This window comes from Panthera pardus, unplaced genomic scaffold (assembly GCF_024362965.1).
Source record: "Panthera pardus isolate Hobbes unplaced genomic scaffold, ASM2436296v1 HiC_scaffold_8, whole genome shotgun sequence".
NCBI lineage: Eukaryota > Metazoa > Chordata > Mammalia > Carnivora > Felidae > Panthera > Panthera pardus.
This window is the reverse complement of record NW_026527013.1, coordinates 127,901,069-127,973,157: the sequence shown is the minus strand read 5'-3', so window position 1 is coordinate 127,973,157 and position 72,089 is coordinate 127,901,069. Positions and strand designations below refer to the sequence as shown.

General features: G+C 35.6%; 1 pseudogene; it reads left to right on the top strand.

Moving 5' to 3' along the window:
• The first annotated feature begins 41,041 nt into the window (after nt 1–41,041).
• Nucleotides 41,042–50,644, top strand: LOC128775481 (ATP synthase subunit d, mitochondrial-like; annotated as a pseudogene).
• The last annotated feature ends 21,445 nt before the right edge of the window (nt 50,645–72,089 follow it).

Here is a 72,089-nt window from a genome sequence, read left to right as displayed (position 1 = left end):
TCAAGAGACCAATAATGTCATCAAGTTTGTAACAGATTCTTTGTTTTATTCTTTCCTCTTCTATCTCCTTCAGTTTAACTGCATCTATTCCAAAATGGAAAAGTGCTCAGGAAGAATAAATTTTGGTTAATACAGCAGGTTGTCCAATTAGAAGAACAGAAATCATTCACTAAAACAATTAAGGATTCATCCAGTCGGCAAGTCTTTCTATAGCATATGTTATATGCAGTGAACTTTGCTAGGTTTTATAATTTCATAGGTAAATATGTTACATTAAGAGAAGTATATATTTTGGAAAACATTTTAATCTGAAACATATGCACGTGTTTTGTCCTTTGAATTAGGTCCCTTGAATCTTAAAATACAAAATGTTTTATTTTGTGTCTAGCATATTTTAGTCAGCATTATGTTTATACACTCCATCCATGTGGTATGTGTAGTGAAGTTTGCTGATTTTCAGTGCAATAGATGGTTTCATTGGATAATTATATCATAATCATTTACCCAACTCAATCTTTTTTATTATTTTATTTTTTTTAGTTTACATACAAGTTAGTTAGCATATAGTGCAACAATGATTTCAGGAGTAGATTCCTTAATGCCCCTTAACCATTTAGCCCATCCTCCCTCCCACAAGCCTTCAGCAACCCTCTGTTTGTTGCCCATATTTAAGAGTCTCTTATGTTTTGTCCTATCTCATTCTTGATGACCACTTACGTTACTTTCAGTTTTTAGCAGTTATAAATAATGCTTCTATGAACATATGTTGTTAAGTCTTGCTGCACATGTACACCCACATGGAAATAGAGTAGAATTTTAAAATCATAGAAAGCTACCAGATCATGGCAAATGGTTTTCCAAAGTGTTGATGCTAAATTTTACTTCACCAGCAGTGTATGAGAGACTCTGTTGCACCAAACTCTTGTGAAAATGGTACTGTTAACCTTTACAGACATTCAGGAGAGTGGTGAGTGGAGTAAGGTAGTTGTTTTAATTTGCATTCCCACAATGATTAATAAAGTCACACACCTTTTCGTATTTGTATTAGTCATTTGGATATCCTGTTTTGCGAAGTGCCTGTTCAAGTCTCCATCCCATTTTCTTTTGGATTTTCTGTTTCTCCTATTGATTTATACTTTTTCTATATTCTGGATAGGAGTCTTCACTAGATTACATGGATTATAAATATTTTCATTCATTCTGTGTTTTCTCTCTTAATGGTTACTTTTGAAACACAATTTTAATGTAGTCTAATTTGTTAATAATCTTTTTTATTGCTAATGTTTTTAGGAATCCTGTTTAAAAATACTTCTTTTGGGGTGCCTAGTTGGCTCAGTCAGTTGAGCATGGACTTCCACTCAGGTCATGATCTCCCAGTTCGTGAATTTGAGCCCCACATCAGGCTCTGTGCTGACAGCTCGGAGCCTGGAGCCTGCTTCAGATTGTGTGTGTGTGTGTGTGTGTGTGTGTGTGTGTGTGTGTGTGTGTCTGCCCCTCTCCTGCTCACATGCTGTCTCTCTTTCAAAATAAATAAACATTAATAGTTGTCTACCCAAGGTCATAAAGTTCTTCCACGTTTTCTAAAATATTTCATGTTTTGCCTTCCAAATTCTGCAGTATACAAGCAATTGGTACTTCCTATATGCCATGAAAAAAAGGTCAAGTTCTTTTTTTTCTATACAGATATCCAATTGACACTGTCCCATTTGTTGAAACAATCTTTGCCCACCCATAGGTCACTGTCGCACCCTATGAAGGTTTATAGATACACAATGCTGTTCTGATATGTCAGTTTTGTTCTACTGATGTGCTTGTTTATCTTAGCCAATACCAGCTCTCATAGTCATTGTTGCTATATGATAGGACAGGTTCTATCACCTTTTATTTTTTTCAGCAGTGTCTTGGCTTAGAAATACCATTTGTATTACTAAATCAGTATCACCTTACGAATAGTCACATAAAAATCTGCCAGTTTTTTTATTGGGATAGTACTGAATATAAAAATGTATTTGTGGGGGGGGGGACTGATATCTTTAAATTATTAAATCTTTTCATCCTTGGACCAGGTATATGCTTCCGTTTATTTAGGTCTTTTTAAATCTAACAATATTTCTAGTGTTTTCTGTGGCAGATTTTCACAGGATTTATTCCAATGTATTTGAAACATTTTAATGTTACTGCAAAGGCCATATATACATATATATAATTTCATATCTACCTTTTGACATTGTATCCAACACCTTTGTCAATTTGCATATTAATTATAATAATGTATATGTGTATTCTCCCTTCCTTTTCCATGTTCTTATCTTTTTTTTCTTTTCTTGCCTATTGTACTGGCTATGACTTCAGGCATGATGCTTATTAGACATACTAAGAAAGGAAATCTTTGTTTTAGTCTTAATCTCTGAAAGAAAACATTCAATAGTTCACTACTGAACACAAAACCTCCTTTATGTTTTCTGTGCCTATCTATGATCAGAATAAGGATGTTTCTTCTATTCATAATTTGTTAGAAGTTTTTTTTAAGTCATAAATATATGTTTAATTTTACCAAATACCTTCTCCATACTGATTTAGTGGTTATATATTTGTGCTTTTATTTTGTTAATATGAATAATAAAACTGGCTGATTATTGAAGGTCAAACCAACCTTACATTCCTGGAATAAACCTAAGTTGATCATGATACATCATCTTTTTTATATACTACTGAATCTGATATGCTTTTATTTTGCTTATAATTTTTTAATCTATGCTTAAAGTTGTCCTCCATTTTACCTTTCTTATAATGTTACCATTGGGTGTAGTTTCAAAGAGTATCCTTCCCTTATAAAATAATAGTAAAAGATCTCTCTTTGTCTATCATAGGAGTGTTCTTTCCTTCTTAACCATAGGCTTAAACCAATAAGAACTGCAGTTTTATTTGTTGGAGGAAATTAATTTTATATTCAATCACTTTAAACTCTTAAGATTAGGTAGGTTTACTAGACACACACACATTTTTTTTTTCCTGTGTCATTTACAAGCAGTGTTTTCTTGTCTATTCCTTCCTCTCCTTTGTGTTTCTATTTGCATATGTGATAGAGTACTCAACTACTGCCCCCATGTTAATAGTTTTCTCTTCTGTGCCATCCATCATCTTCTGCTTCTGGGCTTTTCTTTAGCTATGTTCTTCTGATCCTTCTTCCAATTTACTAATCCCCTCTTCAGTCATAACAACTATGGAGTTACACTAATCTATTTAGACCTGAATTTTAAGTTGTTTTATTTTTCAGTTCCATAGTTGCAATTAAGTTAATGTATTTTTCTGTATGTATGTGTATACATGCACACATACACATCTCTCATATATTCTCTGCTGAAGTTATAATTTTGTGCTTTATTTCTTTGAATTAAGAATATTGATTAGAGGGGCATCTGTCTGGCTCAGTTGATACAGCATGCAACTCTTGATATCAGGGTTGTAAGTTTGAGCCCACACTAGGTGTAGAGCTTGCTAAAAAATTAAAATCTTTTTTTTAAAAAAAGAATTGTGATTAGATAGTTTGTGTCCGAGAACTCCATCAAACAGATTCCCTTGGGATATTTTTCTTGGAGTCTATTGTTCCTTCCCCTTGTCTTCTCTTCTTCTTCCTTCCTTTTCCTCTTCTTTCTCTTCTATTTTTTTTTTGTTTTTTACTCTCTCATTTCATCTCCTCATGTGCCTAGTTTCTTTTGATTTCACAAAATAAAGAAATAATTTGAAGCCTAGGAAAATATCATATTCACACAAAGAAGACTTATGCTTGCTACTAACAAGTGGGCAAGGGCACAACAACCCAAACCATTTTGATCTAATTTGGGATTGAGAAAGTCCAAAACTGAAATTTCTTTAAGTGCCAATATCTTCCACATCACCCTTACTTGGGGTGTATGGGCATTCACCAGTATCTCCCCTCCATGATGCTCTCTGAAAACCAATTTTTGTCCCCAAGTCTTCTGAGGTTATAAAAAGTCTGCTTGTATTTTTGAAATTTATCTGGAAAAAAGAAGCCACCCCAAATATGGGGCTCAACTCAATGGATTTCTTTATTTTCCTAGATCTTGACCTCATTATTCCTCACTGCCTTGATAATTCTGCAATGCCTTCAAGCTTAGTTTTGTCTGTTTGGTTTGATCTGGTTTTTAAAAAGAGAGAGAGCATGAGAGCAGGGGAGAGAGTCAGAGGGGGAGAGAGAAAGAGAAAGAGGGGGAGAGAGAAAGAGAGAATCTTAAGTAGGTCTCATGCTCAGTGTGGAGCCTGATGCAAGGCTTGATCCCATGACCCTGCGATCATGACCTGGGCCAAAATCAAGAGTTGGACATGAAACCAACTGAGCCACCCAGGTGTCCCCAAGCTTAGTTTTAATAAATTTCTCTTTGAGTCTAATTTCCTAGGCTGCCATTAATCTAAAGTTGAGTGTAATTTTTAAATAGATAAAAGGAAGAGACGTAGTAAAAGAAAAACAAAAGCAAATAACAAAAAAAAATTCCCTATAAAACTATACTCTTAAAAGGTATATGCAAACCAAGAAACAGACTCTAACTACAGAGAACAAGCTGATGGCTACCAGAGGGAGGTTAGTGGGGGATGGGTTAAAGAGGTGATGGGGACTAAGGAGGGCATGTGTTGTGATGAGCACCAGGTGTTTAATGGATGTGCATAATCACTATATTGTACACCTGAAACTAATATTACACTCATTTTAACTAATTAGAATTTGAAAAAAAAAGAAGATATAGTTTTCTCTATGGCATGAGTTATTCTTGCCTTAAAGATGTATTTTGTTGGTGTTCTTATATCTAAAAATTAACCTTACAAAAATGCTAATTGGTACAATTTCCTAGAATTATGTTTCCCAAATTGCATTTTTCAATAAACTCTTTGTGGGAGAGGAGAAGTTCATAGGCAAGTTCTCTTAAACTACTTCTATTTAATGGATTTGCTGCTGACTCTTCACAGTCCTAGAAGATATTCTAAAGTATACACACAGTATGCTAATTATTTGTGGATGGCTCTTTGAAATGTGCTTGTATATTTCTGTTCATACCCATCAGATTGGATGACTTGTTTATACCATAAACTGCTGAAGTCTGAGGGACATAAATGTTACATTTATTTAACATTTATTGCTGACTCAGCTGTATTTTTTTTTTTTTTTTTTTTTTTTTTTTTTTTTGAGGGAGGGAGGGTACAAGTGACAGAGGGACAGAGGGAAATGGAGGGATAAAATCCCAAAGCAGACTCCATGCTCAGCGCAGAGTCCAATGCAGGGCTGGATCTCAGGAACCATGAGATCATGTCCTAAGCTGAAATCAAGAGTCAGATGCTTAACTGACTGAGCTGCCCAGGCACCCCGACTCAGCAGTATTCTGGGGAATTTTTTCTTAATGCTTATGTGTATTTACTATCTTAGTTTCCTTACAAATACCAAGAATAAAAGCAAGCTTGGAAAATGCTTTTTATGTCTCACACTTAAGAAATACTATGCAAAGGATTTATTCTTTCTATAATTTGTGGGTAAACTGGAGAGAAAACACCCTAAGCATGTGAGCACATTCATGTACACACGCATACACTTTATTCTCTAGTGCTACCTTTTTTTTTTACAAACTTTTTAAAAGTAGGTATCACCTTTTTGTTCCTTACTTTCCAAGGAACATATTTTTAGAACACATGTCTTCTTTTTCTACCCATTTTATTATCCTGTGTACATATACATGAACCTCAAGTAATATTTTTTTTCAAAATAATAGATGCATCATTTAGAAAGAATTTGAGAAATGTTATATGTAAATATATGATCTGATTGTTAACAGTTCTCTAAAACTTGTTTTGCCAAATATTTCTTCATATTGCCTCACTAAAACAGTGTTCTAAAATATACATGATTCAGAACAGGCGATTTCCAATTTTCCTGAAAATTCAAAGCTCACATGATAGTTAAAAAGCTTTCTACCTTATCCATTTAATCATTTAAGTTCTACTCTTGAGAAACCCACTGTGTAATTTTATGTGGTATAAAGTTAACATTTATGGTAAGATTCAGTGAAGCTATATTAAAGGTAAGTCAACCTTCAGAATCAGAGGTACCTTATTTCCATCATCCATTATGTGGATGATGGTCTTCTTTCTCCCTATAAAATGTGTGCTACGTTTTCATTAACCATAAAAATACATTAAAAACTCATAATGATGGCAGTCAGGATGCCTTTTAAATAGTGCTAAAAAGTTTAAAAGTACAAAACCTCTCCAAAGACTTCTATAATATGCAAAATAAATTATTATGCCATCTCATTTAGTGAATATTAAGTAAGCGTCTCTAGCTCCTTGTGCCATCAGTTTATTTCACTCAGCTGAATAGTCTAATAATATTTTCATTAAATATTTATATGAACAATCAAATGCTGCAAATGAAGAGCATATCCCTGACATTCAAGATGGTTTCCAGGCTGATATCAGCAGTTTGTTATGTTGGTAGGGCTCATTTGCTGTGGCTTAGAATGATGTTCGCCATTAGCTTTGAGTATCTTACGTCTGACCTTAGAATAAAGGCTATTTATCATGTCCTCCAATTTCTAAATTTTATTTCTTCATTGAGAAAGTACTGACGATAGAAAATTAAGTACATTTCAAAGCTAGGATCATGCCATACTAATTCAGCCAAAGAAACTGATTAACACAGATCATTTTTTAAAGTAATAGAAAATATACTCTTTGGTTTTATATGTTTAATACCACACCATTCATACAACTTCTATATCCATTAATTAAAGGTGAATCTAGTAGCTGGCTTCAGATTTATATGTGATATTTTGATTTACGAATGCATGATAGCATGGTGACTGCAATTTAATTGTAATATTTAATTTGAAATCCTACAAATGTCATCACATGCTAACCTGTACAATTCTCTTCATGAAATATTTGTCTCACTTTCATGGGTATTATTTGAGATCACTTAAAGTTAATATTGAAATGATCTTGTATATGACATAAATCTAGAAATTAGATTCAAATAAACACAAAACGTTTTGGGTGGCCATTTTGAGTACTTACGAAGTTATAACTAAAACTTAAATAGGTAGTAATTATTAGCTTTATTATACACTTCTAGAAAATGTGGTGCTAGAAATTTGTAGCCACAAACTTAGATGTACCCCACAGTAAAGCTATTTTATTTAAATCAAATAAAGGACACCTGGGTGGCTCAGTCAGTTGAGCGTCTGACTCTTGATTTTGGCTCAGGTCATGATTTCATAGTTTGTGGGATCAAGGCCTTTGTGGGGCTCTGGGATGAGAGCACAGAGCCTGCTTGGGATTTTCTCTCTTCCTCTCTCTCTGCCTCTCCCCTGCTTACACACGCACCCCCCCCCAAAATAAAAATAAATAAATAAACATTTAAAAAAATAAACACTATCCTCAATTTTAAAAAGTAAAAATAAAAAAAATTAAATATGACTTATTTTCATCGCTTGGGGTTAATAGAGAATTTAATCTTCACCATTATTAGGGCTGATGCATACGTAGCTCAGGGCCATGTGAAGGACCTAGGTGTGTTTCATAACTTCAGGCTTCAGTAGTCCTTGTTTGCTAATATGGAATATTATCCAAACCTGCATAGCCCCTATGGTCTGATTGTTCTGCTATTTCTATGATATATTTGGGCACAGGGAACTTTGATAAGGACAGAAACCCTGGTGTCTAGCATTGAACCTTTAGTCACAGTAAATAGGCAAATAAATCTTCTAACCTCTCCAGGGTATTTCAAGGGTCTGAATCACTATACCCACTTGTTCTGGAAACCACAAACTTTAGATCAAGCCCTGTGGTTGAAAAGCCTTTTCTCTATGATGTTTCCAATTTCCTACCCCATAGTCTCTACTTCATGTCTCTGTATATTCCTTGCGAACACAGTACAATGTCCCCAGTAAGTTATGTTTTTATAATAGCTTGAGTGATCATAAAATTTGTCATTCAGGGGCGCCTGGGTGGCTCAGTCGGTTAAACGTCCGACTTCAGCTCAGGTCACGATCTCGCGGTCCGTGAGTTCGAGCCCCGTGTCGGGCTCTGGGCTGATGGCTCAGAGCCTGGAGCTTGCTTCTGATTCTGTGTCTCCCTCTCTCTCTGCCCCTCCCCCATTCATGCTCTGTCTCTCTCTGTCTCAAAAATAAATAAAACGTTTAAAAAAAAAAATTTGTCATTCAAACCAGAACATTTTGAGAAAGGATTAATAATCATAGCAAGGCAACAGATAAAGCTGGTTGTCTTAGATTAGGCTCCCCAGCAGATTCTGACTTGTATTAAAGTGATTTCTTAGGATATATTCCCAAGGAAACATGGTAGATGAGTGCGGAGGTAGAACTGTCTGAGAGAGAAGCCAACCAAGAATGCCATTTCCAGTCAAGTCCCACAAAAGTGAGGGTCGCAGATCAAGTACAACACATCCAGTTACACTGGATTTCAAGTTGAACAAAAATTAATTTTTTGGCATACATACGTTCAGAATATTGCATGCGACATACTTAAAAACAATTTCTTCCTGGACATTCTGTGTTTTTATTTGCTACATTTGGCAACCCTACCTAAGACATCTCTGGAGAGAGAAAAGGTATGGGTCACACTTAAGAGGGCCAGGGGACAAGGGAGCTAGAATATTTAAACCACTGCACCCATCAGTCAGTAAGTGCAGCTCTAGATGAATATAAATAACTTCCCAGATACTTCCAGTTCTCTGTGTGCTGCCAAAGTGGGTCACAGGAATCTGTGAGGAGTCTTCCCACAATAAGACAGAAGTGCCCACTGTTGGGACAGAAGACACACTTCCATGAAAAAAAATCTGAGAGGGGTATGGGCAGAGCATGGGCATCATCTGTTGCCCTCATATGAACCCAGGAAAAAAGAGATATGTGGTCATCCTAACGTAGGTAGCAGTCTATGCTTACCACTGGAAAGAGCTCCTAAGACAGGAAAAAACACTTTTTTGTAATTGAAGGGTAAGGGTTCTTCAAGAACACTGGAAAAAATAGCATGCCCCATCCTCATACTCACAAATTTACATCTCAATAAATTACCTTGCCACAAGAAATAACTTGGACATATATCCTCCATTTTCCAGATATGGAAATGAATTGATTCCTTGAAGACTATTTTAACATGACAAAAATTGAAAGGTCATGAAATGAAGCTTCTTGCTTTACTTCCACACAAATTTAGCCATTTATATTATCCCATAAATGGAGCTAACATAATTTACACTCTACCTGAAGATTTATTGGAACTTCATGTTGTACAGAAGGCAATGCCTCCCCCAATTAAGAGTGAGAAAACTCAGAAGATAAGACATAACTTGGAATAAGCTTCCATTTCCTTTTAGGTTCTTCCAGTAACTTCATATCCTAAACTTAGTGTATAGGCATCCTAGATAATGAGGATGCTAATTACTATTGGAATTTTCCTCTTACCCAAAGGACCTGTGTAGTTAAATTATTCTAAAAGTTAACTACAGTTTTCTGATTCCTTGCGGTGAGTCAGGAAGTCACACAGTGAAAATTTGCCTTGAGATTTATTTATACTATATTATATGTAATATATACTGCCTAATTATTTAAAGACAGAAATATTATTTCTTTACATAGATAATTCACAGTTTCTATTCTACTGGACTTGGCCATTAATTACCTCATTGAATCTGTTACTACATACATAGAAGTATGAATGTACTTATCCTAGAGACAGTGTTTAATAGCACTACATAGCCAATTGTGATGTACTTTAAGGAAATGAGAAGTAACTTTAAGTAGAGAGCCCTAATTGGGATGTATACATACTTTCTGGCAAGCCATATTGTACAGATCCTCTTCTCTTGAGAGCCAAAGGGCCAAAGGTATACAATACAGGGTACTGAATGCTTTTGTACAGAGAAATATGGAACAAGTTGTTCGTCAAGCAGGAAAAACCTTGGCCCCTACTGACTTATTTGATTACATCCATGTTCTTCACTTAGCCTGCAAGGTTTACCTTTACCTGGCTCCTGCCTCCTTTCTAAGCTCCCCTCCTAGTGGTCCCCTTTTTAGCGCACACTATATATAGACATGCACAATTAACATTGTATCTTCCCTTCTTTGTTCAATCAGCTCCATCTCAGGGAATGGGGTCACCACATCCCTTCCTTGCTTTCCTTGGCTAATAGCTACTTATACTTTAATATTCCATTCAGAGAACAAACTACAGGAAGACTTCTCTGTTCTTTCATCAATTTGTGCACATATTTGATTTAGTCTCCCAGTATATATACTATCTTTACAACTTGATGCATTGGTGTACTTGACCTACTTATTTATCCCATTCCCTGGAGAAGAAATTTTTTAGAGGAGAAGATGAGCTCTAACTTTCTTTACATTCTCTAAATTTAGCAGAACATCCAGAACACATAGAAGAGTTTCAGTAATAGCTTGATGAATGAATAATAGATGAATGAATGATGAAGACTTTGGATGACTACCAACACTGAAAATCAATAAACATGAATGCAGGGTAAGAAAATATCAAGACTTCAGTTTAAATACAGGTCTAGTTTGTTCTAAGTTGACCCTTAAATAAGGCTATGATGCACATAATTGTTAGATGGTAGATTTATGAAATATTATATTAATTCCACAGCTAAATGAAAATGTGAAATTCATTGTAGAGTTTTTTATAGATCATTAATTAAGAAATGGTTTAATATACAAAAATTTTTACATCCCAGTTTAAATTATTTTTCATATTCATACATACATATGAATATATATAATATAAAATATATATATACATATGAATATATAATATAAATTTTATATATATATATATATATATGAATGATTATAGTAATTTTACTCTGAGGAAAAAAATCATAATTATTCATGTATGTATATCTACATCATCTTATTCCTGAAGAGCTAAAGAAAACAAGAATTAACTTTTTAAGAGTTAAAGAAGTCAAATGATTAGTTCTATCAAAATCAATTAATGATATTTAAAATGTCAGACCAACTCCAAGAACTCTCTATTTTTTTTTAATTCTTATGAAAAGAAAAATTTCATTAAGTTTCATCAGCAAAAATAGAGATTGCCTAAGACCAACACACTTAGAACTAGATTCTAGTAATCTAGATGATTAGGACTCTGCCTATCATCAAAGCATTAGACCATTACTCTCTCTTACTATTTAATTAGAATCTGGTAATTGTCATTTTGCACATAAATTAAATTCTTTGAGGCACATTAGATCATACCCTAACATTTAAATAATGCTTTTCATCTTTAATATAATTTATAAACATGAATTAGTAATCTTCCAAAGTGGCTATTTGAAAATTTTATCTCCCTTGGAAGTAATTATGCCTAAAATTTCTACTTAGTGGCATTGTACTTAATTTTGCAACTATTACACTTCATAACTAAACTAATCCATCACTTTCTCCCCAATTACCATTTACTTTGATACTAAATGAGATAAGCATTAGACACTTAAATAGTAATTTTATCAGGGACTGAGACCAGTGAACAGTTTGACCTGCATATTCTAGTTCTTGTGCTTCTGGAGCGGGTCTCAATGGTGGATGGAGTTCTATTCCTTGGAAATAAACTGGATGACAGTCTTTTATACCCGGTTCTTAGTAAGAAAAAATGTTTACCACTGAAAGTATCACTTAGGTGTCATATTACTGGTGAAATGAAAGGGAGAACTGTGTTATGTATCATTTTTTGGTTCGCACTCAATGAACAGAGACACGTTCAGATAATGTGAGTAATGCAGGTTTATTTTGACAGGAGAGAAGACAGGAGACGGGAAACAGGAGAGAAGATACATATCTGCGAATGTCACATTCAAATTTCCCCACTGAAGGGAGATAAATGCCCCTTTGGGCTCTTGATATATCCTACATTAAGCCCTAGGCTACTAGCTGTTTGCTCAGTCGACTGGTTACAGACCAATTAAATGCTGGACAGAATGGCAGGGCCACATGATATAAGGTATAGTGATCTTTGTATAAAGATCTTTTTGGTGGAGAGCTGAATAACCATCAAATCCTTACCAAATGTCCAAAGGACAAAGTAAGTGGCAGGTATATGAGGCTTATCAGAAGAAACACATTACAACTGGTGATGGTGAAACGTCAGAGTTTTTCCAGTATAAAAATAATCATTTATGGAGTACTTACTTTGTGTGATATACACTGCATATGTCAATTATTTTATTTAATCATTATAACAACACAGGAAGGTAAACATTGTTAGCCTAATGTTGTAGATGAGGCGCAGAAATTTAAGGAATTTGATCAAGTTCACATGGTTAATAAGTACTAAAACCAAAATATCAGCTCAGGTTTGCCTGTTATTTCCTCAATTAAACCACACTGCCTTTCTTGGTAATTATTATAAACTCAATTAATAGCTGTAGGTTGATGCTCATGCTGATTGGTCATATGCATACAATAATCTCTTAATCTTGCTAACTTGGAGGAGATTCCTCTCCTATTTGGGAGAGGGAAACAAAAAATTATACACGTTCATGTATGTGGAAGAAATAATTATTTTTCTTTGGCTCAAAACTAATGGGCATTCGGCATAGACAAGATCATTAAAAACAGTCAGGGAGTACCTTGTCCCTTGTCCTCTGTCTCCTAGGCTGGTGCTTCTTGAATGGTACCATGCTGCCTCATTGCCTGCTGACCTTTCTACTGGACAGTCAGCATTCTTTTTATAGCTAGAAGAAAAATGCAATAGTTCAAATCACAGGTAAATCAAATATACTTTGATACGATGTACACAGCATTTTGCTCTCTATAGAACAAATTCTGCATTGATAAATAACTTTTAGAAAACCACATATAAACTACATGGACTCCAAGAAAAATTTAGACCTTTGATCCTAGAATAGAATGTCTTGAATATTAAAATAGGTTTCTCACTAGAATTCAGCAAAATAATAAAAAAGAAACCTTTGATTTTGCTTATTGAAAAAAACTCTTTAAATTTTCCATATTGCAATCAAATTTTTATTGCATAGCAACCAGCAAAGATGGTGGTGATAAAATAGAAGAAAAACTAAATAGCAAAGTACTTCTGAAGCATATCATGTTCTTCTTTTACTGATACAAATTTTGAAAAGTCTCTTTGAACCTACAAATTGACCTATTTGGAAAAAAAACACCCAAATATATATAATGACAATAATGTGATTTGTGAGCATTAAGGCTTTCAAACCAACCTCTATCCCTGAAAAAAAGGCATGCTTCATGTATTTATTATCTGAAAAAGAGGAAGTACTTCTAAAGAAGCTTTTACTTCTATGTTCTAATATATATATATATATATTTTTTTTTTCTGAAACCTGAGAAAATACCCATAAAATTCAAAAGACTGTAGGAAGTGCTTGCTCTTACACAGGCAATAAGAATTCCTGTCTTGCCCAGAGGCTACAGCAAATCTAGTTCTTTTTAAGAAAACTGGCTTTCTTGGCCTATGGAATTTTGTTTAAAATGTGTTTTGCCTTATGAGTAATGTAGTTTCATCGACTCCTTATGTCTATATAAAGCACTTTATTCCTGTGATACTAAACAGCAGTATTAGTCATTCGAGATTTTCAAGTTGTCATCTCTCTGGATCCCTCTGGCTAATACCGTTCTCCTTTCCTCTCTTCCTCCCCTAGGAAATAAGGTTTCTATTTAAACAAAACCACAAAGTAGTCAAAATAATTTACCAATTTCCAAGAAGGAAGCTAAATGCAAATATGCTCTCTTTCGCACAAGGTAAAGAGTCAAATGAATAGATATTCTAGCAACACCTCAACAATGAGGAGGTCTTGAGAGTAGAGTCTACTGACTCAGAAACATTACATGGACTACATGGATGACACAGACATTTCTTCTGCTTCCACACCACACAGGAAAAGGTAAACTCTGGGATCTTGCTGCATTCTTGGCCCCATCAGACAACAGTGGCATGAGGCTTCTTCTGATCTAGTTGCCATAGGGGTTCTATCATCTCTCTCCTGGGAACTCTAAGACACACTAGCTTTTAATCTTTAGACTTTTCTCTCATTCTCCTCTCTCTTTCATCCCAGACAGGGCAGAAATTTTAACCTCACGGATAGAAAAAACTGACGTTGACTGATCAAAAAAAAAAAAAAAAAAAAAATCTAATCCTTCTGCCATATGGAATAGTTGGAAATATCAAAAAAAGAAGCTTCCATCTGTTTACATCTCAAAACATTATCCTCACATACTTATTCAAATTGATGTCTTTCAGCAGATATCTTTGCCTGCTAAAGACAAAAATGTCACAAAAATTGGGACATTTGACATCTCCTTATTATGTAGATGCTTTTTAAAATCGTGGCTCAAATCTTTTAAGGCACTATATAAAGAACCAAATGCAGTTCCTGAAACATAGTAAATATTCAACTAATGATACTCATTTTTGATTATTATTGTAAGACTAGGTTTATAATTATTTGGAGTAGGACCTGCCACCAGAAGAATGTGACCCAATTTCAAACTCTGTTTAGGTTGACCTACTTCCCCAGGTATCCCAGCTCCAAAGTTACCTTTCTTTCATTGTTTTTAGTCTTTTAAACTGAATTTTGTCACTCATTATTCACAGTCCTCATTCAGCAAATATTCAGTAAGGTAGCAAGCGTTATACTAAATAAAAATAATAAAATAATAACATTATTGTGTTAACAATAACTAACACAACCTTGCCTTCACAGAACTATAGTCTAGTGACAGAGATAGGTATTAACCAAATAATTACCCAAATTGCTATTATCATACGTGCTAGGAAGGAAAACTGCAAGAGAATATATTTGTCAAGGAAGTCAGGGAAGGCTGCATTGCTTGATCTGAGACCTGAGAAATGTCTCAGACTCCTTCTTCAGTTAGGAAGTGGAGGAGAAGGGAAGAAATTATGCTCCAGGCAATGAGGATAACATATACAGAGACCCTTGGGTAGAAAATTACATGACAGTAACTATGGATTATTGTAAGAAGGGAGAACAGAAAGGACAAGAGAATAGTGCAAGATGCAGTTAAGGTTGGGGAGTTAGATATAGGTGAGGTCATTCAGGCTCTTAGGCTTTAACATGGACTTTAGCTTGACATTCGTATCACAACTGAGGGTTGAAAACATGAGAGTGACATGGACATAATAGAAAATAAATTGAGAAGGGAACAAGTGGAAGCAGACTGACCTGGGAAGTAGTACTTTTCACTTGTACTGAAGAGATGCAGAGAACTGAGATGTCAGCTCGCACGAGGAGTAGAATGGTGGCAGGGAGAAATGATGGAGTCCTGAATATTTAGGAAGAGAAGTCAACACCACTGCTAATAGACTACATGTGAGAGAGTGCATGAGAGGGAGGTGTTAAGGATGACTAACTGATTTCTAGTCTGGGTTCTGAATTGCAGGGACTAGGTTGGAAAGAAGTGTTTTAAAACAAGAAAATGATGTAGGCAGTGCCTTTACATTCATGGCCTGTTTTACTCATGTGTGTACAACAGCTAGTACTCTGGTGACAGGATGACTATGATTTTCTATAGATTTATAATTATTCCTCTACTAGAAAAAGTACAAAGTTTAGTTTAACTTAGTTTCCTCTTCCCACCTCATATGATTACATTATTATAGAGGAGTAAGACAATCCATTCAACAAAATCATATAACGTCAGCAATTCATAAGGATTTTAGGAGATGTGTGCCATTTTGAAAAAGGAAAAGATTGAAATAAGTCTACAAATATCAGTAAATTCTTAATATATGTCAGATATTCTCTACTATCAAAAGTAGTTTTTCATTTTGAAAAAGGAAAAGATTGAAATAAGTCTACAAATATCAGTAAATTCTTAATATATGTCAGATATTCTCTACTATCAAAAGTAAATATATATGACCTATCAGTACTTTGGAAAATAAGAATATATGGAAATGTATGGCAGTAGTAGAAATTCATCATTTATTTCCAAAAATCCAATGTTTATAGATAAATAACCATATAATCATCCCCAAGCCTCTAATAGCATTTTTTATGGACTAGATTTCTATTAGTATTGTACTCTGACTCAACTCCACACCCTGTAAAGTAGCACATCTAATTTTAAGTCATTGCTTACATTCAGTGTCATGGCATATGCTATATGAAGCTTGACTGTGGACCTATTTCCAATAACATAATCCCAAATACATATATGTAACTTATTTCAAAGTAATAAAGAAGACTTTTACTAGGAAATAGTGAGCATAAGTGATTATTTCCAAAATATGTTAATAATTAAATAACAAATAATACTGTTTTGAAGATCAATAAATACATATTCCATATATATTCATAACTTTACAATAGTGTAATCCAAGTTAAACCCCATCTCCAAGTTTCACCAAAAACACATTCCTGCTTTATGAGCATATATGTGACAGTTAAATTATGTGTTTATCATTTTCACTGAGAATATTTGACATTTATAGGTTGTGGTAAAAACAAATAGGGTAATTTTGCTGCCTTAAAAAAGACAAATCCACTACAAAAACTGGATGATCTCTGCTTTCAAAGGAGGACAGATGCTGTTTCAAATGGGGTTTTTACATTTTTTCTCACATGTACATAAAATAAACGGAATTGCAGACACTGACAAGCTTTGTCAACCAAATTTTTATAAGCAGGATACCTTAGTTCTGGGCTAATAGTCATTTAAGAGACAAGCCACTTATTGACTTAAATGAAATAAAATCATTAACACATTTCTCTTGCTGGGACAATCTGTGTTGTTATTCCCAGAATGTTCTGCTGAAGCAGACTTATTTTGCATTGTAACATATGACCAAGGTTAGAGGTGTTCTATGGAAGCACAAGTATATCTAAGCCCTACCACCCAACCAGAATTATTTGCAACGTTTCCAGGGCATTACAATAGAGTTTTGTGTGACGGTGATTGCCATCAGGAAGGTCTACATTTTATCCCTACATTCTAGGTCAAAAAGAACAGCTTGACTTTCAGGTCTTCACCTTCTCTTGGGGGAAAGGGAGGTGTAAATTAGATACCACAGAACCTTCTAGTCACAGCATTTAAGCTACAGTACTATAAAATGCTTGCTAGAGATTCAGGTTTTGATTTGCAAGATAAGTATCATAGAGTTCTTCTGTGCATTCTCAAGGAAATAACCAAAACTTAAAAGAGAGATGGGATTCCTCATTACAAACGAAATTATATTTGTAATTTTGGAGTTTTTATTACTCATCCTGTAAATAAGAGAATCCCTAAATGATACTTATCTGCAATAGATCATTAAGACAACATATTGTGAAAGTATTATTTAGTATCCAGTATCCAGTATTCCATCCTATCATGTTGTAAGACATTTAACCAGGGAAATAAAAAACAAAATGGTGGGGGCCCTGGGTGGCTCAGTCAGTTAAGCTTCCAACTCTTGATTTGGGCGCAGGTCATGATCTCACTGTTCATGGGATCAAACCCCAGTTCGGGCTCTAAGTTGACAACACGGAGCCTGCTTCGGATTCTCTCTCTCTTTATTTGACCCTCCCTCATTTGCTTGCGCGCTCTCTCTCTCTCTCTCTCTAATAAATAAACTTAAAAAAATGGTAACTAGGGGGCGCCTGGGTGGCTCAGTCGGTTAAGTGGCTGACTTCAGCTCAGGTCATGATCTCGCGGTCCGTGAGTTGGAGCCCCGTGTCGGGCTCTGTGCTGACAGCTCAGAGCCTGGAGCCTGTTTCAGATTCTGTGTCTCCCTCTCTCTCTGCCCCTCCCCCGTTCATGCTCTGTCTCTCCCTGTCTCAAAAATAAATAAAATGTTAAAAAAAAAAATGGTAACTAGCAAGTGTCACAGTTTTATGGCAAGATGGCATTGTGACTTGGGGCCAGAAAATCTGAAATCTTAATCTAATACTGCAGAAGGGTGCCCTGTTGAACTTGTCTCGAAATTCCACCATTTCCACTAACATCTCTTAATGCTTTCAAGCTGCACATCCCACCAAAAGAGTGACTGATCCTACTTTTGTGGTACATCAGACTCCTATGTCTCATTTAATCACATTCTTTCATTTACTTAATAAATAAAGACATTAATTCTTTTAATATGTACATGAAAAAAGAAATACCCAACATCTGGACAATGCTTAATTTTAGATTTCAGTCATATTTTTCCATGATGTATCCTACTCCTTAAATACTGTAAGATCCCTTTGCATTGTTCAAAATATGGAAAATGTCTACTTCTCAGGTTTATTATCAGAATGAAATGAGACACCAGAATATATTAGTTGAATGTCCAAAACATTATAAATCTAAAAAAAGAGAGCAGAGAACTCTTTTAATCTTGTCAAGACTTTAAAATATAAAAAAAAAAATCTCTCAAATAGTTTTTGGTTTAAAACCAAAACAGACTGCCTAGAAATGAGCACTAATGAAAATATTACATTCAATAGTCTATTTAACACATGTAAAGTAGTCTTTAGAGAAATATTGAATAGTTTAATGATTTACATTACTAAGCAAAAAATAAATACAATAAATATCTAACCTAAAAAGTTAAAGAGCAATAAAGAAGGGAGAATGTATTGAAAAAGTAATAAATAGCCATATTGAACTAAAAAGTTGAATTTAGTTTAATTTCTGAGAAAATGCAGCCATAGTTAAAATAAAGAATAAACCAGATAAATCTTTAATCTTTTAAAAAAGGTTAAAGATGCAAAGATGGGAGAGACAGGGAAGATGGCGGCATAGGAGGACGCTGGGCTCACCGCGCGTCCTGCTGATCACTTAGATTCCACCTACACCTGCCTAAATAACCCAGAAAACCGCCAGAGGATTAGCAGAACGGAGTCTCCAGAGCCAAGTGCAAACGAGAGGCCCACGGAAGAGAGTAGGAAGGGCAGCTAGGCGGTACGAGCTCCACGGACTGGTGGGAGGGAGCCGGGGCGGAGGGGTGGCTCGCCGGCCAAGCAGAGCCCCCGAGTCTGGCTGGCAAAAGGAGAGGGGCCAGATGGAGTGTGTTCCGACAGCAAGCGTGACTTAGCGTCTGGGAGGTCATAAGTTAACAGCTCTGCTCAGAAAGCGGGAAGGCTGGAGGACAAAGGGAGGGAGAGCTGCTGAGCCCCGGGACGACAGAGCTCCGTTTGGTGGGGAACAAAGGCGCTCCCCAGCGCCATCTCCCCCGCCCATCCCCCAGCCAAAATCCCAAAGGGAACCAGTTCCTGCCAGGGAACTTGCTCGCTCCACGCAAATACCCAACTCTGTGCTTCTGTGGAGCCAAACCTCTGGCAGCGGATCTGACTCCCTCCCGCTGCCACAGGGCCCCTCCTGAAGTGGATCACCTAAGGAGAAGCAGCTAAGCCTGCCCCTCCTGCCCCCGTGCACCTTGCCTACCCACCCCAGCTAATACGCCAGATCCCCAGCAACACAAGCCTGGCAGTGTGCAAGTAGCCCAGACGGGCCATGCCACCCCACAGTGAATCCCGCCCCTAGGAGAGGGGAAGAGAAGGCACACACCGGTCTGACCGTGGCCCCAGTGGTGGGCTGGGGGCAGACATCAGGTCGGACTGTGGCCCCGCCCACCAACTCCAGTTATACACCACAGCATGGGGGAAGTGCCCTGCAGGTCCTCACACTCCAGTGACTATCCAAAATGACCAAACAAAAGAATTCCCCTCAGAAGAATCTCCAGGAAATAACAACAGCTAATGAACTGATCAAAAAGGATTTAAATAATATAACAGAAAGCGAATTTAGAATAATAGTCATAAAATTAATCACTGGGCTTGAAAACAGTATAGAGGACAGCAGAGAATCTCTTGCTACAGAGATCAAGGGACTAAGGAACAGTCACGAGGAGCTGAAAAGCGCTTTAAACGAAATGCAAAACAAAATGGAAACCACGACGGCTCGGATTGAAGAGGCAGAGGAGAGAATAAGTGAACTAGAAGATAAAGTTATGGAAAAAGAGGAAGCTGAGAAAAAGAGAGATAAAAAAATCCAGGAGTATGAGGGGAAAATTAGAGAACTAAGTGATACACTAAAAAGAAATAATATACGCATAATTGGTATCCCAGAGGAGGAAGAGAGACGGAAAGGTGCTGAAGGGGTACTTGAAGAAATTATAGCTGAGAACTTCCCTGAACTGGGGAAGGAAAAAGGCATTGAAATCCAAGAGGCACAGAGAACTCCTTTCAGACGTAACTTGAATCGATCTTCTGCACGACATATCATAGTGAAACTGGCAAAATACAAGGATAAAGAGAAAATTCTGAAAGCAGCAAGGAAAAAACGTGCCCTCACATATAAAGGGAGACCTATAAGACTCGTGACTGATCTCTCTTTTGAAACTTGGCAGGCCAGAAAGGATTGGCACGATATCTTCAGTGTGCTAAACAGAAAAAATATGCAGCCGAGAATCCTTTATCCAGCAAGTCTGTCATTTAGAATAGAAGGAGAGATAAAGGTCTTCCCAAACAAACAAAAACTGAAGGAATTTGTCACCACGAAACCAGCCCTACAAGAGATCCTAAGGGGGATCCTGTGAGACAAAGTACCAGAGACATCACTACAAGCATAAAACATACAGACATCACAATGACTCTAACCCGTTATCTTTCTATAATAACACTGAATGTAAATGGATTAAATGCGCCAACCAAAAGACATAGGGTATCAGAATGGATAAAAAAACAAGACCCATCTATTTGCTGTCTACAAGAGACTCATTTTAGATCTGAGGACACCTTTAGATTGAGAGTGAGGGGATGGAGAACTATTCATCATGCTACTGGAAGCCAAGAGAAAGCTGGAGTAGCCATACTTATATCAGACAAACTAGACTTAAAATTAAAGGCTGTAACAAGAGATGAAGAAGGGCATTATATAATAATTACAGGGTCTATCCATCAGGAAGAGCTAACAATTATAAATGTCTATGCACCGAATACCGGAGCCCCCAAATATATAAAACAATTACTCATAAACATAAGCAACCTTATTGATAAGAATGTGGTCATTGCAGGGGACTTTAACACCCCACTTACAGAAATGGATAGATCATCTAGACACACGGTCAATGAAGAAACAAGGGCCCTGAATGATACATTGGATCAGATGGACTTGACAGATATATTTAGAACTCTGCATCCCAAAGCAACAGAATATACTTTCTTCTCAAGTGCACATGGAACATTCTCCAAGATAGATCATATACTGGGTCACAAAACAGCCCTTCATAAGTTTACAAGAATTGAAATTATACCATGCATACTTTCAGACCACAATGCTATGAAGCTTGAAATCAACCACAGGAAAAAGTCTGGAAAACCTCCAAAAGCATGGAGGTTAAAGAACACCCTACTAACGAATGAGTGGGTCAACCAGGCAATTAGAGAAGAAATTAAAAAATATATGGAAACAAACGAAAATGAAAACACAACAATCCAAACGCTTTGGGACGCAGCGAAGGCAGTCCTGAGAGGAGAATACATTGCAATCCAGGCCTATCTCAAGAAACAAGAAAAATCCCAAATACAAAATCTAACAGCACACCTAAAGGAAATAGAAGCAGAACAGCAAAGGCAGCCTAAACCCAGCAGAAGAAGAAAAATAATAAAGATCAGAGCAGAAATAAACAATATAGAATCTAAAAAAACGGTAGAGCAGATCAACGAAACCAAGAGTTGGTTTTTTGAAAAAATAAACAAAATTGACAAACCTCTAGCCAGGCTTCTCAAAAAGAAAAGGGAGATGACCCAAATAGATAAAATCATGAGTGAAAATGGAATGATTACAACCAATCCCTCAGAGATACAAACAATTATCAGGGAATACTATGAAAAATTATATGCCAGCAAATTGGACAACCTGGAAGAAATGGACAAATTCCTAAACACCCACACTCTTCCAAAACTTAATTGGGAGGAAATAGAAAGCTTGAACAGACCCATAACCAGCGAAGAAATTGAATCAGTTATCAAAGATCTCCCAACAAATAAGAGTCCAGGACCAGATGGCTTCCCAGGGGAGTTCTACCAGACGTTTAAAGCAGAGATAATACCTATCCTTCTCAAGCTATTCCAAGAAATAGAAAGGGAAGGAAAACTTCCAGACTCATTCTATGAAGCCAGTATTACTTTGATTCCTAAACCAGACAGAGACCCAGTAAAAAAAGAGAACTACAGGCCAATATCCCTGATGAATACGGATGCAAAAATTCTCAATAAGATACTAGCAAATCGAATTCAACGGCATATAAAAAGAATTATTCACCATGATCAAGTGGGATTCATTCCTGGGATGCAGGGCTGGTTCAACATTTGCAAATCAATCAACGTGATACATCACATTAACAAAAAAAAAGAGAAGAACCATATGATCCTGTCAATCGATGCAGAAAAGGCCTTTGACAAAATCCAGCACCCTTTCTTAATAAAAACCCTTGAGAAAGTCGGGATAGAAGGAACATACTTAAAAATCATAAAAGCCATTTATGAAAAGCCCACAGCTAACATCATCCTCAATGGGGAAAAACTGAGAGCTTTTTCCCTGAGATCAGGAACACGACAGGGATGCCCACTCTCACCGCTGTTGTTTAACATAGTGCTGGAAGTCCTAGCATCAGCAATCAGACAACAAAAGGAAATCAAAGGCATCAAAATTGGCAAAGATGAAGTTAAGCTTTCGTTTTTGCAGATGACATGATATTATACATGGAAAATCCGATAGACTCCACCAAAAGTCTGCTAGAACTGATACATGAATTCAGCAAAGTTGCAGGATACAAAATCAATGTACAGAAATCAGTTGCATTCTTATACACTAACAATGAAGCAACAGAAAGACAAATAAAGAAACTGATCCCATTCACAATTGCACCAAGAAGCATAAAATACCTAGGAATAAATCTAACCAAAGATGTAAAAGATCTGTATGTTGAAAACTATAGAAAGCTTATGAAGGTAATTGAAGAAGATATAAAGAAATGGAAAGACCTTCCCTGCTCATGGATTGGAAGAATAAATATTGTCAAAATGTGAATACTACCCAAAGCTATCTACACATTCAATGCAATCCCAATCAAAATTGCACCAGCATTCTTCTCGAAACTAGAGCGAGCAATCCTAAAACTCATATGGAACCACCAAAGGCCCCGAATAGCCAAAGTAATTTTGAAGAAGAAGACCAAAGCAGGAGGCATCACAATCCCAGATTTAGCCTCTACTACAAAGCTGTCATCATCAAGACAGCATGGTATTGGCACAAAAACAGACACATAGACCAATGGAATAGAATAGAAACCCCAGAAATAGACCCACAAACATATGGCCAACTCATCTTTGACAAAGCAGGAAAGAACATCCAATGGAAAAAAGACAGTCTCATTAACAAATGGTGCTGGGAGAACTGGACAGCAACATGTAGAAGGTTGAAACTAGACCACTTTCTCACACCATTCACAAAAATAAACTCAAAATGGATAAAGGACCTGAATGTGAGACAGGAAACCATCAAAACCTTAGAGGAGAAAGCAGGAAAAGACCTCTCTGACCTCAGCCGTAGCAATCTCTTACTCGACACATCCCCAAAGGCAAGGGAATTAAAAGCAAAAGTGAATTACTGGGACCTTATGAAGATAAAAAGCTTCTGCACAGCAAAGGAAACAACCAACAAAACTAAAAGGCAACCAACAGAATGGGAAAAGATATTTGCAAATGACATATCGGACAAAGGGCTAGTATCCAAAATCTATAAAGAGCTCACCAAACTCCACACCCGAAAAACAAATAACCCAGTGAAGAAATGGGCAGAAAACATGAATAGACACTTCTCTAAAGAAGACATCCGGATGGCCAACAGGCACATGAAAAGATGTTCAACGTCGCTCCTTATCAGGGAAATACAAATCAAAACCACACTCAGATATCACCTCACGCCAGTCAGAGTGGCCAAAATGAACAAATCAGGAGACTATAGTTGCTGGAGAGGATGTGGAGAAACGGGAACCCTTTTGCACTGTTGGTGGGAATGCAAATTGGTGCAGCCGCTCTGGAAAGCAGTGTGGAGGTTCCTCAGAAAATTAAAAATAGACCTACCCTATGACCCAGCAATAGCACTGCTAGGAATTTACCCAAGGGATACAGGAGTACTGATGCACAGGGGCACTTGTACCCCAATGTTTATAGCAGCACTCTCAACAATAGCCAAATTATGGAAAGAGCCTAAATGTCCATCAACTGATGAATGGATAAAGAAATTGTGGTTTATATACACAATGGAATACTACGTGGCAATGAGAAAGAATGAAATATGGCCTTTTGTAGCAACGTGGATGGAACTGGAGAGTGTGATGCTAAGTGATATAAGCCATACAGAGAAAGACAGATACCATATGGTTTCACTCTTATGTGGATCCTGAGAAACGTAACAGAAACCCATGGGGGAGGGGAAGGAAAAAAAAAAAAGAGGTTAGAGTGGGAGAGAGCCAAAGCATAAGAGACTGTTAAAAACTGAGAACAAACTGAGGGTTGATGGGGGGTGGGAGGGAGGGGAGGGTGGGGGATGGGTATTGAGGAGGGCACCTTTTGGGATGAGCACTGGGTGTTGTATGGAAACCAATTTGACAATAAATTTCATATATTAAAAAAAAAAGATGCAAAGATGTAAATTTTCTTTTTTTTTAATTTTTTTTAACGTTTATTTATTTTTGAGACAGAGAGAGACAGAGCATGAATGGGGGAGCGTCAGAGAGAAGAAGACACAGTATCTGAAACAGGCTCCAGGCCCCGAGCTGTCAGCACAGAGCCTGATGTGGGGCTCGAACTCATGGACTGCGAGGTCATGACCTGAGCCGAAGTTGGCCGCTTAACCGACTGAGCCACCCAGGCACCCCAGAAGATGTGAATTTTCAAAGATGACAGTAAAGAATTATAAATAAACAATGAAAATTAATTTGCATATGTAGACAAAATAATAGAAGATAACTCACTCCAGATAGCATAAATTGAAACATACAAATTACCACAGAAGAAATAGAGAAACTTGTCAACGAACAACCTCTCACCTCCCACACCTCTGAACACATAAACCCATTCAAGATAAAGCACTAATTACAGATTTCTCAGAAAATTCATGGAATTCTACCAATTATTTAAGCAACATAAAATTTATACTATTTAAATTGTTCAAGAGCATCTTTAGCAAATCTAAACAAAAGTGAAAGACAAAGAAAATAATACATTTTCACTACTGGACACAAATCATAAATTAAGTATTAGCAGACAGAATATAGGAGTATAATCATATATTAATGCATATTAATATAAATAATAAGAACAATATTTTATTAATTAGAGTCTACTGGATTCAGGTATAAGTCAGTATTTTTTAAATTTTTTAAATTTTTATTTATTTTTGAGAGAGAGAGAGAGAGAGACAGAGCATGAGTGGGGGAGGGGTAGAGAGAGAGAGGGAAACACAGAATCCAAACCAGACTCCAGGCTCTGAGCTGTTAGCACAGAGCCCAATGTGGGGCTTGAACTCCAGAAGGACAAGATCATAACCTGAGCTGAGGTCACACGCTCAACCGACTGAGCCACCCTGGCTCCCCCAAGTATAGTTCAACATTGAAGGGGGTGCCTAGGTGGCTCAGTCAAACATCCAACTTTGGCTCAGGTCATGATCTCATGGTTCATGGGTTTGAATCCCATGTCAGGCTCTGTGCTGACAGCTCAGAGCCTGGAGCCTGCTTTGGATTCTGTGTCTCCCTCTCACTCCACCCCTCCCCCACGAGCATTGTATCTCTCTCTAAAAAAGAAATAAACGTTAAAAAATATTTCTAAAAAGAAAATTTTAAATATTGAAGGAATCTACTGATATTGTTGGGCACCTGCGTTGCTCACTTGGTTAAGCATCCAACTCTTGACTTCGGCTCAGGCATGATCTCATAGTCGTGAGATGGGAGTGCCACATCTGGCTCTGCATTGACAGCACAGTCTACTTGGGATTCTCTCTCTTCCACTCTCTCTGCCCTTTCCCTGCTCACTTTCTCTCAAAATAAATACACAAACTTAAAAAAAGAGAAGGAATCTACTATTATAATTTGTATAACAATATAAATGTAAAATATTTATCATCACTTCTTAAATGGTAAAAAGGTATTTGATTAAAATTTTACATCCACATCTGATTTAAATAGTACATAACGAATTTAAAATCCTGGATATTTATTAGACATTAGAAAATACAGACAATAGATGTAAGTTTAAACACGTATTTAGACATAAATCTAGAATTTATAGTTTTAATGTGGATACAGATTTTTGCATGCAAATCAGTGTTCTTGTTAAATTTATAAACAGTGCAAGGATATACACTATGACCACTGTTGTTTAACACTGTTTTTGATATAAGAGCTTACATGACTTGACAAAAGAGAGAAATAAGGTAAGAAACAAGCAAAATCATCATTATTTACCAAAACAATATTGTGTGCCTGGAAAACTAAGTAAATCAACTGAAAAATATTTTTAAAAATAAGGGCATTGTCTTAGAGGTTGAAATTTAAATTGCCTTCCTCTATCAAAAACAAAACCAGTTTGAAAACTTTCATTTACAATAGAAACAAGAAAGGATTAAACCTACAGAAATATATTTAATAAGTAATGTTCAAGATTCATATGAAATAAATTTTAAAACTCTCTTGTGGGACATAAAAATAAAATTTGAATCAATTAAACGGCAATATGCTGTTCCTGGCTAGAAACGCTCAGTAAGAAAAAATGTTAAATTTTCTAAATTAATATTTAAAGCATTATCTGTTACCAATAAAAGCCACAATGTAATTTTTTTAAACAAGTGAATTCTAAAGTTCCTACACATACATTAAAAATAACGAAGGAATATCAACAACTGTAAACTTCTGGAAATCCTATTATTCTGTTACTCGTGCAATATTAGACAAACCATAAGGAAGGAGAAAATAAATAGCCCTAAATTAGACCTTCATTACCATACACATGCGCGCGCGCACACACACACACACACACACACACACACACACACACACAGGACTTTTGCATAACACTTCTACGATTTTTTTATTATCAGTTAAAACAATGCATTGTTCAATGAATAGTGTTGCAAAAATTCATACATCTTGAGGATATATAAAACTACCATCTCAAGGTTACACGAGAAGTAATTCCTGATGGGTTCAAGATGTAAATATTAAAAATAAACTGCAACAGTACAAGAAGAATGTATATCTTCAGTGTGGAAAAGACCTGCCTAAATTTCATATGAAACAAGAGAAGCCATAAAAAGTTATGTAAATTAAAATGAAGTAGCCTCTTTGGCAATATATACTATTACAGAGTCAAAAACAAACATCAAAAAGAAACAAAAGAAAAACAAGAAAAAAAGCAACATCACTAAAGAACATCTGGTACCAAAGGGGCTGTTTCCTTCAGAGTTCCTTCAAGTCCATAAAAAATTCAGAAATTAATTGATAATTTGTAAAGAGCAATACAGTGGACAGTTCACAGAAAAAGCAAGTATGTATGAATATACATAGAAATAATAAAAATAAGCTAATTTTTTCTTTTATTCCAGTATCATAGTGGTCTGCTGCCCTCTGATAACTCATAGATACTGAATAAATTACAATAAGCATTTTTACAATGTATGTCTAAGTTTGTAAAAAATCAGGGGAAATCCCAAAGAACCTACTTAGATAGAGGTAGCAAACTGAAAACAGCAAATACTAAGAAAGGGACAAATATCCAAATCGGAAAACTAGAGCACTGAAAATTAAGATGCTCAACTCTCAAAGCTCTAGTTAAAGGGCCATTTGGGAAAAAAGAAACTATTCTTGAATAATGAGAAGTGAGACCCACCCAGGCGTTCCAGCAGTGCCATCCAATAGGACTTTCCATGTTTAAGTGTTTTATAGCTGTGCTACCAATACAATAGCCACTAGCCATATGAGGCTACTGAGCACTTAAAATATGCCTAGTGCATACTTGGTATTTATCTAAAAGGATACAGGTGTGCTGTTTTGAAGGGGCACATGCACCCCAATGTTTATGGCAGTGCTATCAACAATAGCCAAAGTATGGAAAAAGCCCAAATGTCTGTCGACAGATGCATGGATAAAGAAGATGTGGTATATATATATACAATGAAGTATTACTCGGCAATCAAAAAGAATGAAATCTTGCCATTTGCCATTTGCAACAATGTGGATGGCACTAGAGGGTATTTTGCTAAGCGAAATTAGTGAGAGAGAGACAAATATCATATGACATCACTCATATGTGGAATGTAAGATTAAAAAAAGATGAAAATAAGGGAAGGGATGCAAAAATAACATAAAAAATAGGGAAGGGGCAAAACATAAGATACTCTTAAATATAGAGAACAAACTGAGGGTTGCTGGAGGGTTGTGGGTGGAGGCATGGGCTAAATCAGCAAGGGGCATTAAAGAGGACACTTGCTGGAATGAGCACTCGGTATTATACGTAGGGGCTCAATCATTGGAATCTATTCCTGGACTCATTATTGCACTATATGCTAACTAACTTGGATGTAAATTTAAAAAATAAATAAATAATAAAAAATAGGCCTAGCACAGTTAAGGATTTAAATGTTTAATTTTGTTTAATTCACTTTTTTTCCCTTTTTTCTTTTATTAAGTAGGCTCTATGCCCCATGTGGGGCTCAAACTCACAACCCAGAGATCAAGGGTCACATGCTCTACCTAATTTAAATTTTAAAACCACACATGGCTAGGACCTATGGTATTATCACAGCTAAGAGTCCTCAACACCAGTAAAAAGTGGTTACACAAAGGTTTCTTTCCATGCAAAATGGAGCTAACAATGAAATTTAAAACTTAATTATCTTTAGAAGAACGTTGTATAGAAAAAGGAAAATTAATATGGGGTTAGATATATATTATTTACTGGTTATGGAAATACTAAGTCAATATATTAGACATATTTTTAAATTAAAAATAAACTTAAAAGAACTAAATAGCTGGTCACTAAGTCCATGTAAACTGGGATGATGTGTGTGTGTGCACACGTGGTCAAAATGAAAACATACTAAGTTCATTGAATTCTTCAGAAGGAAATTAGACACTGATTAACCATACAAATAATAAAATTCATAGTTGGATTTCAAGTATAGCTGGTTAAGAATATAAATAGAATGAAAAATTTCGTGTCTAGTACAAAGGAGAAAACCTAAATGGGAAAAAAATGATTGTTGAAAAAGTAAGTACGAAAGGAGAAAAAGACAGAAAAAAGGAAGATAACAAAAAATATAAAATAAGACTGTAGAAATATATTCAAATATATTCACAATTATCTTAAATGCTAGTAAAATAATTCAACTGAAAGACAGAGATTGTTTAGTTAGATTAAAAATCCACTCCAACTTTTTCTGATTATAAGATGTTTATTCCAAACATGAGAACATAGAAAGACTACAAGGGATGGTCTGGAAACACATACAGAAAAATGGCAACTATAAAATGCTGACAAACTGTCATTAGTATAAAACAAAAGAGATTTTAAGGTCAGAAGAATTATCAGAGATAAAAATGGTGACTACAGAAACATAAAAGTTTTAATTGACTTAGAAGATATTAAAATTCTTGGGGCACTTGGCTCAGTTGGATAAGTGTTTGACTCTTTGACTCGATTTTGGCTTAGGTCATGAACTCAAGGTTCATGAGACTGAGCCCCATGTTGGGCTCTGTGCTGAGCATGGAGTCCTGTTGGGATTCTCTCTGTCCCTCTCCCTTTGCCCCTCACCTGCTTGCACACTCTCTCCCTCTCTCAAAGAAACACAATTTTACGAAAAGAAATTAAAATTCTAAATTTAAATGCATTTAATTAAACATCTTACCTTAATATGTAGAAAAACAGAAGCTGATGAACCCATGATCACAATGGGTTATTTCAACACGTCACTTATAAATTACTAACAATACGGCACCATTTAATGAACATACACAGAATTGTACTGTCAATAATTACAGAATAAATACACATAGAAACTTCATTAAAAATTAACCTCACAAAGTTCTGAAATGGATATTTTATACATTACAAAACCTCTGACTAATGCAATGAACTGAGAAAACAACCACTAAACGATAACCCTTTTTGTATGCAAAAATCTATTCCACATTCTTGAAAATAAAAAATGTGAAGAATACAACCTTACAAAAATATCAGGCACATCTTATTTATCTAGAAATAGTAAAATATCTCTCAAAGAAATCCTCAAATGTATACATAATTTAAAAAGCTGAAAAATTTGATTACACTAAAATTAAGAACTTCTCAATAATAGACCCTCAAATATGAGAAATATGTATAACATAAAGAAAAACTATTTCTACCCAAATTACATAATTTTTGTAAGCAATTAAGAAAAGTATGTGCAACTCAATAGAAAAATATGTGTGTGTATGTATTTCCTAGAAAACTAAAAAAAACAATAAAGTTTAACAATGCAAATTTTTGTTAAAGATATAAAGATCACTCTCACAAACTGTTGATAATGTATATAAGTACACACAAAGTTGAAAAACAACATGGCAGTATCTAATAACATGCAGACTGCAGATTATTGGCTATTGAAAAAATTATTGTAAACACATTGGAAAATACTAACTAAGCTTTTTGTTTCCATATCTACGATTAAGTTTTATAAGACTGGAAGAAAATTAAACTTAAATCAAGTGCAAAGGTCACTAATGAAAATGATATTAACAAAAAATAAACAAAGTTGAATGCTTGACTTGATTAAAAAGGTCAAATATAATCACTCAAGTTTTACCATCCGTAAGAACTAAACTATACCACCAATTTTTTAAATCATATTTTAAATTATGATCTGTGTCTCCCTCTCTGCCCCTCCCCTGCTCACACTCTGCCTCTCTCTCTCTCAAAAATAAACATTAAAAAAAGTTTATTTTTAAATTATTAACAGACTTGGCCTCATTTGTTCCAAGACTGTACTATTAGGATAATAATTAAACATGAAATTTGAATTCTTTATTAATATACTTTCTATAGTGAAAAAGGAGTTTTAATGTCTATCTTAAAAATTTAGCCCACTGAAGCTCAATTCTTGCAGAGGAAGTACTTTTTTAAAAAAATTTTCTTAAGGTTATTTTGTGGACGAGAATGCACTTGCACTCGGAGAGAGAATTCCAAGCTGGCTCCACACTGTCAGAGCAGAAACAGACCTGGTGGGACTCATCCCAGGAACTGTGAAATTATGACCTGAGCTGAGACAAAGAGTTGGGAGGCTTAACCGACTGAGCCACTCAGGTGTCCAGTATTTTTTTTTTTTTAATCAGGATTCAATCTGATAAAAATTTTGCCAATTTATGCAGAGAGATAGTAGGTTCATTAACAAAAAGTGATGGAACTTTTTAAACTTACTCCAAAACAGAGGTTTGTGGGGTTTTTTGTTTTGTTGCACTAAACAAAAAAATAAACACACAAAGATAACTTATGAACAATCTTGGCTTTGGAAATGCTGAGTCCATAATTCTCCCTGAATTATCAAGAACCTGTCCAAATAAAGTAATTTCTCTACTGTTTCAAATTTGTTTTCAAATTTCTATTGCTATCAGAGACATTAGGCTTATATCAATTATCTAACACTTCTGAATATGAATAAATTAAATACTCCAGTATAAAAATATGACTATGAAAACATACTCTCTGTCATACACATACAAGTTCTCAAAAAAATTTCCATATAATACATTCTAAAAATACTTAAAATAACTTTTTGTTTCTTCTCCTAAATCTGACTTTGTCTGTAGAATTTTAAAACCATTTCTCAAATATGACATTTCCAGTAGCAGTTAATTTTCTTTTTTAATTATATAGTGTGTATGTACCAAACGAGTGCTCAACTTCCTGACATTCATCCCATCTATACTTGATGAATGTCTCTATTTGCAAATGGTCACTAGGTTTCTTTATTTAGCACTGCATTTCATGGAAGATTAAATCTCCCCACTGCCCTGAAGTTACTGCTCTGAAGTTTGATTAGTGATGTTGTAGAGAAAGATTTTTCAGACAATCTATTTACCTTTTCATATTATAGCAGTAATTTGAGGTTATATAATGGTTAGAAAAGCTCTTCTAGTTAGAAACTCAAATTTAGACTGTTAGATCTAGCTAACTACTGCACATGAAATTTTGGTGCCTAAAGCAGGCAGATGAAGCAATCAATGCTCATTAGGAAGTATTATAGTATATCTTTGTTTTATTTGACATCTTAGAAGAATTCTATAGTTTATGATTCAATTCTAGAAATGCCTTCCCCACTTAGCTTTCTGACAATTCTCCTCTCTCATAATATTGCTGTTTCTGGCCCATCACTTCTTACTTTTCTATTTGGCCTTCTCTTTCCCTACCTAACCTCTGAATTCTGCAGTTTCTTAGTCCTTAGAACTAAGTCTTGGTTCTAAGTCCTTTTCTTTTTTCTATCTGGAAAGTCCCCTACTAATTAATGAATTAATTAACAAATGATGATTAAAGGCCATCTATAAGCTATATATGACCTCATTGAGCCTTGCTATTTATAGACTAATTATGCTTAATTTCATATTTTAACTTAGTATTTTCCTTTGAATTCCTTTTTTGTAGATTCCCTGCCTAAATATCTCAACTTTGATAGCTGATAGAACTCTCACTTCTCAGTATATCAAATTCACATTCAAACCAAACAAAATATATAACCAAAAGAGTGAGAATTTATAAATGGGAGATGGTAACTTTTTTTTTAAATGTCATTTATTTTGAGACAGAGCGAGAGTGTGTACATGATCCAGGGAGGGGCAAAGAGAGAGGAAAAGAGAGAATCCCAAGCAGACTCTGTGGTATCAGCAGAACTTGATGTGGGGCTCAATCTCACAAACCCAGAACTCATGGCCTTAGCCAATATCAAAAGTACTAAATATGGTACCTTATTTTATTAAGCATGGGTGTTTATGACCTCATTTTCTTTATAGGATCTTTATAAGATTCTTTAAATCTTCAAGATTTAAAACTATTCCAGAATATGTCAAACTAAGGTTGTTTTTCAGTTATCTGAACATGGAATGTAGTAAATTCTTGTAGTTAATAGGTTAAAATATATATATACACACACAATTTTCAACAGAAAATTCACCAAAAAAAAGATGTAAAAATGGTCCTCAAACATATGAAAAGATGTTCAAACTCACTGATAACTAGAGAAACGATACTGAAAATGGTATTAAAATACCATTTCTCAACTATCAGACTGACAACAATTTAAAAACATGACAATATTTTTTGTTCATGGGGATTAGGGAAACAGGCACACTGGTTCGTCGCTAATGGGAATGGATAGCGATACAATCTTTCCAGGGAAATATTTTGGCAATACACAAAAAAATCTTCATGTACACTTACTTTTTCACTCAGTAATTGCACTTCTAGAAATCTTATTGTTAAATTAACCTCTAACAATACGAAAATAAGCACAAGGTTATTCACTGCAGCACTGTTTATAGCAAGATATTGGAAGCAATCTAATGTTCACACACAGGAGGATGTAAAGTCACACAAGACTGCAGTACATGGGGGATGACCCAACCAGAGCTCAGCAGATCCCCTAATGTGAGAAGATAAAGGTGAGAGACTGGTAGAGCAAAGTAAGTAGAGTTCACAGGGCAGACCACTGATGAAAAGAAAGCTGCCCAAAGAGAGAAATGTATAAACCTGCAGATGAGCCCTCTCAGCACTGATCAATACGTGTCTGTGAGGAAACTACCCAAAGTCAGGGAAAGAACCACCCAGAAGCCTAGAAGCAAAGGTGCTGGAATTCACATAGAACTGGAAATAGTGTCCATTCCCACCGAGCCAACTGGAAAACCTCATGATTCAGTCATTGGGTAGAGTACTCAGAAGAGCCCTGCCTCTGTTGTGGAGGAATAATTAGTCCTAAATTGAGCATTGCTGTGTTCCCACCTAACAAATCTTAAAAGACAGACCTGAAATGGATCAATCTATTCCCAAGTAATTTATTTGATCCCGTAAGAAAGTTCAAATATATTTATAGGAGTTAGAGGGGAAGAAAAATCTCTTTCTCTAACCATCTTAGGTTCTCCAGCTGGGGATCTATAAATTAGATGACCCTAAGACAGATTAACAAAAGAAAAACAAGTATTTACTAACATGCATTGCGCATATAACACATGAAGAGTACACAAGGTGAGTAACAGAGGTTTGGTTAGAACTTGGGCTTAGGTAGCATCTTAACAAAGGAACAATATGTTTTTAGAGAAGTGACAGGACAAACAAAAAGGGTTTCCAAGGCTGGCAAATTGTGGGAAGGCAAATATATGGGAAATTAATGACAGACAAGGCTAGTTAATAAAGTTTATTATGTAAATTCCTCTGGTGCTGTCGCTAAGTTGATAAAAGTCTTAAGTTGTCTCCAGTGATTAACTTGTGTCCTTCCCGGTAGAGAGGAGAAGAGGGCACCTTTATAAATTTATGTCCTGCTTTCAGGCAAATAGGGGACAGCAGACAGCTTTTTCTTGTATCTGCTTCTTCTCAACTGCTTTCTGCTCAAAATAAGTCTTATACAAAAATACCATATTTTGGGGTGACTTATTTTGCCACCCTACAAAACACAAAAATATTGAGCACCCAACAAAGTGGGATGTTTCTTATTAGAGACTAACAGCTATGCCAAATCTTGGGGCTGGTCGACAATAGAGAAGAATCTGGTTTTAAGTTTCCTACATAAGCCATTTGCTCCACGTTATGCATTTAATTGCGTCTCTCAGTAAAAAATATTGAAATCCAAACTCCCAAACCTGTGAGGATGACCTTCTTTTGAAACCGAGTCTTTATAGATATAATCAAGTTAAAGTGGGGTCATAATGGATTAAGGCTGGCTTGAATCCAATGACTGAGGTCCTTACAAGGGGGAAATTTAAAAACAGACACAGCGGAGAAGAAAGCCACTGTGAAGACTAAGGCAAAGACTGGAGTGATAGATACATCCATAGCCAAGGAACACCAAGGATTGCTAGCAACCATCAGAAGCCAGGAGAGGCGCAAAGGACACTTCTGCCTCAGAAATTCCTTGGGAGGAATAAACCTTGTCAGCATCTTAGTTTTTAGCGTCAAGCCTCCAGAACTGAGAATACATATCTGTTGTTTTAAGCCTCATGACTTTTAAGTTTTGGTACCTCGTTAAGGCAGCGCTAGGAAACTAACACAATTAGTTAAGTGTGAGATTCTACAACTGCTCCTTGGTTCTTTAATAATCAGTCTAATAAACTCTGACTATGCAAAGAAGACATGCAGTTAATTTGGAGGGTACTGAATTGTTCTCCATTGTAGAGAGAGGGGAGATTTTTGATTTAGGGAGAGACAACCAGAATGAATGGGAATAAGAAACCTACAAAGGTGAGGCTCTTCAAGGAGAGGTGAATTTTGAAATTACTCAGTGATTAGATATGGCTGCTGAATGACTTTCAAGTTCTATATTGTTCTGTGCTGTGCTACAAATGTTACCCACATACCACCCTTGGAACCTCGGTCACAATTTTATATTGTTATGCACTCATTCTCATTTGGGTGGTTCTGTGGGAAAGGGATAAAGAAGAATGATAGCTCAGCAGGAGACAAAATGGAGTTTGATATAAGAACTGAATTTTAGACAAATATTTGAAATAGATCTTTTCCCCCCAAATCCCTGGAGATCTGAAGGAGAAAACTGGCCTCCCATGCTATATCAAATGAAAGTAGAATGAATTTTAATTAAATACTAATTGAATTTAAAGGTCATGGTAAGCCATCAAGCTGGAGTCAAATGAGAGTTTGTAGAGTTGATAATTGAATTTCCTAAGTGTCTTTTGCTACCAACACCCTTTATGAATAAGTTGGCCTTTAACCATGTTTTATTTTTGAAATGTTCTATTATATTATTTTAATTCCTATCATGTCTATGTTAGCCATTCTGTATTTTTGATGACTGTGCTTAGTTATGTATGCTATGTTGATTTTATGATTTAGCTCTCAGAGTAAAATAATTTTTCCAATGTCTAAATAATCAGGCCTTCTTTATCTTGCCTCCCTCCCATGTCCCCCACTTCTAGCAACCGGTGCTCTGTTCTGTTTCTACTAATATGGGATTTTTTTTTTCAGATTCTACTTGCAAATGAGATACAGTATTTTTCTTACTCTTTCTGACTTATTTCACTTAGTATAATGCCTTCTAAATCCAATCATGGCATTGCAAATGGCAGGATTTCTTTCTTCTTATGGCTAAAGAATATTCCTGTGTGTGTGTGTGTGTGTGTGTGTGTGTGTGTGTGCGCACGCGCACTGTATTTTTTTTTTTTTTTTTACCCATCCGTCAGTAGATACTTAGGTTAACCTGTTTTTAGATTTTGGCTATTACAAATAATGCTACAGTGAAAATGGGGTTGCTGACATTTCTTTACAATAGTGACTTCACTTCCTTCAGATATATGCCTAGGAGTGGAACTGCTGGATCATACAGCTCTATCTTTAATATTCTGAGGAACCTCCATATTGTTTTTACATTCCCAAGGACTGCTTTATCTTTGGTTTTACATATTTACATTCTCAATGACTGCTTTATCTTTGGTTTTACATAATAACAGAGATATTTATGGTATTTTATGGTTCATTAATATGTTCATCTAAAGAGTTTTACTTGTTCCTTACAAAAATATGATTTTTAATTTTTTTTTAAGTTTATTTATTTTGGGAGACACAGGGAACAAGTGGGGGAGGGGGAGAGAGAGAGAGGTAGAGAGAATCCTAAGCAGGCCCCACAGTGTCAGCTCAAAGCCCGACACAGGGCTCGATCTCACAAATCATGAGGTCATGACTTGAGCTGAAATCAAGAGTCAGATGCTTAACCGACTGCACCACCCCAGCACCCACAAAAATATGATTTTTTAAATCAGATTATTGTCTTCTTACAGATTAAAAAAAAGATGCAGAGAATGATTTGCTATTCTCAAAATGCTGGAATGTGGGAAAATTAGAATTCAAACTCATGTTTATTGGCACCAATTTCCATAGTCTTTCAGTATAATACATGTATAAAATACATTACCTCTTACAAAATTTACTCATGATTTTCACTTATGAGCACACAGTTAATAGTGTTAAAGTGTTTAGCCAATGATGTTTTGAATCCTAAAATTCATTTGCTTTCAGGATAGAAAGAAAAGCAAAGAGAAAAAATGTATTTTTCTCATTTGAAATAAGGCAATGACTCATCTTTAAATAAGGGCATTTGGGGGGAATTGGTGATGAGAGTACTAATCATAATAATTCCCCAGAGAGACCATTTCAAATTTCCATTCAATGAAAGATGATAAAAACCTGAATTTCAAGGATAAGTTATCCTTGAATTTACAATTGTTATACTTCTATGTGGTTAGACGTTTTGAGAGCTATTTCATTAAAGTTGAAAATATACATCAATTGTATAAATATAACTTTAAAGAGTAAATAGAAAGAAATGCCTTTGTGTTGGAAAGTTACATTTGTTTGTAAGAGAAAATAAGAAAGTAAATGCAATGTTTCTCTAATCTTTGATTCATTTGTTATTAAAACAGTAGCTTACAAATCTGAATGTCTGATTTCATAGAAAGTACAATTATTTTGAATCATAAAAGCCTACACAGTGTCTTGATTAAATCAAGATGTTTTCCAGCATAGAACAATGTGCCATTGATTTTTGTCCTTCTAATGTTCTACACTGTCAGAAAACTTAAAAATGACCTTTTATGCTGTAATTAATTTGCCTTTTTGTGGCAATTGTGTATTATTTTAGCTCAGAAGTTATATATACAACGTAAATTTCTATGAGAATAAGTGATTCATTTAAAAAATCTTATTTTCAAGGCTGAATGAAAGCAGCTATATACATTGAACTATACACTAAAATATTATATGAACTGTTTTTTAAAAAAAATACTAGTTATCTGAAATATGTGAAAACTTTAAAAAAAATGTATAATAAAGAGAAGCATTTTGAATAATTTACACCCATCATATAAATAATGAACATATGGTACTGAATTATTTTTTCACGAGCAAAACATACTTTCATTAGTTTAGCCAACACTAGTACACACAATTTATTACAGAAACCAGATGAATTAGTAAAAGTGAGGCTGTGTTCTGGATATTTTAATTGTTCTGTGGCAAATGGAATTAGTTTGGGGAAATGCCACATTTACTACCATTCTGTTCTGTAAACAGTTCAATGAACAGAGCACCTGACTTAAAAATTCAAGGCATTCATTTATTTGGCAATAAATGTAGTCAAAATGCAATAGTAATTGCTTTTATTTGATACAATCATGTGGAAAATAATAATCAGTATTTAAATAAGAAATTCAGTATTACCTTAACAACGTAATCAGAGTGGTCAAAGTTGACTTTCTAGGCACTTATAATGTTAAACACACTTGATTAATTCTTCCATAAATAAGGAAACGTAAGTTCTATAACACTACCCCTTTAAAATCACCTCAAAGATGAGCCATTTAGAAATAATAAATAGAAGAGAGAATGAGGAGTCAGGTATGCAAGCTGTGAAGCTTTTTTATTTTTTAATTGGGATTATATTCAAAATTTAGAAGAGAGAGTGAAAACATATTACAGACTCAAACATGTGGCCTATTGCTAGGCATCATTTGTCCCATCTGGGTTCTTTGCCTCCTTTTGTGATTCACTTGTGCTCTAAATCTGATAGATAAAAGAAGCAAAAAAAAAAAAAAAAAAAGACAGAAGGAGAGGAAAGGAGAGGGGAGGGAAATGGAGGAGAGGAAGAAGGAAGAGAAAAGGAAAGAAAAGGAAAAAGAACAAAAGGAAAGAAATCTACATTTTTTAGAACTAGTCGAACAAAAATTTCCATCTAGGACCTTTTGTATATACTTAGGAGCTTAGAGAAGGGATCTTAAAAAGAAATCTAATAGATATTCATTCTGTGTAAGTCTAACAAGACTTAGCATTAAAAGCAAAATTTATTATCAACCAGAAGTGTACTAAAGTGGCTTCTCTCTTTGCTCCTTTGTTCTCTCCTCTTCAGGGGTTTTGAAAAGTATGATGCATCCACAATATATGTAGAGTTTGGTGAGGCAATGGGCTTTTGGACCCAGGTCTTCTGATGGGCCTATCCCTACATACAAATGGGAAAGAAACTTGAGATTTCAAAAAGTTGCTCTAGCACAGGCACCAGCAATTGCCATCATATAAACTGCTGCCTTACCCCACTTCAACTTAAATTAATTCCCATAACTTCCCTGACTTCATTTTCACTGGCTTTGAATACAGACAGAATTATATAGCACTTTATGCTCTTTAATACTTTGCTCAATTGGAACTTAGTAGCTTTTGTTGCTATATGGTAACATACTGTCTTCTAAAAACATTTTTTAAACAAGCTTCTGTCTCTTGATAAGCTTCTGCCATCCCATCTGCACTCTTCCAGTTTTATGTGGCCTCTGGTTTCAGCACTCTCTCTGGGTCCAGTGTTGTCCGGATTGGTAAAATTCTCTGAGAACAGAGTACTCCATAAAATCACATCCTAAGTGTAAACAGCAGGAATGAGATAGGTGAAGTGAAAATGTGAGCTTTCTGGTTTGTCACTTCATTCTGCTGTTCCTCTGCCTCCCCCATGGTCTTCCATTTGCTTCCTGGCTTCAGAAGGAAGAATTCCCTAGACATTTTTTTACCCCTTTTATTTAGGAAAGTTTGTTCTCAGTTGGCTAGTTGCCATTTTGGAAGGTAAGTGACAGATGATTTAATCCTCAGAAGTCTGACTTTTCTTAATTAAAATACTCCCTACCATCACAAATAGTGCAAGTACTAGCTGCATTAGAGCAGTTGATAATCTTGGTACCTAAATATTTAATTTCTGTAATGATTATAATGTAGCCATGAACTCAGAATAGTGACTATTTAGAAGACCAGCTCCTTCTTACAAGCACATGCATCACATCAAGGAAACACCTTCTCTACTTACTTTGAAGGTTAGATTTTCTAATTTTACTTTAACAAACTTTCACCGACTTTCCAGACTTTCACCAATGTGCAATAAAGTATACAGACATGCAGACCTGCCGGATTTTAAATAGGTATTAGGAATTGGCTGGAAGTCAGTCATGCTTAGGCGTGAACTCCTTAGCTTTAGTTTTATTTTGCATCTCTTAAAATCAGGGGGAGGATGGTCATATTTTCTTCAACTTTGAATTTCACATTCTTTTAAAAGAGAACATGCTGGCTTGCTGGCTTTGAGCATGGTAAATGAAATCCAGAGTAAGACCATAAGCTACTGTCGTTTAGGAGCCTTAACAGCACAGTGCAGTACTACATCCCCAAACATGGCTCATGTATATGCATATGGTAGATGCCAAATACGTATTTGTTAATTGTCAAATATAATATCAAACGATGATGGCAATGTGGTTGAAAGTAGATTGTTGAGTTAGAATAACTAGGCCTAAAAAACGATTCCAGAATATATAGGATACTTCCTGAGAAGAAGCACAGGTAGGGGATTGATAAGAACTTACCTCATTAACAATTAAATGGCTATGATAAGTTAGACAGAATGATACTAGCACAAGGTCAGACAAACAGAACTGACTAGAAATCTCACCAATAATACACACATTTGGAAAATGGATATATGTAGAGGTGGCATTATACAACAAATTCCATTGGAATTTCCTGGGTGATAGAAGTGTCTTTTGTTCTTATGAGGCAATGGTTGGTGAGGCAATAGTCCTGAATGAGGGCCAGTCACTAAAAGACTAAGCTAGGATTAGAAGCTTAGAACTTTCAGCCCTTTAAAATTTTTAAGGCGTGATTTATGGCCCAGAACATAGTCTATCTTGGTAAATGTCCCATGTGAGCATGGACAGAACGTGTATTCTGCTGTTGTTTGATGAATTCTCAATAGATGTCAATTATATCCAGTTAACTGATGGCACTGTTGAGTTCAACTATGTCCATACTAATTTTCTGCGGCTGGATCTGTCCACGTCTGATGGAGGAGCATTGAAGTCTTCAATTATAATAGTAGATTCATCTACTTCCCTGTGTAGTTCTATCAGTTTTTGTTTCACATATTTTGATGTTCTATTATTAGACATGTATTTATTAAGGATCATCATTTCTTCTTGGAGCACTAACTTCTTTATAATTATGCAATTCCCTCTTTATCACTGATACCTTTCCTTGCTCTGAAGTCTGTTCTGGCTGAAATTAATATAGATGTTCACTCTTTTGATTAGTGTTAGTGTGGTATATCTTTCAGCATCCCTTTACTATTATTATTCAAAGATGTCCTTTTAATAAAATTGAGATTCTTACAGACAATATATACTGGGATCATATTCTTTGATCAGCATGACTATTTCTGTTTTTAATTGGTGCATAGACTATTGATGTTTAAAATGATTATTGATAGAGGTGGATTGATATATACCATATTTGTTACTTTTTTTTCTTCTTGCCCATTTTCTTACTTTTGTCTTCCACAGTTTTTCTGCCTTTTGCAGTTTTAACTGAGCATTTTATATAATTCCATTTTATCTCCTTAAGAATATCAATTATACTTTTAAAAAACGTTATTTTTTTTAAAGACAGACACACAGAGAGAGACCACAAATGGGGAGAGGGGTAGATGGAGAAAAGGAGAGAATCTTTTTTTTTAATGTTTATTTATTTGTGTATGTGTGTGTGTTAGTGTGTGTGTGTGTGTGTGTGTGAGAGAGAGAGAGAGAGAGAGAGAGAGAGAGAGAGAGAGAATGAGCAGGGGAAGGGGCAGAGAGAAAGGGAGACACAGAATCCAAAGCAGGGTCCAGACTCTGGGCTGTCAGCACAGAGCCCGATGTGGGGCTTGAACCCACGAACCGTGAGATCATGACCTGAGCTGAAGTTGAACGCTTAACTGACTGAGCCACCCAGGCACCGAGAGAGAGAGAGAGAGAGAGAGAGAGAGAGAGAGAAGAGAAGAGAAGAGAAGAGAAGAGAAGAGAAGAGAAGAGAAGAGAAGAGAAGAGAGAAGAGAGAGAAAGAGAGAGAGAGAAAGAATCCTAAACAGGCTCCACACTCACCACAGAGCCTGACGTGGGGCTCAATCCCATGACCCTGGGATCATGACCTGAGTCAAAATCAAGAGTCAGACACTCAATTGACTGAGCCACCCCTTAAGTGCCCTTTAAAAACAAAAACTTTTTAAAAAGCATCTGAAGTATTTCTTCTTTACGCTGATACTTACCCTTGGGTCTTCTTTCCTTCTGTGTTTTGTGGTCTCTGATTATAAGCATTTCTTTTCTTGACCTTAGTCTGTGGGAATCATAAGGCCCTAAAAGTATGATACTTCAAACAAAAAAGGATTTGTTTGCTTCTGCTGTTGTCCAACAGGTTCTGGTACCTACTTGGGGCTTCTTTAACCCTCCTGGTTAGGCTCCTGCACACTATGATACATCCTCATAACAGCATGTAATCACAGGGTTAGCCTGGGTATTTATTTATACCTTGGACCAACTCAGCTTTCCTGTTACTTATTCTTCACTGCTTCCTGGTAAGGTTTCAACTTACAGCTTGCTCTTTGCTTGCTTGGGCCCCTGAAGATTTCCTTTATTTCTTGAAACTCAGCAGTGTGTTTGTAATGCAAGATTTAGTTGTTTTGCAGGAGAGATCTTCTGAGTGTCTAAACCACTACTCTACCGGTAATGGACGTGTTTGAAACATTTTTTTTAGTTCTGTGAAATTTTAAATGTTAATATTTTCAGTCAAAAGGATTACATGCATCTCACTCAAATATTCTGTAGACTTGGTGAGAATACACTATCATCAGCATTTTAAATTTGCAACTCCTAAATTAGTTCAAATCCCCATGACTGAGAATGTATTATTTAAAATGTGTCATACTGGTGACTTAAGCCATTCTTTAATCACAAAAGTTAAAATAAGAAAAAGAGTAAAACAAGTAGGAGCTACTTAAAAATGACTTTCAACATGTAGCCAGTCTACAAGAAAAAGAAGAAGAAGAAAAAAAAAAAAAAAAGAACCGTTACCTCAATCATATACCTATGTCTTTCCAATTAGGTATCATTCCATTATCTACATTTTCTATGTTGGGTATTTAGCACCATAAATATACAACCTTTTTTGCTACAATAATATCTTCTTCAAAAAAACAAGACTTATAAACTTACATGATTTAATATTAGCTTAGCTATTTCTATTCCATTCTATTACACACTTCCAGGATATTAACAGAATTTGCAAACACCAGAGTCTCAGTATCACTATCAATTTGCATTAACATAAAACTCTTCTTCATACTGTCTGTAATTATTTCATGCCTCATAAATCCAACTTGGTCCCTGTGTATTAATTTACCCATAACTCTTCTAAGTCTTGTCACCAAAATCTTGGCATATATCTTTATAGCACATTTAGTTATTTAAATGTGCCTATAATTTTCCAGACTGTTATCCCTCCCTTTTCTAAATTAGTAATAGGTACTTTGCTCATAGCTGGGTAAAACTCACCTTGTCCTGTTTGCTCCACAAAAACTTATCATACAAGGTAGTCAACTTCATCCTGAAATTATGAAATGACTCATCGGATAACCATATTCTCCTGTTCTTTGCCCTTAGCAAGTTTTCAAATGTCATTTAGAGAAAATTAATTTGTCTCCACAGGACGTTCTAATCAGTGACATTGAGGATATATTTTCAAGCATTTCGTAGCTTTTAAAGTTAGCAGGAAATAAATCCACTGGAGTTATGACACCATTTTCTCCCCTTTATATAAAACCAATGGAAATGAGAAACTGTTCTCCACCATCACAGCACTCTGAGCCTGTTTTCCCTTGGGCAAAACATACTTAGATATAGGACAGAAACTAGGGTGAAACACTATATTTGAGTGTTAAGGAAATTGTTCCTTAGAGGCCAGAAAAGTTAATGTGTCTCATTAAATTATGACCATGGAACAGTACCAGGTTACATAGAAAGTCAGAACTAGAAGAGGCTTAAGAAATCATCTAAAACTACAAAATCACTTTACAGGTAAGAAACTGAGGACCAGGAAAGTTATGTGACTTGGTGAAAGTTACACAACTAATTAATAAGAGATTGAAGATTAGAATTTAGGTTTCTAATTCTTCGATGTAGGTATTAACTCTGTATAACTTTGAGAACATATTAATCCTATTTTACTTTTATTAAACTTGATAATCTTTTAATTAAATAATTAATACTATCTGAACATATTTCAAATGTGGGACACACTTCCATGAGTTTGAGCTCATGAGATATTTCACAGTCCTCACCATCAAGGGACACATAATTCAAGGGAAGAAATAAATATATAAATAATTATAGAGTGCTATATAGCAGGATAATGAGACTAGATGGACAGGAGCCAACTCAGGAAGGTTTCTTATTCCATGTTAAGTAATTCTGGCTTTATCTTTTTTTTCTAAAAAAAATTTTTTAATGTTTATTTTTGAGAGAGAAAAAGACAGAGCATGAGCAGGGGAGGGACAGAGAGGGAGACACAGAATCCAAAGTAGGCTCCAGTTTCTGAGCCATCAGCACAGAGCCTGATGCAGGGCTCAAACTCATGAACCATCAGATCATGACTTGAGCTGAAGTCGGCTGCTGAATCCACTGCCCCAAGTAATTCTGGCTTTATCTTAAGAGCCATGAAAACTCATTGAAGGATTCCAAGCAGACAAGAACTAGAAAAAATTCACTGTTTCAGAAAGCTGTATCTATGCCAAAATTTTAGACAGTGGTTGGGGGTGAAGAACAAGACACTAGCCAATAGGCTATTGTATTATTAATACATAAATGCAAAGAATAATAAGGCTAACCTACAGTCATTTGTAATGAATATGAAGAGGAAAGAAGAGTTTGATAATTTTTTAAGTAGATAAAACTGATAAAAGGTCGAGACTTGGGCAACTAGTATATGTAGTGATAACGGATACTCTGGGAGGAATACATTTGTATTAGTCAGATGCTTAACTGAGCCACCCAGGTGAATCCTCCACTTAGAAGGAGAATTTGTATTAGAATGCTAAACTGGTTTTGTTTATTTTTTTACAGTTGTTGAACCTGAGGTATCTGTTGGATATTCAGATGAATGTTAGGTATGTAGTAAAACAGAACCTAAAAAAGATTTGGTCTAATGAGAGAGATTTATGTACATAATAAGTGGAAATTGAACTTATGGATATGGATAAATTTTTATAGGTTTAAGTAGAATTAAAGAAAAGTTGAACAAGGGTTCGTGGAATACCAATATTAAAGAAGAGGGTAAAGAAAGGAAAAAAAAACAGAGTGGCTAGAGAAGTTGAGGAAAAAAAAGTAAAAAGAAATGTCATGAAATACCATGATGGAGAGAACTTCAAAATGGCAAAAGTGCCCCAAAAGGTCACATCCTGCAGAGATGTTACATGAGATAAGAATTCCTATGCTCATCTTGGGTTAGTCACACAAATGTCTTTGGTGACCTAAAAAATAATAATTAATCTGTTAAATGGTAAGAGAAAAGCCATTTCAAAAAGTTGAGGTATTAGTGAATCAGAGTTATAAATGTGGAAAAATGCATGAACCTATTCCTTCAGAAGCTTCTCTCCAAAGGAAAGGAAAGGAAATTAGAAAACCCTACAATAGAAGGAACATGGAAAATACACAATAATGAGAGAAAGAAGTTGAGAAATTCTATTATAATATTAAAGTAAAACACTCACCAAGGGGCACCTGGGTGGCTCAGTCAGTTGAGTGTCCAACTTGGCTTAGGTCATGATATCACGGTTCGTGAGTTTGAGCCCTGCATCAGGCTCCATGCTGACAGCTGAGAGCCTGAAGCTGGATTTGGATTCTGTGTCACCCTCTCCCTCTGCCCCTCCCCTGCTCGCGTTCTGTCTCTCTCCCTCTCTCAAAAATAAATAAATGTTAAAAAAAAAAAACAAAAACCACTCACCAAACATTCAAGGTAGAAGACATTTGAGGCTAATTGCAACCTGTTCACACACATGGTTAAGTCCAAGAGGAAAAGTTATTGACATAAGTAATCACTGTCAAGCAGTAAAGGATCTAGTACCAAAACTGACGTCTCCACAACAAAACATGGTATTGCTGTGGGTACTACTCAGTTCAACAACTGGTAATTTTTTTATAATAAACTTCTATTACTGAGGCAACACCAGTATTTCTAATCAAATATGGAAGGAGAATTTCTTTTAATGTTTATTTATTTATTTTGGGGGGAGGTGTGAGGGGGGGAGGGGCAGAGAGAGGGAGAGAGAATTCCAAGCAGGCTCTGCATATCAGCACAGAGCCCACCGCAGGGTTTGAACTCAAGAACTATGAGATCACGACCTGAGCTGAAACCAAGAGTCAGATGCTTAACTGAGCCATCCAGGTGAATTCTCCACTTAGAAGGACAATTTGAATAGATGTGTTCATTACCACTGGTAAACACAGATCTATCTGGAAATGATTGTTCCTGCCAATTCAGAGTACAAATCAGGAACTGTGCAGAATATTATATGAAGTTATTCTGAGGAAGAGAAGGAATAGATATTCTAAATCTCTTTAGACTGATTTTAAGCAACCGTAACTCTAATAATGTTATTGTTTTTTTCTAGTTTCTGTCTTTTACATTTCTATCACTGTTTAACCACTTGCTATGCTAAACATTCTGTCTCTCAAAGAGATTTCCACAGATTAATGACTTCATTCATCTAATACTTGTTTTCTCTTTAAAGATGCTCCTACACTTTACTAGTTCTCCTAAGATAAGCTCTAAAAGTTAAAAAAGCACCAGGCATTTGAAAGCATAGATTTTCCTTTAAATTATGTTGTTTTTAAAAGCAGTTTTACTACACAGTTGTACCTAAATATGACAGCTTAATTACAGTTTATCTGTACTACATCCTAAAACATTTGAGATACCATAAAATGGTAATACCTCTATTTAACAGGAAAGCTTGATATGCATGCTTTGAGAACCAACATGGTGGGATGTGTTTCCTTCAGTGCTGAGCCTCAGCACCTCACTCCCATCCCAGAACTAAGTGCAGTTGAATGAAAAATGTCAAAAGTTTCCTCCCCAAAAGTAAAAATATATGCATCAGAATATGGGAAATCTTAGCTAGTGCATGTTGCAATAAATTTACAGAATGTGGGGGATTTTAGCTAGTTCTTGTGGTGAATTATTTATCACCAGTATGAACATTTGCCTCAGTTTTCCCAGGACAGCCTCAGTTATTTTGAACAGTTATCCTTGTGTCTGGCCTGGTTAGCACCTCTGTTCATTTTAAAAAATATCCATGTTTTGACAGCTATTTATGTAGTGATCATATTCATTAGCTATACTTTCAGTTTACTGATTAGGTACATTCTTTCTTCCTACACTTTCTTAAATCTTGGCTAATGTTGTAAAAGTTGGAAATACAATTGGTCCTAGAACAACATGGGATTAGGGGCAATGATTAGGGGCAATTAGCGGCCATGCAGTCAAAAATTCACATATAATTTTTGACTCCCTCAAAACTTAACTACTAGTAGCCTACTGCTGACTAGAAGCCTTAAAGATAACATGAGCATCCAATTAACACATACTTGGTATGTTGTATGTATTATATACTGTATTCTTAGAATGAAGGAAGCTTGAAAAAAAAGTCTTGTTAAGAAAATCATCAACAAAATACACATACAGTAGGGCACTGTAAAACATCTGCATGTAAGTGGACCCATGTAGTACAAACTCCTTTTGTTCAAGACTCAACTGTAACTAGCAGGGAGTAGAATCAAACAAATTTAGTCTAAAATGTATAGGAAAAGGGTAGGTATACACAAAATGAAGTGAATATTAGAATAACTGTTTGAATTAGTCAGAAAATATATATTTTTGTTTTACCTGAATAGCTCAGGAAAGTGTTTTGATGAAATTTTAAGAATTATAGAAACGAAGTTTCTCTAAGTCATATAGTCATTAGAAAAAAGTAAACTAGAAGATACAGACAAGAGCAATTATGGAAATTTTAGAAGTTGGAATGTTCTTCTCAAGACATTTTGAGAGAAAGGAATATATATTTTGGGAAGGGAAAGCTAATTGTTTCCCTGTGAACATTCTAAAATGATTCTGTAAGCTGATCAATAAGCTGAGGCAACTTTTTTATAAACATAAATTTATTAATTCTATAATTATGGATTTATTTGATTAAGAGTAAAGTTGTTTTTAAAAATAACCCACATTGCTAATCTACAACTAACAACTTTTAATTCTATGATAACAGGAACCTTTAGTAACAGTTCATGTGTTCTTTGAATTTGTTTACTCTCTTTCTACTAAAAATTCATATTGCTGGATTCAGAGGAATATAGCTCATGCTTTCAACCTCAACAGCTTCTGAAATTATGGTAAGTATAAATTGACAAGAAAGTTTAGTTTCTATTTACCAAATAACCTGGGAGTGAAATAAAAAGCAGCAACAATAACTTTAGTAAAGCAACCATATAAATCCTGTGCTTTTGATCAGGAAACACAATTTTAACTTAAGAATCTGCCCTTCCCTTTGTAATATCCTCTCTAGGGGAAAGATAACTAACCTTAAATAAACAGCAGCCAGCCTATAAGGCCACTGTGAAGAAAAGCTAAAAATTATTACTTAGCTTACTGCAAAAATAATATTCAATTACATTTTTAAATATTTTTAATGTTTATTATTATTGAGAGAGAGAGAGAGAAAGTGTGTGTGTGTGTGTGTGTGTGTGAGAGAGAGAGAGAGAGAGAGAGAGAGAGAGAGAGAGAGAGAGAGAGAGAGAATGAGTGGGGGAGGGTCAGAGAGAGAAAGGGACAGAGGATCCAAAGCAGGATCCTGGCTGACAGCTGTGAGCCAGATGTGGGACTCTAACCCACAAGCCTCGTGAGATCATGACCTGAGCTGAAGTCTGATGCTCAACTGACTGGGCCACCCAGGTGCCCTGAAATTCAGCTACATTTAAGATACATTTTTTACTTTATTTTCCAAAATAACAACATATTATAATATGTAAGAGAAAGGCATTGCATGGATATAAAATGCCACCTTCATGTGGCTTACATTCCATTGAAGATATGTTATATGCTATGGGGAGGAGCTCAGGGGAAACAATAATCAAATATGTAGAATAGGCTAGATAAGGAATGATGAGAACATTAAATTAATGATTGTTCACAGTGACTGAATATGTCAGTAATTACAAAGGATCCATCAGTAAGTCACAGAAAATTATTGACTTTCTTCAGTAAGTCCAAAATTAGAAACCACTGGTTGGAAAATAATAAGAAAAATCAAATAAGTATGTAAGACAAGAAAAGCAGCCAATTCCAAATACTTTTATTTTAATGGGTAACTTTTACTTTTTACCACTTCACTGATACAAAATATTTTAAAACTCATGCAACTGAATAAGCTTTTTAATAAATGAGGAACGTGAGGCAAAAAGAAAGCTTAAGTAGTAAAAATTTATAATTAAGTAACAGGTGTTTACTAAGGTTTGTGGTTTGAAGTTGTTCAGGCTATTACTGGGTTCATGCTCCTTTGAGGAAAACAAATTACAGTATCTCTCTGATGAAAATTTTCCAATATTGCTTTCTACTCTTCTGTGCCTACTCTCTACCACAATGACCTATTCTCTCTCCCTCCAAAAAATCCAATAACCAAGAACAGAAAACTTTCTAGACAGGATGGAGCCACCTTGAGGTTTTGCTAACTAGAAAGTCCTAGACCACATCACAGCTAGACTGTCTCCGAATCTCTAGAGCAGGCTCAGCAACCAGCATTATTAAATCCAGGATTAAGTTCCTCAAATGATATGAGTCACATTTTTAACTATTGCTCCTTAAAATAAGAAACTCATGGGGCTGCCAGGGTAGGTGAAAGATCTCAAGGTAGCTGGGCAAAAACTTGCTCTAAAAGTCATTGACTGGGTAGCTTTTGGGGAGACCATAACCGGAAACCAAAAGGCCATTGCTAACTCCCTGAAATCCTGGAATGAGACCCTCACCTCCATCCAGGTTGGCTACTCTCCCCTAGAATCCACCTGCTAGAAGCCCTTTACTGGGCTTACTACAAGGTCAATGTGGTGAAGTCTGGCTTGGTAGATGACTTTGAGAAGTTTAATGCCCAGAGGTAAATATACTGTCCAGGTAGATGCTGAAGAAAAAGAAGATGTGAAAAGATGTGCTGAGTTTTTGTCTCCCTCAAAGGCAGGAATGAGTAATATGAAAAAGAGCTGGAGAAGATGAAGAACATAATTCCATGTGAGCAGATGAGCATTAAGGACCTGAATAAAGTCTTCTCAGAAACCCAATTAGACAAAAAAAAAAAAAAAAAAAAAGTATCCCTACTGACCTCACAAGCCAATTGAAAAATTTATAAACCTGAGTTGGGGAGAAAGCTCTGGTCCTTGTATTATAAACTCTGGACACAATAAATAAACAAACAAAGAAACAAACAAACAGAAACTCACTGTCATGAGAATTAAATAACTAGATTTGACAGGACATATCATTGACTCATTGACCACTGTATCAAAGAAATAGAAGAAAGGAGTATTTTTTTAAAAACTCTGTAGCTAAACTTTTTATTCTCAATCTTTACTGGCCAATCTTCTAAAAGTCTTCAGTTCTTAACCATGTAAAAATTATATTTTTCTGGGGAACCTGTGTGACTCAGCAGACTAAGTGTCTGAGTCCGGCTCAGGTCATGATCTCATGTTCTTTGTGAGTTCAAGCCTCACATCGGGCTCTCTGCTCTCAGCACAGAGCCTGCTTCAGATCCTCTGTCCTCACCTCTCTCTGACCCTTCCCCACTTGCACGTGCATAACTTTGTCTCTCTAAAGTGAAGGAACATTTTTCCTTAAGGATGAAGAATATAAAATCATCAATGCAGAAAAGAAGTCTGTTTTAATCCCCAATTGGATTTTAATGATAGCCCACTGCCTCCCTATTTATTAATGGTATACCTTTCTCATACGGAATTCCTGATGTCTGACATAAAAGAATCATGACCTTTTTGGTCCTGATTTACATAAGGACCTCTCAATGTTCTGCCAGCTACTGCAAGCCCTGCACACATGTGATCCCTTGTGGTCATCCCACTTTCCGTGACAGACCCTCTAGTTGCATACCAGGTATTCATTTACCTCTTCTTTCAGAAAAGAATCCTACCGTTTGTTCAGGAGTGATCTTTAGCCAAGATCAATTTCTTAGCCTCCCACTAGGTATGTCCACGTTACTAATTTCTTACATACTACTGGTATATGAGTGGGGATGCTGAGAATGCAGACTCCCCTGAGGTATCCCCCTTGAGGTATCTGACGTGTTCTCTTTCCATCTTTATCCTTTATGCTGCTCAGGACATAACTATGTTGCCTAGAGCATCAGAAGCTACATTGGGCCATAGAAAAACCTCAGAAATGGAAGCCATACACTAAACATGAAGAAAATTAAACTCAGGAGCAGGACAGGCCCCTAATAACACTGTTGAATCACCATGCTAGTCATGGACAATCTGCATCCAGCATGAGCAGAGGAGAGGGGCAGAGGGTGAAAGAGAGAGAATCCCAAGTTGGCTTCACACTTAGTGTGGAGACTAACCCGGGACTCGATCCTATGATCCTGGGATCATGACCTGGGCAGAAATCAAGAGACAGACACTCAACTTACTGAGCCACCCACACGTCCTACAAACTCTGTCTTAAATTATGCCCAGAAGGAATCTTTTAAAGGGTTCATTCCATCATATGTTGCTCAATATAAAGGAAGAAAATGTGTCCAAGTGTGACTTTTGGCTAAGATAATAACAAAGAAGCATTTTAACATGTGTTATAGGTATGATGTCTTCTTAAAGAAGAATAATTTTAGAGCTCCATCATCATTAAAATGTGGCCAGTTTTTATAGATTGGTTTGAACTGTAATTATAGAAAGCCAATGAATTAAATTTTTAGCCAATCATACACTCTTCTGGGAGGTTAAAGAAACAGAGCTTCTTTGTGCCTTGCTTTCAGTTCTGTTCCTGCTTCTTTCACACTGGAGGATGATCTGGGTATGGTCACTATTATCCACCATTCCCCAACTCCCACTTCCACACACAAACAAAAGTTACTGAGATGACTACATTATTTCTCCTATGAATTATTATGAAGACTAAAGGAAGAGGAATGTCTTAACTTTCCCAGTTGTTAACTCTGCCTACCCAGATGTTCTGACCCCAAGCTGATAAACATGGATCACAATAGTAGTATACTGAATCAATTCATTAAATGGGATAGATTTCAACAACTTAAATGCTTATGCATGTAGTCATGAACAATAAATGCTTACTGAAAGAATGAATCATTAAAACAATATGAAGCCTATAATGATGTGTAAGTAACCACACTATACTTTAAGCTCATCTTCTGGATTCAAGACAGGAATGTAAAGAGAGGCCCTCTCAAAGAATCAAATCCAATATTCATGATACTGAACCAAGTTAATAAATAAAATGTTTAAGAATGCTAGATTTCATTTGTAGGTCTCTCAAAGAAACTTCTTCTTCACCTTTCTTAAAACATCTTCTCCTTCAGTCTGACAAATCTTTGCCCATTTTGACCCTGTTTTCTCTTTACTGTCATTCATGTTTGCCCTATAGATTTCAAATATTCATAACCAAGGGCAATTCTTATGGATAGTGCTTAAAAATCAGTAGGTAACATGATAAAAGTCATGATTTTTATATTTCCCTTCAGGATAGATCCAAAGAAGGCACAGTATTATACACCTTTCAAGACTCAGATGAAGGTTTACATCTTATATTGTGGAAAATTAAAGCTTTTAGATAGGAAGTCAGCATTTCTAACCTGAATGGTATAAAGTTATACACCAAAATCATGAAAAGGCACTGAAGGATTTAGAAATTTGGTATTTGTCCCATATGGAGACATTTGTCCCATGGAGAGTTCTACTGACTGGACATGGCCATTGGTCACATTTGCCTACTTTGATCTTAAAATCCACTTGACATCAGACATATAATAAAGTTTATAAGAATTGTACCTATTGATGAAGATGAGTAGAATACAGGAAACATGAAGAGAGATTATGAACTGAGAAAGAAATCTGGGTATAAATTCTTTGCTACTTCTGTAGTAGCACAATCTTGAGGACAAATTTCTTAAACTCAAGCAGGATCGAGAAGAATGGTTCCTGCCATAAACTAGATCTTTGATTAGAGGGTAGTAATGCACTGATGATTATTAAATTGGCATTTTAAACACATTGAGTCTTAATTCTTTGTAATATCAAATGCACATCTGTTTCCTCACACAATATCACTGATGACTTCATAATATTTGCAACTTTTTAAAAAATGAGAAGAGCTTGGTAACTCAGTGAGCAATAAATCCCAAACTATGTCTCCTTTATTTTTAGAGAGGCAAACTTTTATTTACTTTACCTGTTTGTATTGCTTTCCTTTCTTCCCTTTCCTTCCCTTCCCTTTCCTTCCTCACATTCTTAATAACAACCACTACTGAGCATCTTCTGCATGCCAGATGATTTTCTATGTAGTAAGAGGTTAAACATGTCCCTGTAAGCATAGCATTTAATTCTACTAGACAAAGATTGATAGTAAACAAATCAATTTGTCATCTTTTAGATGATAAGTGTTACGGTGAAATCTAAAGAAAGGTAAAGGGGACAGGCAGTTTAGGAAAGGCCATTCTGGCAAAATGATCTTTGACCAATGACCCGATCAAAGAAAAGTGATGAGACACATGGCTCCCTGGAAGAACATCCAAAGCAGAGGAAACAATAGATTCAAAGGCCTTGTGGCAGGAGAAGGTCCCCTTTATTCACCTTTCAAGTAGAACAAAGGTTTACAAGGATGAAATTGTGAGGATATTATTCAGACAGATGGCAGACAGAAAATTCCTTTGCTATTTTCCTGTGGCAACCAGGGTGGAATTTTTCTGGGTTACAATTCACAATATATGCCTGTGTGGTTCCTGGCCTTCTCATGGCAACTCAACTCCTGCTTCCTATACTTTTCGAATCAGGGGTCAGGATTATTAGTATATATCAGGACTAGAGCCCCATATTCCTTAGTTTTCCCTATGGACATCTTGGCTAGGTGTCTATTCAGTGTTCTTTGCTTTTCTGATTCTTTTCAAATGCCTGTGGCTTCTTCCATTCTTGATTTCCAGTTTAGCTATGCATTTAATTTATCCAGCTATGTATTCTATATGTTTGAGGCATAGAGTAGATTCCCTGTGATATTACATCCCATCATATTTACCTAAAAATGTTTCTTCATGTTAGCTGACCAGTGGGCCCAACTGTTTGACCAAATTGACTATCTTCATAAAAATACATTTTTGAAGGATCATAATTCTCATATCCAACCTTTACTCAGGAGCTTAAAGAAAATAAATATATCTGGTAAATTTACAGATTAAGCTTACAGAAGATACCTTTTGTATCCTGGTTCTTTTTACTTGCTGATATTCCAGTGAATGTTAGGCTTTATATAATGTTGGCCAATATGGTATGAACAGGATGAAACTTCTAGTCCCAAACTTCTAGCCTAACTCATAGGATATATTTGATCATGTTGATAAATGTATAAAACAGGTTATTTTAGTCAATTTTAAATATAAAATATAGGGAACATTTAAAAAGAAACTAACCCAAATATATGCCAACATTCCAGTAGTGAAAATTCAGTTTCCTATTTTATTGGAAATATAATAGTTATAACTACATTTTCAAAGTCCACACTAAAGGAATAATGGTAAATAAATCAATGAAGCTCAGACTGTGTCCTCATAACTCATTGAATTAAATGCCTAATTTTTTCCACCAGACTCCACAGAAAATGAAACCTAATTTCATCAGAAACATTTACAGATTCACCTACCTAATTCATTTACTGGTGAAGACTCGATTACACTTGAATAATTGGTGCAGGAGGAATATAAATTTGGGGATCACTAAAGAAATGAAAACATTCACAAGTAACAAGTATTGACTTGCTGTCAGGTAGCAACCACAGAAATAACTGGTAAACAATATACTAAGTGGTTGTAGAAACGCTATGCTTTTTATGCCCTTTCGTGAGAGCAAAAGAAAGTAATAACTAACAAGCTAAAATCATGCTTTTATCTGGCAGAACAAAGGCTCATTTATCCAACATCCATCCATCCATCCAAGTCTCCAATTACTCAAGATGTAGTCTTCTCAATGACAAACTCCTGCTCTGCCACTTATTAGCGACTGACCCTGGGCAAATCATTTAACCTGTCTCTTGGTTTCCTCAACTGCAAAATGCAGATAATTATAGTACCCCTTCATAATTTATTTATGGGAAACAATTAGGTTAAAATATATACGGGGCTAAGACTAGTCCCTGACACAGAGTAAAAATTATAAAAGTGCTCCTTATTATTATTTATTGCTTTATGTGACATGAACTGGATTGTATAGAGGCAGTATAACTACCTATATAAGCATTGTATGAAAAAGGTGATGGGGGGGAGAGGGGGCTTCTCAAGCCAGGTATCATTTCTTGGAAACTTTATACAAGGAAAGACATGTGAAAGTCACAGACCAGAGACATGGGCTCACTAAAAGGCTGAGATTCAATAATAAGATTATTAAATACTTCTTCCCCGCTATGCCTTACCACCATACCAGGAGACTATAGTAAATCAGAGTGGATTATAGCTGAAAAACCTGCAAAATGCAAATGCTCTCTGGAAAGGAGAACTTAAAAATGCCCAAAGTTATGAAGAGACAAAACCAAGGACACTAGAGGAATTTAGAATATCTTGTAACTACAACAACAACAAAATTAAAATACAGTGTAACACCTACCCGTATTAACATAAATCCTCACACTAGAGACTCATTTATCTCAGTTCCTATTACCCAAAACAACAAGTCCAAATTTAAACCAAAAAAATGAAAAACACACTAAGAGAAAAAACATGGACCATGGGGAAAAAAAGCAAACATCATGGCCAGATTCAGATATGACAAAATGTGGGAATTACCAACAAGGAATATAAAATAATTATAATAAATGTGTTAAAAGGCTCTAATGGAAAAAAAAAAACAGATACATATACAATAACAGATGGATTTTGTAAGCAGAGGCATGGGAATTTGAATTTAGAATCAAAAGAAAATGCTGAAAGCAAATTTTTTTTAAACATGATACAGAAATAAAGAAATCTTTAATGGGTTCATCAATAAACTTGAATTGGCTAAGGAAAGAATTAGTGAGCTTAAATACATAGCAATAAAAATTTCCAAAAGTGAAATGGAAATACAGAAAAAAAAATCCTGAAAAAAAATCCAAGAACTTTGAGGGCAATTTCAAAACACCTAATATATAAACATTTGGAAAATCAGAAAGAGAAGACAGAATATACAGAGCAGAAGAAATATTTGAATCAGCAATGGCTAAGAGCTTTCTAAAATTAATGATGCTCATCAAACCACAGATACAGGAAAACCAGAGAACACCCAGCAGACAAACAGCAAAAATACCCACCAAAAGCAAAACATGAGGTATATCCTATTCAAACAACAGAACACCAAAGACTATGGGGCCACTTTAAAAGAAGTAGGGGTGGAGGGATTACCTTACAGGAAAACAACTTTAAGAATTACAGCAGACTTCTCTGAAAACGTACAAGCATGAGGACAGCGAAGCAAAATATTTTAAGTGTTAAAAGAAAAAAAATCAATTTATAAATCTGCACTTAGCAAAATTATTCTCAAAAGTGAAGGAAAAATAGATTCTCAGACAAAAAAAAGCAGAGAATTAATTTATCACTAGCTGACCTGCCCTGTAAAATCTACCCAAAGAAGTTAATTCAGAGAGAAGTAAAATTAAGTCAGAAACAGATATATGTAAAGAAAAAAAAGAACAGTGGGAAAGGAAAAAATGAAAATAAAATAAAACATTTTTCTTATTTCTTTTTCTACAGCTTTATTGGGATATAATTGACATGTACCATTGGATTGGTTTAAGGTGTATAATGGGATGATTTGATATTAGAATACTGTGAAAGGATTGCCATAATAAGGTTAGTTAACACATCCACCACCTAATAGTTACCATTTTTGTGTGTTTGTATGTGGTGAGAACTTCTGAGATCTACACTCTTAGCAACTTTTCTTTTTTTTTTTTTTAATTTTTTTTTAAAGTTTATTTATTTTTGAGACAGAGACAGAGCATGAACGGGGGAGGGGCAGAGAGAGAGGGAGACACAGAATCGGAAGCAGGCTCCAGGCTCTGAGCCATCAGCCCAGAGCCCGACCGGGCTCGAACTCACGGACCGCGAGATCGTGACCTGAGCTGAAGTCGGACGTTTAACCGACTGAGCCACCCAGGCGCCCCACTTAGCAACTTTTCAAGTGTATCGTATAGTATTGTTAACTATAGCCATTATTTTGTATATTATCCCCGGAACTTATTTATCTTATAACTAGCAGTTTGTATCCTTTGACTTCTCTCACCCATTTCTTCCATCTGCCTGATCCTGGGCAGCACTAACTTACTCTCTGTTTCTACATGTTTGGTTTTATTAGATTCCACATATAAGTAAGATCACACAGTATTTGTCTGATTTCTTTTAATTAACTTAATGCCCTCAAGGTTGATCCATGTTGTCATAAGTGGCAGGATTTCTTTTCTTTTTTTTTTTCTTTTTTTAAGTTTATTCACTTTTGAGAGAGAGAGAGAGACAGAGTGTGAACAGGGGAAGGGCAGAGAGAGAGACACACACACAGAATCCGAAGCAGGCTCCAGGCTCTGAGCTGTCAGCACAGAGCCCGACGTGGGCTCCAACTCATGAACCATGAGATCATGACCTGAGCTGAAGTCACACGCTTAACCGACTGAACCACCCAGGCGCCCCTGGAAGGATTTCTTTTTAATGGTGGAATAATCATCCATTGTGTGTGTGTGTGTGTGTGTGCGTGCGCGCGTGTATATGTATCACATTTTTTTCATCTATTAACCCACTGACGAACACCTGTTTCTATGTCTTGGCTATTATAACAATACCGCAGTGAACTAGGGGTATAGATATCTCTTCAAGATAGCGATTTCATTTCCCTCAGATAATACCCAGAAGTGGAATCCTGAATCATATGATATTTGTAATATTTTGAGAAACCTCCATACTGATTTCCAGAGTGGCTATACAAATTTACATTTCCATGAACAGCACACAGCATTATTTTTTCTCTACATCCTCACCAGCACTGATGGCCATTCTAACAGGTGTGAGATGATATCTTATTGTGGTTTCAATTTGCATTTCCCTGATCATTAGCTATACTGAGCACCTTTTCATGTACCACTGACCATTTGTATATGTTCTCTGGGAAAGTCTATTTAGATCCCTTGCCCATTTTTGTTTTTATTTTCTTATTTTTAATATATATTTGTTTCTGAGAGAGACAGAGACAGAGACAGAGAGAGAACACAAGGGGCAGAGAGAAAAGGGAATAAAGAAAATACCAAGCAGGTTCCACACCATCAGCACAGGGCCTGATGCAGGGTTCGAACCCAGAAACTGTGAGATCATGACCTGAGCTGAAATCAAGGGTCAGACACAACCGACTGAGCCACCCAGTTGCCCCTTTGCACATTTTTAACTGTATTATTTGTCTTTTGGCTATTGACGTATATGGGTTCCTTATATATTTTGCATATTAACCTCTTATCACATTTATGTTTTGAGAATATTTTCTCCCATTTTGTAGGCTTCCTTTTCTCTTTTGTTGTGCAGAAACTTTTTAGTTACATATAGTCTGACTTGCTGATGTCCAATGACAAGGAGCTTTCCCTCCCTCTATGTTTTCTTGTAGGAGTTTCACAGTTTCAGGTCTTAACTTAATCTTTAATCCATTTTCAGCTAACTTTTGTGAGTGTTGTAAGGTAGGGGCCTTTTCTTCTTCTTAATTGATCTAGAAGTTAATTGTATTTAAAGTAATAATAGCAATAAGGCATTGGGTGATAGTAGCATACACATAAGCAAAGTAAAATGACACCAATGTTATAAGGAGCAGGAGCAAGAGATTGGGAATGCTTGGACTTAAGATACTTGCACTACAAGAGAAGGAGAATAGTGTTATTTGAAGGTAGACTTACGTTAGTCAAAAAGTGTATTGTAAACTCTGAGGTAGCCAATAACATATTTGTAAAAATGTATCCTTGATATTTTAGGAGGATACATAAAATGAAACTGTGTAATATGCTTAATTAAAATGAAAGAAGTCTGAAAAAGAAATCTCTGACAAGAAATAAAAAATATTTACAAACATGGTTAATATTAATCCAAACATGGGGCGCCTGGGTGGCTCAGTCGGTTAAGCGTCCGACTTCGGCTCAGGCCATGATCTCGTGGTCTGTGAGTTCGAGCCCCACGTCAGGCTATGTTCTGACAGCTCAGAGCCTGGAGCATGTTTCAGATTCTGCGTCTCCCTCTTTTTCTGACCCTCCCCTGTTCATGCTCTCTCTCTGTCTCAAAAATAAATAAATGTTAAAAAAATATATTAATCCAAACATATCAATAATCACTTTAAATTAAAATACTCTAAGGAGCGCCTGGCTGGCTCAGTTGGTGGAATGTACCGCTCTTGATATCAGAGCTGTGAATTCGAGCCCATGTTGGGTATAGAGGTTACTTAAAAAAATAAAATCTTAAAATAAAATAAAATGTTCTAAATATAGCAATTAAAAATAAAAATTTTCAGACTGGATAAAAAACAAAACACAACTTCTTTTTGTCTAAAACAAAATCATTTCAAATATAAAGAGCCTGATAGGATAAATACAAAGGAAGGGATAACACTAATTATACTAAGACTCATCAAAAGAAAGCTGGAAGAATAATATTAGTTTCCAACAAGAAAAACTCAGAACAAAGAGAATTACCAGTGATAAAGAGGATCATCACACAATGATGAAGGGGTTAATTCTCCAAGAAGGCAAAACAATCCAAAAAGGGTATGACCTAGTGCTAGAGCATCAAAATATGTGAGGCAAAAACTAATAGAAATGAAAAGAGAAATAGGCAAACCCTCTATTATAGCTGGAAATTAAAACATCCTCCTCTTTAGTAATTGATAGTTCAAGTAGGTAGAAAATCAATGAGAGAGTAGACTCGAACAGCAATATCAATCATCTTGGTCTAATTGATAATTTTAGAATACTCTCTTCATTAACAGCTGAATATTCATTCTTCTCAAGTTGATATGGAACACCAACCAAAAGAGGCCACATTCTGGGCCATAAAACATCCTTAACAAATTTAAAGGTATATAAATACTACAAAGTATGTTTTCCAACTACAATGAGATTAAACTAGAAGTCAATAACAGAAACTGAGCTAGAAAATCACCAAATATTTGGAAATTAAATGGTACATTTCTAAATAACACATGGGTTAAATAAGAGTCTCAAGAGGAATTAAAACATATTTTGAACTAAATGAAAATAAAAATACAACTTATCAAAGTTACTGTCATGCTGGGAAAACAGTGCAGTGTCTAAAGGGAAATGAGTAACATTTACCACTTATGATATAAAAGAAATATCTAAAATCAATTAACTTCAGCTTCAACTTTAAAAGACTATAAAAAGGTTATCAGTTTAATTCTAAAGCAAGAAAAAGGAAAAAAAATGAAGTTAGAGCACTAAGCATAAAATTGAAAACAAGAAAACAATAGAAAAAATAAATAAAACTAAAAGGTAGTTCTTTGAAAACAGCCATAAAATTTATAAACTTCTATCCAGGCTAACCATACAAAAAAGAAAGAAAACACAAATTATTAATATGGGAGTTGAAAGGGACTCATGACTGCTGATTCCATGGATTAAAATGATAAAGGAATAATATGAACAGTTCTATGGCCACAAATATGATAATTTAAATAAAATGGACTAATTCCTTGAAAGACACAAACTACCAAAATTCACACAAAACTTGAATGATTCTATATCCATGAAAGAAGTTGAATCATAAGCAATAGGCTTCCAAACCAACAAATCACCAGACCCAGATCATTTCATTGGTAAATTCTAACAAACATTTAAGGAAAAAATGGCACCAATTCTCTAACATCTCTTTCAGAAAAAAGATGCAGAGGAGATACTTCCCAACTCTTTCTCTGAGATAGCAGTGCCCCAACATCAAAACAAATAAAGACTTTACAAGAAAGGAACGCTATAAACCAATGTCTCTCATGAACAAAGACACAAAAATCCTCAAAAATATCATCAACTTGAATGCATCAATGTATAAAAAGTGTCATACACCATAACCAAGTGAAACTTATTCCAAGTGTGCAAGGCTAACTCACATTTGAGAATTAATCAATATAATTAACATAAACAGAAAAATCCTACGATCATATTAACTGATTCAGAAAAGCATTTAATAAAATCCAATATCCACTCATGGTAAAAACCCACATAAAACTAGGAATCAAGAAAAATTCTTCAATTTGATAAAGAACATCTACATAAAACCTACAGCTAACACCATACTAAATCATGAGAAGCTGAACACACTCCTTCTAAGATCAGGAACAAAAAGAATGTTCTTTCTCTCCATTCATATTCAACATTGTGCTGGAAGTAAAAAGACAATAATACAAGTAAAAGAATAATATAAGAAGACAAAAAAAGAAATAAAAGATAAATAGATTGAAAAAGAAAAAACTGTCTCAGAGATAATACAATTGGCTATAAAGAAAATTCTACAGAATTTATTCCTCTCACCAAAAAAATCTTCCTAGAGATCTGTGTAAAAAAGCAAGCATATCAAAGGTGCAAATTATGGTTATATTATATTGTATATTATTATAGTATACAATCTAGTATATAATATGTTGTGTAATATAATATATGTACATTATATTATAGCAATTCAAAAAATAAAATACTTAAGTATAAATCTAACAAAATATATGCAGAATCTATATGCAGAAAACCTCAAAAAACTGGAAAAAACAAAGACAACATAAATAAATGAAGAGATATTTTGTGGTAATGGATTAAAGACTCAGGATTTTTAACAAGTCAATTCTGAAATTGATCTATGTAGTCACACAATCCCAAATAAAACCAATATTACACTGTATATTAACTAACTTGAATTTAAAATTTTTAAAAAGCTTTGCATCAATAAAAATTTTTAAATGTGGTCCATCCATAAAATGGAATATTATTCATCCATAAAAAGGAAAGCAGTCCTGACACAGGCTACATGATGGTATATCCCTTTAGGACTAAAAGTTATACCTGATTCAGGCACCAGACTGTTCTGCAGGTGCTACTCTAATTTCTCCTGTTTTCTCTCACTCCTTCACCTATGGGCAGGACAGGAGTTTGTGCAGGGTAGATTACCATGTAGTTCTGCAGTCAAAGGGAAATACTGCCCTCAGTTAAATGTCAAAATGTCAGACAAGTGTTTAATCTAGGTGAATCAACAAATATTAATTTTTCTTTCTTCCTTGTAGCCTACAAACATATTATAGTACATTGTAATATAATCTTCTTGGCCCTTGTCTGCCCCTCCTGAAGCTACCACGGAGAACAATTTGCAAAGAGATGCCTACATGTATTTCCTCTCTCCGCTCACCTCCCCATCTCAAATCCCTGTGGATAGGGTCTCTCACATGAGTTGAAGGAAGATATAAAAGCAGGAAAAGGAAGGAAGGAAGGAAGGAAGGAAGGAAGGAAGGAAGGAAGGAAGGAAGGAAGGAAGGAATAAAGGGAAAGAAAGAACAAAGAAAGACAGAAAGAAAAAGGAAGGAAGGAAGGAAGGAAGGAAGGAAGGAAGGAAGGAAGGAAGGAAGGAAGGAAAGAAGGAAGGAGGAAGGAAGGAGGAAGGAAGAAGACAGAAAGAAAGAGAAAAAAGAATGCAGGCAGTAAGGAAGGAAGGAAAGAAGAAGTTATTAGTGACTTTCCACTTTCAATTCCAAATTGTTTTATGTTTGGTTTGTATTTACTCTGAGAAATTTTTGCTATTTTTGTTTTAATAAACAAATAACTTCATTCCCTAAATTCCTGAGTAGAAGAATGCTATTGGTTCTTGTGAATGAAACATACACTAAAACTGATTCAAACCATCTGATCCCAATTGGTTATCCAATGTAATTTAGAATTACCTTGACACAAACTATGATTTTTTAAGAAAAACACAAACACGTTGATTTAAAAGAATTTCCTGGGGTGCTTGGGTGGCTCAGTCAGTTAAGCATCCGACTCTATTTCGGCTCAGGCCATGATCTCACAGTTGTGAGACAGAGCACTGCATTGGACACTACACTGAGAATGGAGCCTCCTTGGGATTCTCTTTCTCCCTCTCTCTCTCTTCCCCTCCCTTGCTCATGCTCTTTCTCAAGAAAAAAAATAATAATAATAAAACATTTTTAGAAATAAGTAGATAAATAAATAAACAGATAAATAAAAGAATTTGGGCATTATATATTTGATTAGTTATTCTAATAAAACACTGATGCAATGAAAGTAAATTTTTCAATTCAGTAAAAAGACTTCCAAAAGCTTCGGATTCCTTCTCTTGTTACTGATTCAGCACGTTGTTGTTTTTTAGACATAAATAAGTTCAGTTAAAAGTTCCCTGGAACTACTCTACTTGAAGATAAGGCTGACATGAAAATTAGTTGACTATATCCTTTGAAGCAAAGGTAAACACTGATAAAAATGTTTTCAAATAATCTTAATGGTAATGACACGTTTATGAGAGTAACTCTTTTACAATCAACTACAAAAAGAAGCAAAGGCAAATGAATGTCAGTAGAAATAGAGGTATTTTTAAATTTTAGAACATGAGAATATTAACTAATATCCAAAGTGAGATTTTAGCATTGATCATGTTCAAGGGATTCTTGTCAACACAAGTAAGTGTGATGAAACAAGAGAAAACACCTCATTAAAATATCCAGCTTCACATATGGTAAGCAATTTGCCAAAAACCATGTTAGAATCTATTCTCTCCATGTTTTTCCCACTGGTATTTGAATACTAATAATTTTAAAATTATTTACAGCATAAGCGTTATACAATTCAAGGTCAAATGTAAAAGTGAAATGTCTTTGGTCAAATTTTTGAACTTGCCTTATATGCTGAAACAAACTTAGGTTAAAATTAATCCTCATAGTAATTATTACTGTGCCAGTTACAACTGTCACAAGCAGAGAACTCTATTCCAAGGGAACCAGCTCTTGTTGCAAGCTAACTATGTGCCATTTACAACAGAATCGTTTCCTATATTTTCCATGTAATCCTCTCAACATCCCTGTGTGGCAGCTATTAATAACTCCACTGAGAGAGGAGAAAATTACCTGACTTGCCCAAAGTCAAATATCCAGTATTAGCAGCTCTGAATTCAAATGAGGCTGGTGCAACTTTAGAGTCAATAGGTACACAATATATTCATTTGCTCAAGAAATGAGAAATCTGGGGTTTAGCTTGTGTGACAAGAAAATAAAATTTACCCTTCTCTTTGTCTACTAAGGAGAATTCTGAATCCCTACACAATTTCTGTTTCTCCATTGTTTAGAAGCAGGGTGATGATTAGGAAATTTTAAGAGGCACAAAATCAACTTCATTTTGGTTTTTGTTTCTTTTGTTTTTGTTTTTGCAAAATATGAAAAGCCACTGATGGGTCTGGTGCCCAAAAGGAGACTGGAAAAAGGAGAGGAGATTTGACTCAAGCTAAGAAGATGGAGAATTTTCTGGAATTTTACCAAAAGAAGACATGATTCAAAGAAGTAGCTATCAGATTCTGAGAGAAATAGTTGAGGACATAGAATTTTTAGGAACTCTTCTTTGTATTTGGAAAATAATGTTCTTTTGTTGTTTTCTCAATTTAATCTCTATACGTTTTTAAAATTACTTTTAGATACAGAAATGTATTAAACTACAACACTGGGTGAAGACTGGGTCACGTGGAGATTGACTTTATTTTGATTATAGGAGACTTCTAACTAGCACTGAGATGGAACTTCACCTTTAAAAACGCCTCTCATTTCCTTTATACTATGACCAAAGCCTCTGGCAATTAGTATGGGTCATTGAGCCTAAAATTACTCCATCCCCAATGGCTACCTCCCGTGGGCCTTCTCCTGAAAGCTAAAGACCAACTTCTTTCTTTGGGAAAGGAAGTTTCTAACCATCAAATTTCCTCCAAGCCTTGGAGACTTTATCGAAGAGGTCAGTTGTCTGCCAACAGGCAGCAGCAGTCTAAAGAAACACGTGAGAATTTCATTCTAGCCAAGCTAGAAATAGCCAAGCCCATCCCCACTCCCACAACCCCTCAGTAACCCTTTTTGTTCTCTATATTTAAGAGCCTCTTATGTTTTGTCCCCTCCCTGTTTTGATATTATTTTTGCTTCCCTTCCCTTATGTTCATCTGTTTTGTATCTTAAATTCTACATATGAGTGAAGTCATATGATATTTATCTTTCTCTGACTAATTTCGCTTAGCATAATACCCTCTAGTTCCATCCATGAGTTGCAAATGTCAAGATTTCATTCTTTCTGATCACCAAGTATGTATATATATGTATGTGTGTATACATATATATACATATACACCAAGTATATATATATATATACATATATATATGTGTGTATATATATATATATATATATATATATATATATATATATATATATACACCAAGTATATATATAATATTTTCCTGACAGATACATAAGAAATAGACCTGTAACAGTCCTCAAAAGGGCTGCTTCTCTCCATAGACAATAGCCAAAGTATGGAAGGAGCCCAAATGCCCATCCATGGGTGAATGGATAAAGATGTGGTATAGAGAAGCAGCCCTTTTGAGGACTGTTATAGGTCTATTTCTTATGTATCTGTCAGGAAAATATTCAAGATGTTTTAACCTAGAGTCTAAAGTATCATGGGACATCACCTTTGGGAATTATTTCTTATGGGGAAATGTGCAGTGATACCATCTAGTTAGAAACTGGCTCAGATGATCAAAGTGAGCCCCTGAGATGTTGGTTAAGACCTGGGATATGAACGTGGGAAACAGTTCATCCAGTGTGATGAGGTACTACACTACCACCATGTGTTAATGCAGCCTGGTCAAAGCAAGCACTGCACAGGATCCTCAGGGATGTGGGATATGTGCTATATGAGTACTTGCTTCACCTGTACTAAGCAGCCTGAAGGACCAACATACCTTTTTCTGAGCCCGCACCTTCTGACATCAACAGGCCTACTCCCATGGCAGGCTTACTGAGGGACACCTTCCTTTCTGTACTACAAAATCATGTTCAGGCAGGCCCACTACAATGATACCCTAACATGAAGAAGACAGCCTCCAAAAAATGATATACTTCATCTTCATCTTCTGTGCTGGTCCCCTTTTTATACATGCAACTGCCCACGTATCCATAAACAATGCTGTCTCTGTGGGATGCCATGCTACTCAGGTCTAACTTCAGTCTCTGAATTGTTTTTAGGTTGTAAAGTATGCTCTTTGTAGTCCTCTAATGTTGATTCCACTTATCTAGTGTTCATGAAATAAGGTATATTCACTAGGTGTGGAAGAATACTTCCACTGCTTTCTCCCATCTCTCTTTTAAGTTTTGTTTGTTTTTGAGAGCGAGAGCAAGCAGGGTAGGGGCAGAGAGAGAAGGAGACCAAGGATCCGAAGCAGACTCTGTGATGGTAGCAAAAGGCCCTATGCAGGCTCAAACTCATGAGCCATGAGATCATGACCTGAGCCAAAGTCAGACACTTAACTGACTGAGCTACCCAGGCACACACCCCCATCTTTATCATAGCCAATCCTCTTGAACAAGTTGTCTGTTCTCTATCATTGCATTTTATTTTCTATTTGTTCTCCAATGCCCTTCATTTTTGCATCACAAATGCTTTACTGAGCTAGGTCTTCCTAATTTCACACATGAGTTACATGTTGGTAAATTAAATATTTTTCTATTTTCAATTCCTCTTTCTTGACTTTTGAAGAAAACATTTATTAATCCATTTATTCAGTTTATTTTACTAATATTTTTTTTTGAGAGAGAGAGAGAGATAAAGAGCACAAGTGGGGGAGAGGGACAGGGAGAGAGGGAGAGAGAGAAACAGAGAGACAATCTTAAGCAGGCTCCATGCTCAATGAGGCACGGGCTCAATTTCATGACCCTGGAATCATGACCTAAGCCAAAATCAAGAGTTGGAAACTCAACTGACTGACTCACCTAGGCTCCCCTCTACTAATATTTTTAAATACCTACCTTTCCCAAAGAGTATTCTAAGAAATAGTAATCAAGCAAAGATCAATAAAGACATGGTCCATGTTCTCATGAAGCATGTATTCTAGTGTAAGCAAATAATCACAAAATTCTGTTTAATTAAAAATCCAAGTTAAGTCCTCTAAAGCAAAGGAACTCAGTTCTATAACAATGGAGTCTTGCCTATGTTGGAAGTTGAGGCCAAGCATTCCTAAAGAAGTAAGTCTTGAGCTGAGATGAAAAATGAACAAAACTTTACCTAAAGAGGTTAGGAGATAGCATGCTGAGTAAAAGCTTTTGGCAGAGTCTTATTTTCATGTACATTTACCCTCAGGAACACAGAGATAATAAAACACTTAAGAGGGAAAGTGATGACGCATAATTATAATTTAAGCTGTCATAGAGTTTTTTTTTTGTACTCAGGGACCTTTCAGACATTATCATGTATTTTTTTATTCAAGTATAATTAACATAGTGTTACATTAGTTTCTGGTGTACAATAAAATGACTCAACTATCTACACATTACTCAATATTCACCACAGAAAATGGACGCTTAATCCCCTTTACCTATTTCACCCATCCTACTCATCTTCCCTCTGGTAACCATCAGTTTGTTCTCTATAGGTAAGAGTCTGTTTTTTGTTTCTTTTTTAATTTTGTCTGGTTTCTTAAATTCCACACGAATGAAATCATGTGGTATTTGTCTTTCTCTTATTTCACTTAGCATTATACCTTCTAGTTCCATTCATGTTATTTCAAGTGGCAAGATTTCATTTTTTATGGCTGAATAATATTCCTATATGTGTGTGTATGCTCATGCATATGTGTTCACGCATACACACACACACACACACACACACACACACACACACCACACTTTCTTTGCCCATTCATCTATGAATGGACACTCGGGTTCCTTCCGTATCTTGGCTATTGTAAATGCTACAATAAAATTAGGGTACAAATATCTTTTCAAGTTAGTGTTTTCATATTCAAACTTATTATTTGTTTTCATAAATTACCTAGTAGTAGAATTACAGGATCATATGGTAATTCCATTTTTAATTTTTTGAGAAACTTCCATAGTGTTTTCCACAGTGGCTGCACTAGTTTGCATTCCCAGCAACAATGCACAAGGGTTCCTTTTTCTCCACATCCTTGCTAACACCTGTTGTTTCTTATGTTGTTAATTGTAGCCATTCTGACAGGTGTGAGGTGGTATATCATTGTGGTTTTAATTTGCATTTTCCTGATGAATAGTGATGTTGAGCATCTTTTCATGTGTCTCTTTGCCATCTGTATGTACTCTTTGAAAAAATGTCTATTCATGTCTTCTCATTTTTAATTGGATTGTGTTTTTTGGTGTTGAGTTGCTTAAGTTCTTTATATATTTTGGATATTAACCCCTCATTGGATATACCATTTGCAAATATCTTCTCCCATTCAGTAGGTCCTTTTTGTTTTGTTGATGGTTTACTTTGCTGTGCAAAAGTTTTTTATTTGATGTAGTCTCAATAGTTTAATTTTGCTTTTGTTTCCCTTGCCATAGGAAACAGAACTACAAAAGTGTTTCTATGGCTTATATCAAAGAGATTACTACCTATATTTTCTTACAGGAGTTTTATGGTTTCAGGTCTCACATTTAGGTCTCTAATCCATTTTGAATTTATTTTTGGACATTATCATATTTGATCTTCAAATGCCCCTGAGATAGGCAGGTAAGTATTCTTACCCTTTACTTTATAGATGAGCAAACTGAGGCACAGAGGGTTCATAATAGTGGTATCCTGATTATAAATGTGATTCCTGAAGACCAGTGATATACTTAAAAGACATATACCCCAAGATAGTCTTTCTTTTCCTTCTATACTTCTGGTCAGTTCTCAGCCTCCTTTGTAGACTCTTTTATTCCTCTAATCTTTAAAATGCTGTAGTTCTTCTAGGCTTGACCCTATGTGCTAGTCTCTGTCCACTCTACACTTTTTCCCAGGCAAGCTCATCCACTTTCCTAACTTCAATTACACTCTGACATACAATGACTCACACATTGATGCCTTTAGCCTTGACCTCACCTTTGAGTTGCAGAACCTCAGAACCATCTCCCTATTTGACATCTCTATTTGTAGAAGCACTTCTATCTCTCTCTATAAAACTTAGATTATTTCTTCCAAAAACGATTAATACTTTTATATCCTCTATTTCAGTGACTGGCACAATTATTATGCAGTTATATAAGAGAGAAACTTGATTCTTCCTTCTTGCTTACTCCTTAGATCCATTCCAACAACAAATCCTGCCATCACCATATTCTATATCTATACCACCACTTTCTTGGATACTGAAGTAGTCTCCTCACTGCTTTCTTTAAATTCATTCTTGTCCTCAACCCAACACATTCTTCCTAGTACTTTTTAGAGACAAATCTATTTGTGACATTTCACTGACCCAAGAACTTAAATAGATGCCCACTCAAGTAGGATAAAACATAAAATCTTTAATGTGGTCAATTAGGAATCACAGAAATTAACCCTTGTCTACCATTCTCTGCCTTTCACTCCCAAAGGCTCCCTTTCTTTTTTCCTTTTTAATAAAGATTTTATTTATGTAAGTAATCTCTATATCCAACGTGGGGCCAGAAATCACAACCATAAGATTAAGAATTGCCTGCTCCACAGAGCAGAGACAACCACGTGCTCCCCAAAAGCTCTCATTCCAAATTTATTTACTCACACTCATCATACTTAATCATTCTTCCAGAGTGCACAAAGACTGCTCCTTGTGACGATAGTATTTATGTATCCTTCCTGCACACATTTTCTAGAAACTTCTACTTACCCTTTGTATAATTTACTCAGACACATTTACAAATGCCCTAAACTAAGTTATATACCCTCCTGATGTGCTCTCTTTACATTCTGAAATTTCTCTTTATAGTAATCTTGGCAATTACATTCATTAATAAATTGTGTAATTACATTCTTTAAATTTGTCTCTCCAGTTAATATGTGGGATTCATGAGAGAAAGAAAAACATTTGCTTCTTGCAGGCTGTATCTCCAATGCTTTTCAGAGAATAGGTAGTAGGTACATATTGGTCAAATGAATACTAAACTGTTGTTATGCCTAACCAACAACATGATTGCTCCCCATGTCCATCTATACTGATTTGTTGCTGTCCCTCATCAAAAATATCCTTTTTCATAGTAACAGTGGATTCCTTTCCTACTCTTGGCATACTTTTGAAAAAATACACAATCCTTGTAAGTTCCCTGAAGATCTCTAGAAAAACCTCTGTTTCATGAAATTCTACCAATGAATATCCCACCTTACTCTGCTCTTACTTATGCAGAAAATGAATACTAACTGCCCACCCAGCACCTCAAGTTCTAAATTGATGACCGACTCAGGCTGGAGAGGAGTGAGCTTATAAATTGTCCAACCTGTGAGCTCTATGATGACATGGACAATTTCTATTTTGACTTGCCCTCAACATCTTGTACAGCCCTTGGCATTTGATAAACTCTTATTTTTAATTGAATAAAGTGGTAAACAAAGTGAGTGGAGAGAGAGGCTCTCATTAATGCCTTGGCAACTGCACCTTTGTTAGTTGGAAAGTCCATCCCTGTAGGGCCATGGTCAGAAATCATTTCTCTACAGTGGAATATATAAAGGCATATTTAAACCACCCACTAAGAAAACCTGAAAAAAAAAAACATCTCCACCCTGCTTGAGATTAGGGATTTCTGAAGAAGGGGTAGAATTTCAAGAAAACTTACTGCCCTTAAGAATGCACTTTTTACCAAAGGCAGAAAGCACGGGAGGCTGTCAAGAGAATCTCTGACAAAATTCTTCTGGCACAGAGAATTCTTCCAGATTATTCTTTCCTTGGGTAAGAGTTCTCATCAAAATTATACATTTACTTCCTTGATAGTATTTGGATTTTTTCTCAGTTATTTGTTCTGCTTGGCATTCAATTTTGGTTTCTTCACAAGATGATATTCCTTTTCCTCCCTTTATTAACGTGTACCACAGCCCATAAGTTCACTCTCCCTGCTGCTCTCCCCAGCCCAAGCTCCTGGAACACCACGCCTATGGAAGTACAGCTCAGATGTTAATTTACATGCCATCTCTGTCCACAAAGGTATTGAGATTAGCTTTATCAATTTTATTACTATTTCACAGGGCTTAGGTAAAAGCATAGAAATAACATAGGTTTGAGTATAAGAATGTGAGGAAAGGTAGAAGTGGAAAAAGTGTTAAAACCCTGAAAGACTTATTTGATGGCCAGAGTTGAAATTAAGTACTTGTCCAGTTGGTAGTGTTCTAGAATTTCCCCCAAATGTACGAGAACATGAATTGAAAATTCATGAGCCAGATGAGGAAGACGTGAAGGAGAAAGTAGAGGACAAGTGTCACTTGCTGAAATAGTTTGTCAAAAGAATCCACGGGACAGGAAAGGACTGCTTCTCGAGGAAAGTTGTCTTGGGAATGGAGCACTAATTTGGAATATGGCATGTTCCGCAAGAAATGATGGGATTGGTGCTGAAGGCGCCATAATAAGCAGCTCCTTGGGGAACA